Consider the following 65067-nt stretch of genomic DNA (forward strand, 5'->3'; position numbering starts at 1 on the left):
AGACTTCCAAGATGATAGAGAAAAAAAAAGATGGGGAGATCACTTCCCATCCACCACAAATACATCAAGAATTCACCTGCATGTGAAACAACTCCTACATAAAACTTCCTGAACACTGGTAGAAGACCCCAGACTCCCCAAAAGGCAGGCCGATCTCCTCAGAATGAAGTAGGGCAAAAGATAACCTGGGAAAAAACTGCCATACTTGTCAGCAATTCCACTCTTGGCTCTATACCCTGAGGAAATCAGAATTGAAAAAGATACATGTACCCCAGTGTTCACTGTAGCACTATTTACATAGCTGAAACATGAAAGCAACCTAGATGTCCATCAGCAGATGAATGGATAAGGAAGTTGTTGTACATATACACAACGAAATATTCAGTTCAATTCAGTTCAGTTGCTCAGTCGTGTCCGACTCTTTGAGACCCCCATGAATTGCAGCACGCCACGCCTCCCTGTCCATAACCAGCTCCCAGAGTTTCTTCAAACTCATGCCCATTGAGTCAGTGATGCCAGCCATCTCATCCTCTGTTGTCCCCTTCTCCTCCTGCCCCCATCCCTCCCAGCATCAGGGTCTTTTCCAATGAGTCAACTCTTCGAATGATGTGGCCAAAGTACTACTCAGCTATAAAAAGGAATGAATTTGAGTCAGTTCTAATGAGTTGGATGAACCTAGAGCATAATGTACAGAGAAAATTAAGTCAGAAAGAAAAACACAAATACCCTGTTAATGCATATACATGAAATGCAGACAGATAATACTGACAGCCCTATATGCAGGGCAGCAAAAACAGCCACAAACATAAACAGCAGACTTTTGGACTCAGTGGGAGAAGGCGAGGGTAGGATGCTTTGAGAAAATAGCATTGAAAGATGTACACTACCGTATGTAAAATAGACAGCCAGTAGGAATTTGATGTATGATGCTGGGCACCCAAAGCCACGCTCTGTGACTACCTGGAGGGATGGGATAGAGTGGGTTGTAAGAGGTGGTTTAGGAGGAAAGGGGCCTATGTATGAGAGAGTTAAAGTTTAGGGCCCTTTAAGGAGGAATTGGACATTCTTGCTGTTACTTTCCTTAAGCCTTTTGCAATAATGTATCTTGACTGAGAACTGGCCTTTTTTTCTGGTCTGGAGCTGATAATTACACAGGCAGACATTGTCTTGCTCATGGAAATGCTTTTCTTAGGCTCTGTATTAATGATTATAATTTTAACATATCTCCCCTGTGAAAGGTTACTGTCAGTGAGTTATGGAGGACACCAGAATTCTTGGGACTCCAGAGGACAGAATTTAGATCCTGGGCCAGACGGGCCAGAGACAGAAGCTTGATCACTCTGAGCTTTTGAGTAGAGAAAGTGAAAAGTGAAGTCTTTCAGTTGAGTCCAACTCTTTGCAACCCCATGGATTATAACCTATCAGGCTCCTCCATCCATGGGATTTTCCAGGCAAGAATACTGGAATGGATTGCCATTTCCTTCTCCAGGAGGTCTTCCTGACCCAGGGATTGAATCTGGGTCTCCACATTGTAGGCAGACTATTTACTGTCTGAGCCACCAGGGAAGACTTTTGAGTATCAAAGTTTTGTTAAAATGTAAAAGGATAGAAAAGGCTTCTGACATAGACATCAGAAAGGGACAGAAAAAGTGCCCTCTTGCTTGTTTCCAGCGAGGCATAATATACTCATTAGCAAGTTGCTAATCATAGATAAAAGAAACACCTCAAAACTGACAGAGTTGCACCAGACCCCTCTCCCACAACATGCATTTTGAGATATCATCTGCACAAAGGGAGTCATGTCTGGCCATAACACAATTGACATGAGTCTTGAAGAAAGGTAGATTTCCAATCAAATACATAGTTTCACTAACATAGCTTAAGAAAAACATTTTCATGAGTAAGTCATATTGGTTTGCTGTGCAATTAGCAGCTCATGGTTTGAAAACAAGTTTCAGGTGGAACACATTTGAAGAAACGCAGATTGCCAAGCAAATATACAGTTCATTAACATAGCTTAAAAGAAAAACATTTTCCTGAGTAAAACACGTTATTTTGGTGAGACATTAGCAGTTCAAGTTTTGAGAAAAGTTAGTTTCAGGTGGAGTCAACTGTTGTCATGGCAAGTTGGAGCCTCCTTTAATTCTGTGTAGAGAAGAGAAAAAAAAAAGTCCACCACTTGCAGTTTATTTTCTCCTGCCTTTTGGGAGTTTCTCAAGATTTGTACCCCTGATTGCATAGCAATAGTATATCTCACACAAAGACATTACCTGGAACTGTTCTCCCTTGCTAATCTTGTTCAGAAGTTATCTCAGGATTTATGCCTCTGAAGTCTCTCGTGGAACTTTTCCAATTTTGATATATTCTTTTTATCTATTCTCAGCAGCCAGTTGAAAGTATATAACACCCCAGTTAAACTAGTGAGACTTTATCTACCTCTTTCTGATGTCTATGTCAGAAGTTTTCTCTGTCCTGTCACTTTAAATAAAATTTGCTGTATAAAACTCTGAGTGAGTAAGACTCTCTTTGGTCCCAAAGACATGTCTCCTTCGGAGACCATGAATCCAGTGATACTGTTCATTGTTCAGCAAAAGCTATCATGTATGCCTATGGTTGATTCATATTGGTATATGGCAAAAACCATCACAGTATTATAATTTTTTTCCAATTAAAATAAATATTTAACAAAAGAATATAATAGGTAGTCTAAAGTAAGGAATGCTAAAATAAAAGTAGGAGTAACAACGCAGGAAAAATAATAATGTGTGTATATATACATAAGTGTTTGTGTGAGTATAAAATCCTAACCAAAAAAAATCTATTACTTATCAAAGGCATTTGAATATCTTGAGAAAACCTGTCCTCTTAATAGAGGGAAAAGTCAAATTCAGGTTTTTCATGCCAGTTTACTTTTAAAATTACTCAATTAAATTTGTTTTAAGTTTAGACAGTCCTGACCATCACAGACCTCTTCACTCAGCATCTACTTTCCACAAAATTTTTTATCACCTACTATATCTACTACTTTATTTTCTCATCCAAACAACATCCCTCTGTAAGTCAGACATATCTCCTTTTCCCTTAATAAAATGAAATTCCATCCCTCATGCTTTCTCTATTGAAAGCAACCATGAACTGTCCTATACCAGCATCCTGTAGATTTGTAAACATAATTCCAAATAGTAGCTTGTTTAAAAAATACACATTCTTTTTTTTTTTTTTTTACTGGCAATTATTTTATTTATTTATTTTTTCTTTTTTTAAAATTTTTATTAGTTGGAGGCTAATTACTTTACATCATTACAGTAGTTTTTGTTATACATTGAAATGAATTAGCCATGGATTTACATGTATTCCCCATCCCCGTCCCCCCTCCCACCTCCCTCTTCATCCGATCCCTCTGGGTCTTCCCAGTGCACCAGGCCCGAGCACTTGTCTCATGTACCCAACCTGAGCTGGTTATCTGTTTCACCCTAGATAATATACATGCTTCAATGCTGTTCTCTTGAAACATCCCACCCTCGCCTTCTCCCAGAGTCCACAAGTCTGTTCTATACGTCTGAGTCTCTTTTTCTGTTTTGCATATAGGGTTATCGTTATCATCTTTCTAAAGTCCATATATATGTGTTAGTATACTGTAATGGTCTTTATCTTTCTGGCTTACTTCGCTCTGTATAATGGGCTCCAGTTTCATCCATCTCATTAGAACTGATTCAAATGAATTCTTTTTAATGGCTGAGTAATATTCCATGGTGTATATGTACCACAGCTTCCTCATCCATTCGTCTGCTGATGGGCATCTAGGTTGCTTCCATGTCCTGGCTATTATAAACAGTGCTGCGATGAACATTGGGGTGCACGTGTCTCTTTCAGATCTGGTTTCCTTGGTGTGTATGCCCAGAAGTGGGATTGCTGGGTCATATGGTAGTTCTATTTCCACTTTTTTAAGGAATCGCCACATTGTTCTCCATAGTGGCTGTACTAATTTGCATTCCCACCAACAGTGTAAGAGGGTTCCCTTTTCTCCACACCCTCTCCAGCATTTATTGCTTGTAGACCTTTGGATAGGAGCCATCCTGACTGGCGTATAATGGTACCTCATTGTGGTTTTGATTTGCATTTCTCTGATAATGAGTGATGTTGAGCATCTTTTCATGTGTTTGTTAGCCATCTGTATGTCTTCCTTGGAGAAATGTCTGTTGAGTTCTTTGGCCCATTTTTTGATTGGGTCATTTATTTTTCTTGAGTTGAGCTGGAGGAGTTGCTTGTATATTTTTGAGATTAATCCTTTGTCTGTTGCTTCGTTTGCTATTATTTTCTCCCAATCTGAGGGCTGTCTTTTCACCTTGCTTATAGTTTCCTTTGTTGTGCAAAAGCTTTTAAATTTCATTAGGTCCCATTTGTTTATTTTTGCTTTTATTTCTGAAATTCTGTGATGTGGGTCATAGAGGATCCTATATCTACCTAAAGAAACAAAAGACCTATACATAGAAAACTATAAAACACTGATGAAAGAAATCAAAGAGGACACAAGCAGATGGAGAAATATACCGTGTTCATGGATTGGAAGAATCAATATTGTCAAAATGGCTATACTACCCAAAGTAATCTATAGATTCAATGCAATCCCTATCAAACTACCAACAGTACTTTTCACAGAACTAGAACAAATAATTTCACAATTTGTATGGAAATACAAAAAACCTCGAATAGCCAAAGTAATCCTGAGAAAGAAGAATGGAACTGGAGGAATCAACCTGCCTGACTTCAGACTATACTACAAAGCCACAGTCATCAAGACAGTATGGTACTGGCACAAAGACAGAAATATAGATCAATGGAACAGAATAGAAAGCCCAGAGATAAATCCACGAACCTATGGTCACCTCATCTTCGACAAAGGAGGCAAGGATATACAATGGAAAAAAGATAACCTCTTTAACAAGTTCTGCTGGGAAAACTGGTCAACCACCTGTAAAAGAATGAAACTAGAACACTTTCTAACACCATACACAAAAATAAACTCAAAATGGATTAAAGATCTAAATGTAAGACCAGAAACTATCAAACTTCTAGAGGAGAACATAGGCAAAACGCTCTCCGACATAAAACACATTCTTTTTTAAAAAGTTGATTATTTTTAAATAAGCAAAGATGAAACATTTTTAATGATAAAGGGTACAGTTCATAAAGATGGTAGACATTATAAATCATTGACATTTAACAACAAAGAAACAAAGATACCTAAAACAAAAGTCAGAAGAAATAAAAGGGGAAGAAAGTCTAAGTATAATCACAGTGAGACATACTAACATTTCTGAGAATATTTTATCAAATGAAGAAAATATAATATAGGAGCATCTTGAACAGTGTCATTAATAAGTAAATATATTTATATTTATTTTAATTTATATTAATCTTATATTCTACACAAATATATTTAAAATTTTGTATCATACATCCTTATTAGATGTCCATAGGACATTTAGGAAAACTGGCAAAACGTTAACCATTAAGAATAAAAAACACAATTTCCTAAAGCAAATATCTCAGTGTGACACATAAATAATATTCATATTTATTAATAGTTCAAAATCTTTTGTTTCTCTGTAAGTATTATAACTAATGTTTCAATATTTTATTTTATTTGGTAGTGGCCTAGTTATTAATAGCTTAATTTTTTTCCTTTTTACCTATTCAATAAACTTCCATTACTTAAATTAGCACAACCTTTGAAGTTAAAATTACCAAAATCTGGAGAGACTAAAACACAATTATGCTTAGGAGGGTTTACTGAAGGCTCTTTTGTCATTTATGTTTTCTTTCTTCGCAAGTTGATTCACATCAGATTGCTTTGCTTGCTGACAAATTTGATTTAACTTACAGTAAATCTAGGCACAATGAAAGTATTAATTATACTTAACATTATACTTAATGTTGATGACTCTAAGACATGTCCAAATTAAGTAGATCAATAAACTTAAACTTTTGATGTTCAGTCGCTCAGTTGTGTCTGACCCTGCATAACCCCCATGGCAGTATGCCAGGCCTCCCTATCTTTCACCATCTCTCAGAGCTTGTGCACACTCATGTCCTTTGAGTCAGTGATGCCATCCAATCATCTTGTACTCTGTCATCCCTTCCTCTTCCTGCCTTCAATCTTTCCCAGCATCAGGATCTCTTCCAATGAGTTAGCTCTTTGCATCAGGTGGCCAAAGAATTGGAGTTTCACTTTCAGCATCAGTCCTTCCAATGAACGGTTAAGACTGATTTCTTTTAGTATTGACTGGTCTGATCTTCTTTCAGTCCAAGGGACTCTCAAGAGTCTTCTCCAACACCACAGTTCAAAAGCATCAATTCTTCCATGCTCAGCCTTCTTTATGATCCAACTCTCACATTCATATATGTTGACCGTAAAAACTATAGCTTTCCTGAGTCAAAAGAGAGCATACTGGTCATAGTAAACAGTTTCTTCCAACAATAAAAGAGAAAACTCTACACATGAATATCACCAGATAGTCAATACTGAAATTAGGTTGATTACATTCTTCGCAACTTAAGATGGAGAAGCTCTATACAGTCAGCAAAAACAAGACCAGGAGCTGTCTGTGGCTCAGATCACAAACTCCTCATTGCAATGTAAGCATTAATACTCAGAATCTAGTACTGAATATTTCCCACTACATGTGAACATGAAATTTATTTGGCTTAATTTCTCTTGTATTTACCATTGTTAGATTTGTAAGCACTTACTTTTCTTTAAATATAGTTCATTTACAAACTAACCTCAGCAATATTATCCAAAGACAAAGAGCACATACTGACATACATATAATCATACAGACATGATGAAAGATCTAACTTCACTTTCTAAACTCAGTCACGACTTGATGTCATAATATAAAGCTCACTGGCTGTAAATAACAGAATAAGACATTTAAGTTAGAATATGTCTTTTAAAAAGGTTTTCTTCTCTTTTTTCCTTCTTTGGTTTCAGTAATTAGAGGCTGTCTAGCTGAGATAAGTGATCCTGAGAATTCTGGTCTCAAGACACAAGGAGCGAAAATAAGGTTCTCTAGGTAGGATTTATTCTCTCTGGACTTATCATTATTATTATTTTTCCTTCAAACTAGCTTTCTTTACTGGGAGGGGGTTGATTAAACTTTGACTGGTTTTATATACTTAATTGGCACAATTGAAAGTTCATAATTTTCGTAAACACTTCTTTATTCTTCATGGTTTCGAAAAGTTGGTCAGCCACTGTACAATGGCGTTTCTATTTTACTCAGACCAGCCTAGATTGTCTTGACTAGAGCATGGCCAAATTCTCTTCTAAACCTTCTAAAAGGCACAGTTAAGCAAATATCATTTTTTTCTGGTTAGACAATTATTCAGAATATTGCTTCAAAATTTTGTTGTTGTTAAACCTCTAATAATACTCCAGAATTGATTCATGGGGTCTTTGCTTGCACTCTTTTATCTTTATGTAGTTTACAGTTTTACAAAAAAGCTCTGGGATAAGTCTAAATAACTCCTGAGCTAATTCCTTGTGTTCAGGGTGAACCTCTGGACAATGGGTCACAGTGCATTAGCAACATTTCCATCCTGTTTTCTCTCTTCATTACCTTGCTTTGCTTCAGAAACCAACAGCTGTCTTAAATGATACAGATCTGACAATATGGCTTTGCAGGATTTAATGGTTAAATTGAATTCCTCAGCAAATTCCAGTGGATCCTGACTTGAATTGGGAAATTTCTTAGCCAAGTCTCTAAGTTTTGCTTGGCTACCAGTTATGTACACAGCGTAATAACCAAGGATGTTTCACTTCTCCTTCTGGTAGGCTTCTCCTTAAGGGAGTTAAAGTCACTTCCGATTTTTTATCCTCCTTTGCTGCAGAAAGGGGAGCAGCAGAAGGAGGAAGAGAAAAAAGAGACAGCATCTTGCCAAGTAATTCAGATTGAAGAGGATACGTAGAGGGAAAGAGAGACTGTTAGCAGGCTTGTTGTTGCTGTTCTGATATAGTTTCTAGATAATCAAAGTAAGCATTTCATTAAGTTTGCTGATCTTACAATGGCTTTTTCCATTAGCGGACCCAAAAATATCAACTTTGGATATCCAAATAACCCCAATTTAGACATTTTAGGTTGAGATCTCAGTGTACTTTTCCCAATCATTAAATATGTATTTTCTATTTACATATATCTTGCTGGGGTGTTGTTAGAGGCTGGCTTTCTGATGCTTCATGTTCCGTGTTTGAGAGTCTCTGTTTTCCATTTTAAATTGAATTTGTCATGGATAAAACTCAGTAGTGAAATTGTGTGGTGGGCCAGTGTGCTGCTTTTGAGTTTTAACCCCTGGAGGAGTTAAAACTCAAGAAAAGTTTTAGCTTTATCACATGTGTCAGTTTCTACTTCCAGCAGTGTAAGACCACTGTGAGTGCTTGGATTGTTGAATGGCCAATTCTTTTTTTTTTTCTTTCTTGTAATTGGAGGCTAATTATTTTACAATATTGTGGTGGTTTTTGCCATACATTCACATGAATCAGCCATAAGTGTACATGTGTCTCCCATCCTGAACCCCCCTCCCACCTCCCTCCCCATCCTATCCCTCAGGGTTATCCCAGAGCACCAGCCCTGAGCACCCTGTTTCATGCATCAAATGTGAACTGGCGATTCCATGTTTCAATATTATTCTCTCAAATCGTCCCACTCTTGCCTTCTTCCACAGAGTCCAAAAGTCAGTTCTTTACATGTGTTTCTTTTGCTGTCTTGCATATATGGCCATCATTACCATCTTTCTAAATTCCATATAGATGTGTTAATATACTGTATCAATGTTTTTCTAACTTACTTCACTCTAATAGGCTTCAGTCTTATCCACCACATTAGAACTGATTCAAATGTATTCTTTTTAACGACTGAGCAATATTCCATTGTGTATATGTACCGCAGCTTTCTTATCCATTCATCTGACTGATGGACATCTAGGTTGCTTCCATGTCCTAGCTATTGTAAACAGTGCTGCGATGAACACTGGGGTACATGTGTCTCTTTCAATTATGGTTTCCTCGGTGTGTATGCCCAGCAGTGGGATTGCTGGGTCATATGGCAGTTCTATTTCCACTTTTTTAAGGAATCTCCACATTGTTCTCCATAGTGGCTGTACTAGTTTGCATTCCCACCAACAGTGTAAGAGGGTTCCCTTTTCTCTGCACCCTCTCCAGCATTTATCGTTTGTAGACTTTTTGATAGCAGCCTGAATGGCCAATTCTTTCGTGACCCCTTGACAAGCGTTTTAATTAATGAGTGGATTTTCCTATGGGACTACCAGACAGTACGAGTACTTGGCCGCCACCACTCCTATAAATTTCTCAGTAACTTGATGTGTCTTGTCCCTTTTCTTCTAAGCAAAGCTCTCATGTGGTATCTTCACTTTTACAACAAATTTCTATTAGGGTGGCTGAATTGAGGAAAAGCATGAAATCTTTCAACAGAGCCCCAGGCATTCCTTGGTGTCTTTCAACTGAGCTCCCCTCCCTACCTTTCCACTGGTTGAGTTTGCCTCAGTATCTCTCACCTGGGCACTGCCCGCCCCCCCGAACTCTAGTAACTTCAGGGTTTGGGAGGGCACAAGTACCTGCTCAACTACCAGTAAAACTTAAGATCATCCACAGATACAAGAGATCTGAGACTTTACCAATTCATCTGGACTCTTAAGGAGGGAGATGGGCACAAAGGGCTGCTGGTGACTTGGCCTCTGCCAAGTCTCCGGTACTTGTAGAGTTCAGGTGAAAGAGAGAAGACTACTCTGTGTACCTTTGTGGTTGCCATAAAGTTGTCAACTTAAAAAAAAAAAAAAGCACACTGAGAATTCCAAGTCACATTTTATTTGGGGCAAAATGAGGACTACAGCCCCTGATCAAAACTGCAGACAGCTCTGAGAAACTGCTCCATGATAGATGGGGGAAGGTCCTTATATATATGATTTTGCTGAAAGGGGAGTTCAGGCAATCAAGCACATATTTTTTGAAAGAAGTTTCTACTAGTTACAAAGAACAGTCATACCCATGGAGGATTTGTGGTTTTCTAGATTTGAGGACATACAAAACTGCACTCCTAAGATTGGTTCCTACAAGTATCTATGCAAAGTCCTGTCTTGCCAACTTTTGCTAGAGCACAGATACCTCATTTGTGCCCCCAACTGGAACTACTTTCAGTGGGGTGTTGAGGTCAGCAGCTGCAGCAACATCTGATTTAATCCTTATACAGGTAGACAGAAAGTGCCAATGGCTTACCAAAAACTAGTTGGGTGTCTTAGTTTGAGGATGGCAATTTGTCATTGCTTTTCTTTCATTTGAAAGGTTAGTTCCCCAATAGATTTATCAAGATAAAAACATACTAACAGCAATCATGCAGTGGGTTACAACATGATTTGGGACATTAACTCTTAAACTTTGGTTTTTACCACAGAGTCCCTCAACTCTGTTACTTGTCTGAGTTTTTCACTCAGGTAACATAAAACCACCATGAGTGCTCAGATCACAGAGAGGACAGATCTTTTATGTGTCCCTAGCAGAGCAACTTTTTAATTAAAACAAGTAACTTTCCTTTTAGGTATAGTAGCTAATTAATAGTACTTGTATCCACCATTCCTGAATCTGAGAAAACCAGGAGTATCCCTTCTTTAGAGGTGGAAACTCTGAGATACCGTCACTTTTTCAATAAATTGTTTTAAAGTAGACAATTCAAGGGAAAAATCACAGGCTATTTTTCCCTCCAAATACCCACTCCAACCCCTAATCAGTCAGCTGAGTCAAGTCTTCTGAGTCTTTTAACTGGGTGAAATTACCCATATTGAAGAGATGACTCATTGGAAAAGCCCCTGATGCTAAGAGGACTTGGGGGGAGGAGGAGAAGGGGACGACAGAGGATTAGATGGCTGGATGGCATCACCAACTCGACGGACATGGGTTTCAGTAAACTCTGGGAGTTGGTGATGGACAGGGAGGCCTGGTGGGCTGTGATTCACAGGGTCACAAAGAGCCAGACATGACTGAGCGACTGAACTGAACTGAAACTGAGGAAAAATCTTCCCAGTGTCTTTCAAATGAACTAATTAAGGTACCAAGTTTAAAAAAGTTCCAAGGGGAACCAACGTATTCCAGGAGTTCTATATCACTGGATTTTCCAAAAATGACCTATCTGAGTACCAGAAGAGAAGGACCCTAATTCATTTGGACTCTCCAAGGGGGAGGACAGGCACAAGTGGCCTTTGCTGGTACTAAGGATGCAGATCCTCAGAGTTCAGTGAAGGGAAATAGTCTGCTCTGTGTGCCTTTGTTGATGGCTAGTACTGTCACACTGAACAAAAAGGAAAAAAAAAAAAGCACAACCTAAAAGTTGAGAAAGTTTTATCTGGCTAACTAACTGAGGACTATGAGGAGGGCATGGTAACCCACTCCAGTATTTTTGCCTGGAGCCTCCCTGTGGACAGAGGAGCCTGGTGAGGTACAGGCCAAGAGGTCACAGTCAATCAGACATGACTAAGCAACTAAACACAGCAGCACTGAGGATTACAACCCAGGAGGAATTATTAGCTCTGAGAAATTGTTCCAGATAGGGGAAGGAAGAGCAAGGTATACAGAGCGTTTTAAAAAAACACACAAACAAAAAAACAAAACCAACCAAACAAAACAGATAGTCACAAAATCTATTTCTAACTAAAGAAATACACCCTTGTGAATTAAGGAATACAGGGTTTTTCTTTGAATGGGAAAATGAAATTTGGGCTCATTAAAATCATTTCCAGATTGTGCATCTTAACCATTTTGGGGCAACATCCTATTTCTCTCCATCCCAAACTCCAACAGGGCCCATGTTTGCAGGTGACTGCAGATGCTGATGACTTGATTCCCTTACCAGTCTTTGTTTATTGAAATATCTGGTAAAATCATTTGTCCAGACTTTCTCCAAACAAGTATGTTTCCCTGTATCTGTTTCCTAAAAACTTTTGAGAACCCTAAAGCTATTGCAAAAACGTCCCCTCCTATGCAGTTGCTATTGCCACATACGGACAACTGAGCCCTCCATCGAACTTTTCCCAGAAGGCGCTTTTCCCCTCTTCCCTAAAAGTTAAAAGTCGCTCAGTCCCGTCAGATTCTTCGCAACCCTTCGGAGTATCAGTCTATGGACTTCTCTAGGCCAGAATACTGGAGTGGGTAGCCTTTAACTTTTCCAGATCTTCCCAACTCAGGGCTCAAACCCAGGTCTCCCTCATTGCCGGCGGATTCCTTAACCAGCTGAGCCACAAGAGAAGCCCAAGAAGGCTGCAGTGGGTAGCCTATCCCTTCTCCAGGGGATCTTCCCGACCCAGGAATCGAACCGGGGTCTTCTGCATTGCAGGCGAATTCTTTAACAAGCTATCAAGGAAGCCTTCACTATCCCACCCCGCAATCCGCAAAAAGGAACTTGCTGAGCCTAAGTGTGGCTTACTACAAGCCTTCCTTTCACTGAAGACAGGCCCAGACCACAGGCGACCTCACCATAATAAACTGTGGAAACTGGAACCAAAAATACGGGTAGTAGGTCCCTGGAAACCCTTCCAAACCATCAGCTAGGAAAACGGAAACAGCGACTGTTTACCCATCCCGGGGGGTGGGGTGGGGGTGGGGTGGGGGTGGGGTTGTCATTCTTTTAGCAAGCGTCCTTCTATGGGGCTGCCCTTAGCATTGCCTGCACAAATGTCCATTAGGTCGCCAATGAATAGGTCCCTAAAACTTTGCCTCGCTTTTTATCGTCAGTCTTTATGTAGCTAATATGTAAAGCCAGGTGAAATAAGGCCACAGGGTGACCTCTCTGGTACACCAACCGTTCTCATCTCCCTGGCTCGAGACATAGTCGCTCTCCCTCCGCAGCCCCGCCCGGCACAAGGGGGCCTGCGAACGGACTGAAAGCTACGCGGACGGTTTCGTTGCTCTGTCGGCAAGATGGCTGGGCGAGAGGAGTCGGGTGTGACCCTGGGTCAGCCACATCTTTCTCGCCAGGATCTTTCCACATTGGTAAGGTTTTCTTCTAGACGGATTGGAATGAGCTCAGGAGTGGGTGTGACCTGAACTTTGGGAAGCGTTGAATCACGGCAGTACCGGGCTGCTGACAGCTTGAGTTACGCCAGAAGCCTGGACCCAGGCGTTCTTTGCCGCGTTCATCCAGGTTTGCGAGTTGAGCCTTGCGGTGTGAGTTCATGGACTTCGAAACGCGAAGATTTGGACAGGAAAGTCAAGATGTTAAGTGCCATTAAGGTCTTCTCTGAAGATCCGGGAAAAGATTAATACCTTTAATTCTGGAAGGAGTTTTTACACTGTCGTTAGTGTTAATCTCTTGAAATTTGAGGCCCTGGTTTTCCAAATATTCTAGAGTTAGTGGAAATATAGTCTCTTTTGTAAATGTAAAGGGCTTTAGCACTTGCTTTTGTTGTTGAGTCTCTTAGTCGTGTCTGACTTTGTGCGATCCCATGGACTGCAGCACACCAGGCATCCCTCTTCTGACTGGGAATCAAGACTGCCTTTGCAAGAAAAGTACATTTGGTAAACAGTCGAGCGCTGAATAGATAATGGCAAACTGTAGATACAAAACGAGATATAAATTATGGTTTGTCTTTCGTGAGGTAGTTTAAGCTAAAATGTTTAATTGCAGGATGTTACCAGGTTGACACCACTCTCACATGAAGTTATCAGCAGACAAGCCACCATTAATATAGGTAAGAATGCTTTGTTGTGTACAGTGCTGTCCTTCTTGAGGGTTGATTGCTCTCCGATGGCATTTAAACTCTTGTTTGATTATCTAAAGTGTAGGAAGACTCAGATATATAATGGGTACATTTTAGCCATTATGAGCAAAGTACCTACTCGATTCCTTGGGAAACAGTACTTTTCATGTGCATCCAGGGAAAGACATAGGTGTATGAAGAGACAGTATGGTGTATGCGTGTATAGCAGCAGAATGCTAAAGAAGAGACGAAAATTCCTTTTGTAGAGAAAATTTTAAGAACAGATTTCTTAACAGGAATTGAGAAGTCTTATTTAGTGTATAATGTTTCAGAATAGTGTTTTACTTCTTTTCTTAATTGACACATATTTTGGGAGAAGTTGATTGAATGTACATGTTTTAGCGTCTATTATATTAGCAATAAAACCTAATAACACTTATACCTTAGAGTGATGAAAAATCGTAAGACATTATACTGCTCTTGCTGCTGCTGTTTTAGTTGCTAAGTTGTGTGGACTCTTGTGACTCCATGGACTTGTTGCTTGCCAAGCTCCTCTGTCTTGGGATTCTGTGGGCAAGAATGCTGCAGGGGGTTGCCATTCCCTTCTCCAGGGAATCTTCCTACACCAGGGATTGGACCCCCATCTCTTGGATTTCGGGCAGATTCTTTATTGCTGAGCCACTTAGGATGCTCACTCTTAACATGTACTTGTTTACTGTAATCGGAGTTTTTTTCCTAGTTTGCATGGATTCATGCATGTTTAGGCTTCCCTGTGGCTCAAGTGGTAAAGAATCCACCTGCAATGCATAAGACCTGGGTTTTTTCTCTGTGTTGGGAAGATCCCCTGGAGAAGGGAAAGGCTGCCCACTCCAGTGTTCTGGCCTGGAGAATTCCACAGACTATATAGCCTGTGGGGTTGAAAAGAGTTGGATGCCACTGAGCAACTTTCGCTTCACTTTCTTTATGCTTAACTCAGTCAAAATACTGGAAACTTTATTAATATTCAAAATTTTGTGTTTTTAGATGAATGTTTATTTCAAGTGAACTCCTTTTTTAGATTGATAACAAGTTGAATAATCACTTAAGTATGATTTTTAAATAAAATTTTCAAGTACATGGAGAGTTACATTTGGTAATGTTTCAGAAAAAAATTTGTGTTGAAAAGAGTATATGGAGGGTGTAAATGAAATCTCTTGGTTATAGTTTGAAATATTTATAGTGAATTATGCCTTTTGTTTTTCTGACTTTACTACTTGGTAAAATGGTATGTATATAAATCAAGTGTTTTTTTTGCCTTTGTAGGTACGATTGGTCACGTTGCTCATGGAAAATCTACCGTGGTAAAAGCTATTTCTGGAGTTCACACTGTCAGATTCAAAAATGAGCTAGAAAGAAATATTACAATCAAGCTTGGGTATGCTAATGCCAAGGTACATAGTATGTTGTGGAAGGAGGAATGATTTTACTTGGGTTTCAAATATGCAAATGAGAATTTAAATTTATTTTCATTGAAATTTTTAGATTTATAAACTTGACGACCCAAGTTGTCCTCGGCCAGAATGTTATAGATCCTGTGGAAGTAGCACACCCGATGAGTTTCCTACAGACATTCCAGGGACCAAAGGGAACTTCAGATTAGTCAGGTGATCATTTTTATGTTAAAAGCATATTTTTTCCTTTGTGCTCATTGAACTATTTAATTGAGAAGTTAATGATTCAGATCTAAGCTTGATGCAGATGCATTTTTGCCAAAACATTTTATAATAAACTTTAGAGCTTACACTTGCTGATAACGTTTTTAAGGATTCTGTTTAAATATAAGCTAAAATGTATTTTTTTGTGTTCTCTAAAGGAATACAAGCATGGAATCATTATATTCAGTGGGGTCCTTCTGTCCAGTCTTCCAGTATTATGTCTTTGTCTTAATTTTGCCTGTCTGTATCCATATTTGGAATGTTGCGTATCTTGATTCCTCAGGACACTGACATGTCATCTAACATATGTAGGTATTAGGAGTACCCAAAGAAATTTTATATCATAAGGATATTAATATTCAATTTTTGAGAATGGTAATAGTTCTAAAAGTATAGTAATTTTTGTTCTTAAGCGCGGAGTTCTTTGCATTAGGCTGGCAGGCTCACTCGATCTTCCAAGACAGTGGAGATCCTTCAGTAAATTTCTTTTTTGAGTGAAAATTTCCATTTTGATAATGCAGTTGTGGTTTGTTTAATGTATATTATTGCTTGTTTCAGTAGTTTATTTCACATTATATGGTTATAGTTACACTCTGAAAACATCAGAAGTCTCTTAAGCTTCTATAATAAAAACGTTTTAGAAGCTAAACTTATTTTTAAAACCTACGTTCTAAATACATGGTTTAAAATTTTTTATTGTAAGCATTTTATACCTAAAATTATTAACAATTGCAAATGTAATATTTGATTTTCCAGCCACTCTGCTCCATATTTTTCATTTTTAACTTTGAAATAATTGCGGAGTAAGCGAAAGTTGGCAAGATAACATAGAAGACCCGTACAGCCTTAATTGATTTTGCCCCAGTAGTCTTAAAGCATTAGTCACTCAGTCATGTCCAACTCTTTGCAACCCCAGGGACTCTAGCGGGCCAGGCCTCTGTCCGAGGGATTCTCCAGGCAAGAATACTGGAGTGGGTCGCCATTTCCTTCTCCAGTAAGCATAGTACTACTTCAAACTTCAGTGTAATACCAAAACAAAGCACTCTGTTGGTGTACGGATACACATGTACTGTATTTTATGATATGTCTGTTCCTGTAATGTCACTACTTTCTGGATAACAGAAACATTATTTCACCACAAATATTAGTCCATGATCCCCCACTGTTTTTAATCCCTGGCAAATACTAGTCTATTATTTAGCTGACTTTTTAAATTTCAGAAACATTGTGTATGTTGAACATAGTATCTGCTGTGCCTGATGCTGCTAAGTCGCTTCAGTCGTGTCCGACTCTGTGCGACCCCATAGACGGCAGCCCACCAGGCTCCTCTGTCCCTGGGATTCTTCAGGCAAGAACACTGGAGTGGGTTGCCATTTCCTTCTCCAATGCATGCACGCATGCTAAGTCTCTTCAGTCGTGTTCAACGCTGTGCGACTTTATGGACAGCAGCCCACCAGAACAGGATATTGCCTTTGAAATAGACTTCTTCACTCATTACAGTGTTTCTGAGATCTGTCAAGGCTTTAGAGCTTACTAGTAATTCATTGTTTCAGTTTTTTTTTTCTTGGTGGACTTAATTTTTTTAGAGAAGCTTTATATCTAAAGCTTCAAATGAGTACTGAGTAGAAGGTACAGATTTCTCTTATACCCTCAGCCTGGAAGCATAGCCCCCCTCATTTTCAGCATTCCCTGCAAGAGTGGTATTATATTTTTAAAAGTTGATGAATGTGTTTTGACCCAGCTTTATCCAAGATCCATGATTTACATTAGTGTTCACTCTTCTTTTATGTTTTACCAATTTGCAGAAATTTTTAATGACGTGTTTGTCCTTTTACTCTGTGTTCGTCCTTATACTGTGCTACAGAGTGGTTTTGTTGTCGTAAAATCCTCTGTATCCTACATGTTCATGTTTCCCTCCTCGGTAACCCCTGGCAACTACTGAATTGGTTTCTCTGTGATGTGAAAGTTGCTCAGTCCTGTCTGACTCTTCATGACACCATGGACAATACAGTTCTGTGGAATTTTCCAGGCCAGAAGACTGGAGTGGGTAGCCTTTCCCTTCTCCAGATATCTTTATCTAGTTTTGCCTTTTCTAGTATAGTAAATAGTTGATATTTTACCCTTTTTCTGTTGACCTCTTTTACTTAATGATATGCATTTAATGTTTTGTATCACTTTGTAATTGGTAACTTGCTTAATGCCATTGAATAATTTGTTTTCTGGGTGTATCTCAGCATATGTATATATTTCCTTAGGATAGGATATATTGAATGCTTTTAAGTTTTGGTGGTTATAAAGAAGGCTGTTATAAATATACAAGTTTTTTTGTGTATATAGACATAAATAAATTTTCAATTGATTTGAGTAAATAAATAAGTGTATTTGCTGGACCAAATGGCAAAAGGATGTTTGCTTTTATGAGAAAACACCAAGCTTTTTAAACATGGCTCTACCATTTTGCATTCCCACTAGTAATGAATGAGAGTTCATATTTTTCCATATCCTTGTAGTATTTGCTGATGTCGGTGTTTAGAATTTTAGCCATTCTATTAAAGTTTTTTTTGCTTAAGTTAGCATTTTCCTGTTATGTGATGTGGGATCAAATAATTGTGATTATTTTCCATCAGTAAATCTTTGTGGGGTGTCTTGAACATGTTTTCTTTAACCAAGTTCAATATTTTGATTTTTAAGAGTTATCTGTACACTTTAGGTGGTAGTTCATTTTCAGATACGTCTTTTGAAAATATCTTCTGCTACTTGGCTTGTCTTTTTTTATTGTCTTGATAATATCTTTACAGAGCAAAAATTTGTAATTAAAAATTTTTTTTTTGTCTCTTCTTTTTTGATGGGGGGGTGGGGAGCGGTCCTTGCCTTACACCTTGTAGGATTTTAGTTCCCCAATCAAGGATTGAACCTGTGTAGTCTGCTGAGTCCTGCTGATCATTGGACTACCCTCAAATTCTCAGAAATTTCTAATTTTGAGGAAGACCAATGTATCAGTGCTTTTCTTCTGTGGTTTTGGTATTGTGCCTGAAAAGTGATTGCATTCAAGGTCATCCATGTATTCTCCAGTGTTTTCTTGTAGGAGTTTTACAGTTTTATGATCGTTTTTTGAGCTAATTTTTGTACCAAGTACAAGATCTCTGCCTGGATGTATTACTTTTGTAACATGTGGATGTCAGTTCTTAAAGCACTGTTTGTTAAAAAGACTGTCTTTGCCCTTACATCTCTTTGAGAGATCAATTAACTCAGTACAAGTTTACTTCTTGGGTTTTAGTTCTGTTCTGTTAACATTTGTCTTTTTTTCAAATACTACAATGTCTTGATTACTATATCTTTATACTAAGTCTTGAAGTGGGCTTATGTCCTCTGATGTTGTTACTGTCATTGAGTACTGTTGGCTTTTCTAAGACTCACCTCTGCATATAAACTTTTATTTTCTAAATTTTTGTTTGTGTTGGGTCTTTGTTGTAGCATGGGCTTTTCTCTTCTTGGGGTGAGCAGGGGCTGCTGTTTGTTTTAGTGCTTAGGCTTCTTATTGCGGTGACTTTTGTGGAGCACAGACTTCAGTTGTTGTGGTTTGTGTAGTTGTGGTTCCCAGACTCTGGAGCATAGTCTTAGTAGTTGTGGTGCCCAGGCTTAGCTGCTCCGTGGCATGTACTATCTTTCTGGGCCAGAGATCAAGCCCACGTCTCCTGAATTTGCAGGATAATTCTTTACTACTGAGTCATCAGGAAGCATTGCATATAAGCTTTAGAATCAGTTTGTTGATATTCAACAAATGACTTGCTGCGACTTTCATTCAGATTGCGTTATATCTTTAGATTAGTCTGAGAAGAACTACTATCGTGATGGTATTGAATTTTCCTATTCATTGCATGGGATCTCTGTTTAATTTTTTGGCTTCATTCATCAGAATTTTTTAGTCTTTCTCATACAGATCTTACACATATTTCTTAGATCTATACCTAAGCATTTGTCTTTTTAGGGGTGAAAATATAAATGGTTTGTGTTTTTAATTTCACATTCCTCTTGTTCATTGCAGCCATTTAGGAAAGTGATTGACTTGTTTAAGTTAACTGTGAATCTGCAGACTTATCACTCATTAGTTTTGGGAGTTTTTTTGTTGCCTTTAGCAGTTCTGCATAGGCAGTCGTGTTATCTACAAAGACAATTTTATATCTGCATTTCTAATCTGTATATCCTTTATTTCATTTTCATATTTTTGTTATATAAGCTGTGACTCCGTTATTGTGTTCAAAAGCATGGAGAAAAAGGGACATTTTTGCTTTATCCTTTTCTTAGTAAAGAGCATTGAATTTCTTAACTATCAATTATGACTTTAGTTGTAGGGTTTTTGTAGATACTTTTTATCACTTTGAGATTACCATCTGTTCCTAGTTTGGTAAGGGTTTTCAAATGGATTTATGCTTTTTATGCATTTCTTGATACAATTACGTGATTTTCCTTTAACCTAATGTGATGGAAGCCATTAATGGTTTGTCAGGTATTGAATCAGCCTTGTATACCTTAGTTAAATCCCACATGGGGATATTGTTGGATTAGATTTGCTAATATTGTGTTGGAAGATTTTTGTATGTATGTTGATGAGAAATTTTCTTGTAGTTTTCCTTCCTTGCAGTGCCTTTGTTTGGTTTAAGTATAGAGTCATGTGTGCCTCATAAAATGAGGAAGTATTTCATTTGCTGCCATCTCCTTAAAGATCCAGCAGGGAATCAGTATAATATCGTTCTTAAATGTTTGGTAGAATATACCCAGTGAACCCATTTAGTTCTGGTGCTTTCTGCTGGCAGAGGCTATTTGTTGATTGAATTTCTGTAATTAATATAAACCTAATCAAATTGCTCAAATTGCTGTATGGGCTTATGCTCACGCTATCAAAATACCAGAAAAGTTTTTTTGTTTGTATATATACTATTTTAAGAAAAGATAATATCAGGCATACAGATCAGAAAGAAGTGTTGCTTCATAAGTGGGGTTTAAGGATACAAGGTCATGACACAGTAGCTCACTGTATATTCAGTGTACTAGCAATGAACACTTTACCCACCCAAATTTAAACTACTAAAGTCTCCAAAAGATGAAATACTTTAGATATAAAACACCATTGCTTTAGAAGAAATACTTCATCATTCTATGAGGAAAACTTTACCATTTATCAGAACTAGAAAGACATTACACAAAAGGAAAAGTAAGGGGAAATACCTTTTACGAGCATATAAGCTAAAATCTGTGAAAATTACACAGCTTTGAAAGAAGTTGAGGAAAACCTAAATATAATCTGTGCATGGATTGAAAGCTCAACCAATACACAGGTTTAATGCAGCTTTTATCAAAATCCCAGCAAAGTCAGGAAACGGAGAATTAGACTCCCTCCAATATTTCCCAGCTGAGTTTTGGCAAACGTGTGGAAGGACTTGTGCAGAACAAAATAGGGTATTCAACAAACAGTAGTAAAGAATTATCCTGCAAATTCAGGAGACGTGGGCTTGATCTCTGGCCCAGAAAGATAGTACATGCCACGGAGCAGCTAAGCCTGGGCACCACAACTACTAAGACTATGCTCCAGAGTCTGGGAACCACAACTACACAAACCACAACAACTGAAGTCTGTGCTCCACAAAAGTCACCGCAATAAGAAGCCTAAGCACTAAAACAAACAGCAGCCCCTGCTCACCCCAAGAAGAGAAAAGCCCATGCTACAACAAAGACCCAACACAAACAAAAATTTAGAAAATAAAAGTTTATATGCAGAGGTGAGTCTTAGAAAAGCCAACAGTACTCAATGACAGTAACAACATCAGAGGACATAAGCCCACTTCAAGACTTAGTATAAAGATATAGTAATCAAGACATTGTAGTATTTGAAAAAAAGACAAATGTTAACAGAACAGAACTAAAACCCAAGAAGTAAACTTGTACTGAGTTAATTGATCTCTCAAAGAGATGTAAGGGCAAAGACAGTCTTTTTAACAAACAGTGCTTTAAGAACTGACATCCACATGTTACAAAAGTAATACATCCAGGCAGAGATCTTGTACTTGGTACAAAAATTAGCTCAAAAAACGATCATAAAACTGTAAAACTCCTACAAGAAAACACTGGAGAATACATGGATGACCTTGAATGCAATCACTTTTCAGGCGCTAGTTTTAAATGTAATACCTTGCATTCAAAATGTATATTGTCTTTGAACATTAGTGTGAGCTCATCTATTTTGAGTACATACCTGAAATACAGCCACATTTGAGTACTAAATGGATAGGATAAAACTATAAGAAACTGTTAAGAGAAAATGTAGGCAAAAAATGTTTAGAACTTGGGATTTACTCTGATCTTTTAAGATATGGCATGTTGCATTCCATGGGGAAAAAAATTGGTAAGTTGCAGTGCATTAGAATTAAAAGTAGTTGCTCTGTAAAAGACCTGTTGCGAGAGTCAGAAGGCTTTTACTAACCCAGAGATAATGTTTGCAGACAACATGTCCAGAAGGGACTAGAACAAATAATCTCAACTCAACAGTTGAAAACACTTGATCAAAGTAGAATGTGTTAATTGCTCAGTCATGTCCAACTCTGTGACCCCATTGTCTTTTCATGGAATTCTCTAGGCAAGATGATGACGTGGGTTGTCATTCCCTTCTTCAGGGGATCTTCCCAACCCAGGGATCAAACCCAGGTCTTTTGCATTGTAGGAAGGTTCTTTACCATTAGAGCTACAGAAGACAATAGTCTAAAGGTATGGAGATCATATTTGCAGGCAAATAAGCACATTTCCTATAATTCATGGTTTGATTTTAAATCCAGAATATTCCTAGTTTATTATTGTTGTTAGTTTATTATTCCCATTATTATGCATTTTGTAATGTCAGTGTCTTTTTCATCTTGGGACATAGCTCAGGCTGATTGGACCCTAACCTTTGGTTAAGTTATATCTGCATATAGCTAATTTTATCTGTTTTGTAATAGGTCTTCGGTCATTTTAATTTCAAAGATAGTAGTGTCATTTCAAACTTTTTGGAAGCGTCATGATATATAGCCACTCTGTAGCAGGATTAATTTCTTTCAAAATAATTTAGCTATTAGAAGTCTATGGATGTTTAAGTACAAGTTGATATTAAAGCTGGTTATTAATTCTTGATTATTAGACATGTTTCCTTTGTTGACTGTCCTGGCCATGATATTTTGATGGCTACTATGCTGAATGGTGCAGCAGTGATGGATGCAGCTCTTCTGTTAATAGGTAAGTAACATTAGAATTGGTTTCACAAATAAGTGTGGCATCCATTCAGCAAGGAATATGTAAAGGGGAGGTAGAGTCTCTCATGGCCATAATTGAGAATAGGTTGATTATCCAAATTAGTATAGATGAGTGCTTACCAGCTATCATAAATAGTAAGCCAAGTTGTACTGGGGCTGTTACCTTGTGAGAATTCTAAGAATAGTGTCGGGAAAAGTTTTTTTTAAGACAATGCATTATTCTTACTGTCTTTTTAGAATTTTAAAAATAATAGTATGTTGGGGGCAGGGAGAAGGTATTTTATAAATGGCTCTGAGCTATTCCGTGCAGTATTGACATAATGGACTTTTTAAACATGCACAATCATGTGAAATACTGAAGTCAAGCGCTATGTGAATGTTCTCAGAAGTGGAGTTATGCTTGCTTTTGTGAGCTCTTAAGGTGAATTTTAAGGGTCAAATGTAAAGTTAAAGGGCATTATCTCCACAGAAGATCACTTTTGTTTCTGATACCCAGGGTACAAATTCAGGGAGTTCTCTAAATCATCCTTAAGTTTGGTAACTTACTAGAGTTTAAAAAAATCTCAGTGAAAGGTGAGTTTTTTAATTAAAAAATTACAGTTTCTTATAGGGAAAGGTGAAAAATTAATTTAAGTGAGAGGAAGGGTACAAAGGGCAGAAGCCAGCGAAGACAGTCTTATATAAAAAACATTTAGCTTCCACCCAAAAAAGGTTTAGTCCTTGCATTTGGGCTTCTTGACTATAAGCTGTGTCATTTCTGACAGAAGTGTCCTTATTCAGGGCAGGAGTTGACTACACCTAATGTTAAGAGTAAGATTGCTACACCTGATACCCTTAAATAGGGTGGCCATGCCAAAAAGAGCAAACATGTGATTTATGGTTGAAGACTGTGGAAATAAGAACTCCATTTATGTAAGACTGTGCTTTTCAACAAGCCTGCAGAATAAGTATGGGACAAAGCAACTAAATATCACAATTAAAGGGAAATGATCATTAGGATATTAGACAAAATATACTTTTTAATAATATATTGTCAGGCCTTCATTTCTCCTCATGTGATCCAACATAACCTTCCCATCTGTCCTTGTGACTGGATAATTGTGTTGAGAGGAAACAAACAGCCTCCAGGTTGGAAATCACTGTCTTTGTAAGCTGAGAAGTATTGTTCCATTCCTTTTGCCATATTCTCTTCTCTAGGTCTGTCCCACATTTAAAGGGAAGGATTTCTCAAGGGTGTGAATGCCAGATATGGGCATCATTGAACATCTTTGTGGTTGTCTACATTTATGGTTGGTTGATTACAGTTCATAGACTGCATTTTGCAACTTTGCTACTTTTAACTGTTCCGGAGCTGCACTAGCTGAGAGTATGCTCCATACTGTATAGAACTAGAAGGGTATATGTAATACCTAAGTATAGCATGAAAGAAATCAAATTAGTTGATTTCAAGTATTGTGTGTAAGGTCAGGAATAGGAGTTAAAAGATGAGTTAACTCTGATCACACATCTTTTTTGTGTTTTAATTCTTCATTATCTCCTTAGCTGGTAATGAATCCTGTCCTCAGCCTCAGACTTCTGAACACTTGGCTGCTATAGAAATCATGAAACTGAAGCATATTTTGATTCTACAAAATAAAATTGATTTGGTAAAAGAAAGCCAGGCTAAAGAACAGTATGAACAGATCCTTGCATTTGTTCAAGGTAAGGCACTGTAATATTTAATAATTTTTAATAATAGTGTATGAATTAAGTTTTAAGATAAACATTTAATCATCAAAAATGAATCTATAGTTTCTAATCCCTGTTTCTCTATACTACTAAATGCCTTTTAGCCAGTTAATAGAAGCAGTGAAATTTATTTGAGTTTGTTGTTAGAGTTTGACTTGCATGTTAGATAGGAAAAGGGTAATAGTCTGTGAATATTACCAGTTGGGTTTCTTCCAAATGGCAGCACATTACTTTTATTTTATTTAAAAATGACTGTTGGTCAGCTTCATCAAAATAGTAGTGAAAATATGTAAGAGCTGATATTTGTATGCCATCCTTATATTGAAATCATGCTAGTATTGTCTATATAATTCTAATCTTAGTATATGTGTTTTCAGAGTAAGGGCCAATGCATTGTTTTTTAAATTCTTTCCCAGTGATAGTAAAATGATATTTATATGTTAGTCTGTTTTCTGATTATTCACACTCTCTTTTTAAGAATCTCTTTGTAGTACTGCAAGTGACAAATCATTTCTTTAATCTATAATGTTCTTTTCTCTAAAACATATTGTTTCTATTTGGGACAAGACATAATGCATATTATTTTTTACATTTGACTCTTTTACCTGTTAGATGGTCTATCTTTATTAGCCAGATTATGTGATAAAAGTTACACCTGTAAATTCTGTATTTGGTCCATTCTGTTGACTTCTTCTTTGGCATTTAATTAGAAAAACAAAATATTATGCTTTTCTAACAGGATGGTAGCTTTCCATATTTTGCTGACATCTGTTTATGTTACTTGGATATCTGTTTTTAGTTATCTTTAGTAATTTGTGGAGCAAATTTTGAAAAACTGATGAATTTTGATCTTTCTGAATTTTGTCATATAGGTACAGTAGCAGAAGGAGCTCCTATTATTCCAATTTCTGCTCAACTAAAATATAATATTGAAGTTGTTTGTGAGTATATTGTTAAGAAAATTCCAGTACCTCTTAGAGACTTTACTTCAGAACCCCGACTTATTGGTAAGGACTTAAGCTGTTAGCCTTTAACTGTTGACTGAGTTTTTCTGTATTGTTGATTTACTTTTAAGGGCACAGAGGTAATGATAAATTAGAATGTTTGTGTGCATTTTTGAATTTTAACATAGGGAATGAGTTTATGTATACCACAGGCAACACACACACACACACACACACACACACACACACATAAATATGTCATATATATGTATTTGTATATATACACATAAGTCAATGGGGTGAATTTTAAAGTTTTATCTATTAGAGAGATCGATTCTAAGATTGTGTTGGCAATGCTAGATTGAAGAACAGAATCATGAATGAAATAGAAACATTGATTTTTCTTTGGTAATCTGGATTAGAATAATATAGTGTTAGAGTAATGATAGTGTTCTTTTATATAGAGATAGTGTTTTAAACAACAGGAGCAGGTAAATAGAACCTCTGTACAAATTATTTTAGCATACTGTTAATGAAGATTTTCATGTTCTTTTTGCCTTAATTTTATAGTACCAGTACTAATGATTACATTAAGGTTGTGTTTTTTGTAAACAAGTTCTCAGAAAACGTGAACCTTTCTGTACATTCCTCTGGGCATCCTGTATGTTTTATGGAGAGTGTTCTCTTGAGTGATTATGAAGCACGCTGTTTGATAAGTGCCACTTTTGTAAGTTAATATAGTCCTAGAATTATTTTGTAGTTTTAAAAATAGGTTTTTGTCACATAAGTTCTAATATAAAGGTATATGAGAGAAGAATTCAGCCTCATAGCACTGATAACATGTGTATTTCCAAATGTCTTTTTTTTTGCATCATTATATAAACCTAGGTGCATATATAGTTGTTTAATGACTGTAGGATTATACTCTGGAAATGAATTTCATAGCTACTTCTTTTTTAAATTGTATGTGAGGATCACTGTAATAGTTTGGTAGGGCTGCCATAATAAAACATCACAAATGAATTTACTTCTCACATATACATGGGCCAGAAATGTGACATTAAGGTCCTTCTAGATTTTCTTCCTACAGAGGCCTCTCCTCTTTGACTTGCAGATGACCAGATGGTGCCTTTTGTCACACAATTTTTCCTATGTGTGCATCCTTGCTACCTCTTTTCCAGATCCCCTGTTTTTATAAGGACATGAGTCAGACTGAGTTAGAGCCCACTCAGTGACCTAATTTTACCTGAATTACCCTTTTAAAGACCTTGTCTTCAAATACAATCAGATTCTGAGGTACTGGGTTGAAAGGTTAGGGATTTAGCATGAATTGCAGGGAAGGAGGCCACACTTTATTTACCCCAGAATAATCAACCCTTCACTTAATTTTATCTGTGTAAAGTATTTATTTGTCTTTCCTTTTGTAATAGTTGTTTAATTCCATAGTATAAATAGAGCTTCAACATGTCACTTAACTGATTGACTTATTTTCACTTTTCCAATAGTTAAGACCATGATACAATTTGGAATAATGATATTTGCCCACAAACTCAACTCTGAGGTGTACATCTTAGGCACTTCTGAACAGACACACACTCAACAAAGTTAACATGAATAAGCATCTGATTTAACTAACAGGATGAACTTTATGGGTTATTTCTTTTTTTCTTTTTCCTCTTCCCAGTTATTAGATCCTTTGATGTCAACAAACCTGGCTGTGAAGTTGATGACCTTAAGGGGGGTGTAGCTGGTGGTAGTATTCTAAAAGGAGTGTTAAAGGTGAACTTGATTTTGAACTTTTCTTAACTATAACAAATTTTAAAGATGGTAAAAACAAAATTTCAAAATTAACTTTAAAACACATTGTTTTATTTACTGTTTAATATTTTTAATATGTCTTTAAATCATGCATGTGTTGTAAAGCTGGGTAGTAACTGAATGGTGGATGTGTTTAGAGATGTACTAGCTAGGACTCTTAACATTTAAAGGTAATTATCTTGTCCCACATATTTTTGTAACTCAATGTTTCAGGTGAGCCAGGAAATAGAAGTCAGACCTGGTATTGTTTCCAAAGATAGTGAAGGAAAACTCATGTGTAAACCAATCTTTTCCAAAATTGTATCACTTTTTGCGGAACACAATGATCTTCAGTATGCTGCTCCAGGTGGTCTTATTGGTAAGGATTTCACTTAACATCTGTAGGCTTCTGATAGCATCTGTTCATGTCACTTTTGTGTGAAATACACTGAGTCTGCATCTCTAGGTATTTTAAGTGAATATGAAGGAGTGGGATACACAGGTATACACATAATTGAATTGTTCACTGTAGTATAAAACAATTTCATGTTTGTTAAAAAGAACTTGTAGGGAATTCTTTGGTGGTCCAGTGGTTAGGACTCAGGAATTTCTCTGCTGTAGGCCTTGATTAATCCCTTGTTAAGAAACTAAAATTCCTTAAGTTGTACTCTCTTTGTGGGGGCAGGGGTTTTATATGTAAAGAATACATTTTAATTGCTATAGGAAACTGCTCTAGAGCACAGGGTGCTCAGCTTGGTGCTCTGTGATGACCTAGAGGGGTGGAGTGGTGGTGGGGGGGGAGGGCAACTCAAGAGGGAGAAACTTATGTATATGTAAAGCTGATTCACGTTGTACAACAGGAATCAACACAGCATTAAATCAGTTACACTGTAGTAAAGAAAAAACACAAAATACTTTGATTTATTGAATGTGCTATGCTTGGTCACTCAGTTGTGTCCAAATGTTTGTGACTCCATGGACTGTAGTCCCCCAGGATCCTTTGTCCATGGGGATTCTCCAGGCAAGAATACTAGAGTTGGATGTAATGCCCTCCTTGAGGGGATCTTCCCAACCCAGGAGTCGAATCCAGGTCTCCTACATTGTAGGATTGTTTACCATCAAGATACCAGTGAAGCCCAATTTATTCAGTTTATTGAATATATAAGTTAAATAACAAAGTTTAATGATTTAATATTAAATGTAATACACCCTTACTTAAACTGGTCAGATTCACACTATTCACGGCATCCGGTCCAATCACTTCTTGTCAAATAGGTGGGGAAGCACTGGAGACAGTGACTCTTTATTTTCTTGGGCTCCAAAATTACTGCAGATGCTGACTGCAGCCATGAAATTAAAAGACACTTGCTCCTTGGAAGAAAAGCTATGACCAAACTAGAAAGCACTTTAAAAAGCAAGAGACAGCACTTGCCAACAAAGGTTGGTATAATCAAGGCTGTGGTTTTTCCATTGGTCATGTATGGATGTGATAGTTGGACTATAAAGAAAGCTGAGTGCCAAAGAATTGATGCTTTTGAATTGTGGTGTTGGAGAAGACTCTTGAGAGTCCCCTGGACTGCAAGGAGATCCAACCATTCCATTCTAAAGGAGATCAGTCCTGGGTGTTCATTGGAAGGACTAATGTTGAAGCTGAAACTCCAGTACTTTGGCCACCTCACACAAAGAGCTGACTCATTAGAAAAGACCCTGGTGCTGGGAAGGATTGAAGAAAGAAAAGGGGATGACAGAGGATGAGATTTTCTTGTAACTTTATTGCATCGGTGTACAAACAGAATAGTATAATGAGAACCCTGTATACCTGCCAACCAGCATTAAGAATTATGTATTATATTTCTGCAAAGTAATATCCCCGGTGGCTCAGTGATAAAGAATCTGCCTGCCAATGCAGGAGACATGGGTTCGATCCTTGGGTCAGGAAGATCCCTTGAGAAGGAAATGACAACCCACTCCAGTATTCTTACCTGGGAAATCCCATGAACAGAAGAGACTAGTGGCTAGATACAGTCCATGGAACCAGAGAGAATCAGACACAATTGAGTGACTAAGCAATAATCATCATAAACTTTGTAATTCTCAGACTTAATTAAGACAGAATATCTTATTACATGAAGTTCGTTTACCTTTATAGTTTGAATCGAACTTTTAAAAAATTCTTTAATTTCTACCAACCCATTTTCTTCATTGTCCTTGTATTTATAGATAAAGCAGGGATTTTAATTAGAAATATATGGGATTTTGATTATGTAGTTGTTACATGTTGTGAGTTATTTGGGTTAGAGTGTGTAGATTGAAGTTGTACTGGTATGACTACCTTTACCTTTGCAAATGTTTTAAGAGACAGCAAATTGGAATATGTATTTTTTTATATCTTAGGAGTTGGAACAAAAATTGACCCCACTTTGTGCCGGGCTGACAGAATGGTGGGGCAAGTACTTGGTGCAGTTGGAGCTTTACCTGAGATCTTCACAGAATTGGAAATTTCCTATTTCCTGCTTAGACGACTTCTTGGTGTACGCACAGAAGGAGACAAGAAAGCAGCAAAGGTAAGTGCTTTTGTAATTCAGAAGCACAAAGCATGCTGTTGCAACCAATTTTGTTCATTTGTTACAGTGACAGTATAATTACACAAAAAATATTGGGAAGTGAATAATTTGGAAGTTTCTGTGTACCAACCAGCCATAAACCAAGCCAGAATTTTGTTTTGTTATTTAATGGAAAAAAGTGTTTGTGCCCGTATTATAAATACTTAATATTTCTAGTGTGCGTGCTCAGGCATGTCTGACTCTTTGTGACCTAGTGGACTGCATCCTACAAGGCTCCTCTGTCTGTGGAATTTTCCAGGCAGAAAACATGTGACTTTTTATAAGAGAAGAGTCAGACTTTGTTGACAGAGATACAGAGAAATAAGTACTTAAACTTTCTGAGAGAGTATAAATTTGTAACATATTTAAGTGTTCAGTGTTCAAGCAGTTTCATTTTAAAGTTGTCATTTTAAACTACAGGAAAATGACATTTTAAAAGGAATGATATGTAATACATATTTTGACATTAAAAGATCTTAAGATACAGTAAGCTCAGAGAAACAAGCAGCAGAAGAGTGATATAGAGTACTCTGTTAGGTTTTTAACACTGGGTTTTTTTTTATTTTTGGGGGTTTTTTTGTAGTAGTTAAGTCTTTGTATCATGTTATCACTGTTAGATTCTATTCTCTAGCTTTTCTTTAGGCTTTAGTATTTGCTGTTTGAGTGCTTAAAATAATAGTTAGGGGGAAGCTGCTGTATAGCACAGGGAGCTGTTCCTATACTTTGCTTTGAAGTATGCAACCTTAGATTGGATATAGTCTTCCTGTACAGTATTTAAAATTCTGTATATGATCATAAAGTCCTTTTTAGAGTTCATTTTAGTATTTCTATTTCTTATATTCTGACTAAATGAAACATGAAGGCCTTAAAAACAACAGTGTAGGGGTTTCCCTGATGGCTCAGTGGTAAAGAATCTGCCTGCCAGTGCAAGGGACACAGGTTCGATCCCTGATCTGGGGAAGATACTATATGCTGTGGGAGCAGGTAATCTCACCACAACTGCTCTGCCTACATGCCACAACTGTTGAAGACTGCCCACCTAGACTTTACTCTATAGCAGGAGAAGCTACCGCAAGAAGCCCACACACCAAAACCAGAGAGTAATCCCTGCTGGCTGCAACTACAAAAAGCCTGCACAGCAACAAAGACCCAGCAGCGCCACAAATAAATAAAATTATATATAAAAAAAGCATTGGTGTGAATTTTGACGGTAGAAGCATCAGTAGGCCATATGTTGTTCAGTTGGTAAGTCATGTCCAACTCTTTGTGACCCCAAGGACTGCGGCAAACCAGGATTCCCTGTCCTTCACACTCTTGGAGTTTGCTCTAACTCAGGTCAGTTGAGCTGGTCATGCAATGTAACCTTCTACTGAGTCCTCTCCTTCTCCTGCCTTAAATCTTCACTAGTATCTGGCCTTTTTCAGTGACTTGACTCTTTTCATCAGGTATCCAAAATATTGGAGCTTCAGCTTCAGTATATGTTCTTCCAATGAATATTCAGGTTGATTTCCTTTAGTATTGACTAGTTTGATCTTGCAGTTCAAGGGACTCTCAAGAGTCTTCTTCAGTACCACAGTTTGAAAGCATCAATTTTTTGACACTCAGTTTTCTTTATGTTCAACACATACACCTGTACTTGACTTCTAGAAAAACTGTAGCTTTTGACTATATGGGCATTTAATAACGAACTGATGTCTCTGCTTTTTAATAATGCTCTCAAGGTTTTTTGTAGCTTTTCTTCTAGGAGTGACTATCTTTTAATTTTCTGGCTTCAGTCACCATCTATGGTGATTTTGGAACCCAAGAAAAGAAAATCTATCATTGTTTCCATTTTTTCCCTTCCTATTTGGTGTGAAGTAATGGGATTGGCGGAGAAAGCAATGACACCCCACTCCAGTTCTCTTGTCAGGAAAATCCCATGGATGGAGGAGCCTGGTAGGCTGCTGTCCATGGGGTCACCGAGAGTCAGACATGACTGAGCGACTTCACTTTTTACTTTTCACTTTCATGCATTGGAGAAGGAAATGGTGACCCATTCCAGTGTTCTTGCTTGGAGAATCCCAGGGATGGGGGAGCCTGGTGGGCTGCTGTCTATGGGGTCGCACAGAGTCGGGCATGACTGAAATGAATTAGCAGCAGCAGCAATGGGACTGGATGTCAGGATCTTAGTGTTCTGAACGTTGAGTTTCAAGCTAGCTTTTTTATTCTTCTCTTTGATCCACATCAAGAGACTTTAGTTTCTTCACTTTCTGCCATTAGAGTGGTATCATCTGCATATCTGAGGTTGTTGATATTTCTCCAGCAGTCTTGATTCCAGCTTGTGATTCATCCAGCCCTGCATTTTATAAATAAGCAGGGTGTCAGTATACAGCCTAGACTTACTTCTTTCCCAGTTTGGAACCAGTTGTTGTTTCATGATTGGTTCTGTTGCTTCTTGACCTGCATACAGGTCTTGCAGTAGGCAGGTATTGCCCTCTTAAAAATTTTCCAGTTTGCTGTGATCCACCTAGGTGAGGGCCATAGGTTAGTCAGTGAAGCAGATGATCTTCTGAAATTCCTTTGCCTTTTCTATGACCCAGTGGATGTTGGCAATTTGATCTCTGGTTTTCTAAATCCAGATTGTACATTTGGAAGTTCTCAGTTCACGTACTTCTGAAACCTAGCTTGAGGGATTTTGTGCATTACTTTTCTAGTTTGTGAAATGAGCTCGCTCAGTTGTACTGGAATTGGAACATACTTTGGAAATGGCTGACTCTGGGATGAGAATGAACATTATGTTTCCCAGTCCTAGGATACCGCTGAATTTTCCAAGTTTGCAGGTGTATTGACTGCAGCACTTTAACAGCATCATCATTTAGGATTTGCATTAGCTCAGTTGGAATTATCTCACCGCCACTAACTTTGTTCATGGTAGTTTTTCCTAAGGCCCACTTGTATTCACACTCAAGGATATCTGGCTCTAGGTGAGTGACCATACTGTTGTGGTTATCTGGATCATTAAGACCTTAATTGTATACTTTGTCCATATGTTCTTTTGTGTATGTGTGTGATGATTTTTGCCCTACATCAGTGTGAATCAGTCACAGGTATATATGTTCTCTTCATCCTGAACTGCCCTCCCTCCTCCCTCCCCAACCTGTCCTTCCGGTTGTCCCAGAGCATCAGCTTTGTGTGTACTGCTTGCTGCCTCGAACTTGCACTGATCATCTGTTTTACATGTAATAATGTACATGCTTCAATGCTATCATCTCAAATCCCATTCTCACCTTCTCCCATAGAGTCCCAAAGTCTGTTGTTTATACGTGTGTTCCTTTGGTGCCCTGCATATAAGATGGTCATAGTATCTTTCTAAATTCCATGTATTTGTGTTAATATACAGTATATGACTTTTTCTTTCTGACTTAACTTCACCCTGAATTATTATTATTATTATATGTACCTTCAGGTACATCCATCTCATTAAAACTGATTTAAATGGGTACCTTTATATAACTGGGTAATATTCCTTTGTGTATATGTACAGCTTCCTTATTTATCTGCTGATGGACAGCTCAGTTGATTCCATGTCCTAGCTATTGTAAACAGTGCTGCAGTGAACGTTGGGGTACATGTGTCTCTTTCAGTTCTGCTTTCCTTGAAATGTAACCAGCAATGGGATTACTGGATCATATGGCAGTTTTGTTCCCAGATTTTCAAGAATCTCCACACTACTATCCATAGTGGCTGTACCAGTTTGCGTTCATATCAACAGTGTAAGAGGGTTCCCTTTTCTCCACACCCTCTCCAGCATTATGTAAACTTTTTGATGACGGCTATTCTGGCTATTCTGTGAGTGAGATGATACCTCATTGTGGTTTTGACTTGCATTTCTCTAATAATTAGTGAAGTTGAGTATCTTTTCAAAAATTTTTTAATCGTCTGTGTATCTGCTTTGGAGAAATGTCTATGTGGGTCTTTTGCCCACTTTTTTATTGAGTTCATATTTCTGGTAATGAGCTGCATAAGCTGCTTGTATATTTTGGGTATTAATTCTTTGTCAGTTGTTTCATTTGCTCTTATTTTCTGCCATTCAGAATGCTGTCTTTATACCTTGCTTATACTTTCTTTCATTGTGCAGAAGCTTTTAATCAGGTGCAATTTGTTTATTTTTGTTTTTCTGTCCATTACTCGGGGAGGTGGGTCATAGAAAGCGTGTGGTGACTTAGATGAAGAGTGTTACGTCTTTATTTTTCCCCTTGAAGTTTTAAAGTTTCTGATCTTATATTTAGGTATTTAAGCCACTTTGACTTTATTTTTGTGTATGGTGTTAGAGAGTGTTCTAATTTCATTCTTTTACATGTAGTTGACCAGTTTTCCCAGCACCACTTGTTGAAGAGACTGTCTTTTCTTCATTGTATATTTTTGCCTCATTTGTCAAAGAGACGGTGTCCATAGGTGCATAGATTTATTTCTGGACATTCTGTTTTGTTCTGTTGATCTATATTTTTGTCTTTGTGTCAGTACCAGCCTGTGTTGATGACTGTAGCTTTGTAGTATAGTCTGTAGTTAGAAAGGTTGATTCCTCCTTCTCGAGATTGCCTTGCTATTTGGAGTCTTTTGTATTTCCATAAATTGTGAAATTATTTGTTTCAGTTCTCTGAAAAATACCATTGGTAGTTTGATAGGGATTGCATGGAATATGCTAACAATGAAAAATCAGAAAGAAAAAAAAAAAAAGAAAAACCAGAAAGAGAAATTAAGGAAACAACCCCATTCAACATTGTAACAAAAGGAATAAAATGCTTAGGGGTATACTTATTTTCACTGTATTGATTTTTGCCATCCAAGAACATGGTGTATTTCTCCATCTGTTTCTGTCATCTTTGATTTCTTTCATCTGTGTTTTATAGTCTCCTCTATATAGATCTTCAGTTTCTTTAGGTAAATTTATTCCTAAGCAATTTTATTCTTTTCATTGCAATGTGAATGGGGTTGTTTCCTTAATTTCTCTTTCTGATTTTTCATTGTTAGCATATAAGGATGCAAAGTAATTTCTGTATGTTAATTTTATATCCTGCTACTTTATATAGAGGAAGAAATGGCAACCCACTCCCGTATTCTTGTCTGGAAAATTCCATGGATGGAGGAGCCTGGTGGGCTGCAGTCCATGGGATCCCAAAGAGTTGGACACGACTGAGCAACTTCACTTTCACTTTTCAGTTTCATGCATTAGAGAAGGAAATGGCAATCCACTCCAGTGTTCTTGCCTGGAGAATCCCAGGGACAGGGGATCCTGGTGGGCTGCCATCTATGGGGTCGCACAGAGTTGGACATGACTGAAGCGACTTAGCAGTAGCTACTTTACTGTATTCATTGATTAGCTCTAGTAGTTTTCTGGTGACATCTTTAGGATTTTCTATGTAGAGGATTATGTCATTTGCAAACAATAAGAGTTTAGCTTCTTTTCCAACCTGGATTCCTGTGATTTTTGTTATTTCTTTTTCTTTTCTGATTGCTGTGACTAGAATTTCCAAAACTGTGTTGAATAGAGGTAATGAGAGTGGACACCCTTGTCTACTCCCTGATTTTAGAATAAATGCTTTTAGTGTTGCACCACTGATGGTAGTGTTTTCTGTGGGTTTGTCCTCTATGGCTTTTATTATGTTGAGATATGTTCCTTCTATGCCTACTTTCTGGAGAGTTTTTATCATAAAACAGTGTGGAACTTTGTCAAAGGGTACCTCTGCTTCTGTTAAAATAATCATACTGTTTTATCTCAATTTGTTAATATGTTATTACATTGAATTGCAAATATTGAATAATCTTTGGCATCCCTGGAAGCACACCCCGTTGACATGATATTTGATCTTTCTAATATGTTTTTGGGTTTTGTTTGCTAGAATTTTATTGAGGATTTTTGCATCTACATTTATCAGTTATATTGTCCTGTAGTCTTCTTTTTTTGTGGCATCTTTGTCTGGTTTTGGTGTCAGGGTGACGGTGGCCTTATTGAATGAGTTTGGGAGGTTTTCTTCCCTTGCAGTTTTTAGGAAGAGTTTCAGTAGGATAGGTGTTAACTCTTTCTTAATTTTTGGTAGCCATCTTGTCCTGGGCTTTTGATTATTGGAAGATTTTGATTACAATTGTACTTACCATGCTTGTGATTATAGTGTTCATATATTTTATTTCTTCTCCAGTTTTGAAAGGTTAAACTTTCTAAGTATTTGTCCATTTCCTTCAGGTTGTACATTTTGTTGGCATATAGTTGCTCATAGTAGTCTCTGATGATAGGTTGTATTTCTCTGTTGTTCATTTTAATTTCCGGATTTTTTCTTTTTAATTTTATGGATTTGAATCTTCGTCCTTCTTTTCTTGGTAAAACTGATTAACGGTTTGTCTATTTTATGTTCTCAAAGAACCAGCTTTTAGTTTACTGATCTTTGCTGTAGTCTCTTTCATTTCTTTTATCATTTATTTCTTCTCTGGTATTTATGTTTTTTTTCCCTTGTACTAACTTTTGTGTTTTTTCTTCTTCTTTTTTTCTAGTTGCTTTACATGTAAAGTTATGTTGTTTCTTTCATGTTTTTTTTGTTTCTTGAGGTAGGCTTGTTTTGCTCTGAATTTGCCTCTTAGCACTGCTTTCCCTGAATCCTGTATTTTTTATTTTTGTGTTTTCATCATTTGTTTCTGTGCATATTTTGATTTCCTTTCTGATTTCTTCCATGATCTGTTGGTAATTTAGAAGTGTGTTGTTTCGTCTCCGTTTGTGTGTCTTACAGATTTTTTCCCCCCTGTGATTGATATCTAATTTTAAGCATTGTGATCTGAAAAGATGCTTGAAATAACTTCAGTTTTTAAAGATTTACCAAGCCTTATTTTGTGGCCCAGAATGTGATCTCCTGGAGAATGATCCATGTGCACTGGAGAAGAAAGTGAAATACATTGTTTTTGGGTGAAATCCTTGTTGGATATTATTTCTCATGGGTCCAATGTATTATTTAAAATTTGTTTCCTTATTGATTTTTAGGTCAGATATTCTGTCCCTTGGTGTGAGTGTGGTTTAAAGTCCCCCGCTGTTATTGCATTACTGTCAGTTTCCTCTTTAATAGTTGTTGGTATTTATCTTATGTATTGAGGTACTCTTTATGTTGGGTGCATATATATTTATAATTGCTTTATCTTCTTCTGATTGATCTCTTGATCATTATGTAGTGTTCTCCTTTGTGTTTTGTAATGGCCTTTATTTTAAGCTCTATCTGAGTGTTGCTATTCCTGCTTTTTTTTAAACTCCATTTCATGAAATATCTTTTTCCATCCTCTGACTTTTGCCCTAATGTGTACCTAGGTTTGAAATGGGTCTCTTGTAGACAGCGTATATAGGGGTTTTGTTTTTATATCCATTTGGCCAGTCTTTGTCTTTTGATTGGAGTGTGTTATCCATTTACATTCAAAGTAGTTATTGAGAAATATGTTCCCGTTAGCATTTACTTTACTGTTTGGGGTTCTTTTTTAGAAACCTTAAAAAATTTTATCTAGACAAAATCCTTTAGCATGTGCTGAAGGATTAATTTGGTGGTGTTGAATTCTCTCAGCTTTTGCTTGTCTGTAAAGCTTTTGATTTTCCCTTTGAATCTGAAAGAGATTCTTGCTGGGTAGAGTAATTTTGGTTGTGGTTTTTCCCTTTCATCTCTTTAAGTATATACTGTCATTCCCTATAACCTGCAGAGTTTCTATTGAAAGATCAGATGTTATCCTTATGGGGATCCACTAGTATGTTTTTTGTTGCCTTTCCCTTGCTGCTTTTAATATTTGCTTTTTATGTTTAATTTTTGTCAGTTTGATTAATATATGTCTTGGTATGTTTTGTCTAGGATTTTATCTTGTATGGGACTCTCTGGGCTCTTTGGACTTGGTGGTTTGTTTCCTTCCCAATTTTAGGAAAGGTTTCTATTATCTTTTTGAATACTTTCTCATGCCCTTTCCTTTTGTCTTCTTTTTCTGGGACCCTATGATTCTAATGTTGGAGAGTTTAACATTTTCTCAGAGGTCTCTGAGGTTGTCCTCATTTCTTTCTATTCTTTCTTCTGCTCTGCTTTATTTATTTCCACCATTGTATCTTCTAGCTCACTCATCCTTTCTTTTTCCTCAGTTACTCTACTGTTGATTCCCTCCAGAGTGTTTTTTTTTTTTAATCAGTTTTTTTATTGTTCATTGCTGATTGACTATTCTTTATTTCTTCTAGGTCCTTGTTAAACATTTCTTGCATCTTCTTAATATGAGTCTATAGTCTGTCTGTAACTCCATTTTGTTTTCAAGATTTTGGAGTACCTTTACTATCATTGTTCTGAATTCTTTCTCAAGTAAACTCCTTTTCTCTTTTGTTTGGTTTGGTTCATTTTTATCATGTTCCTTTACCTAGTGGATATTTTTCTGCCTTCTTATTTTGTTTAGTTTGCTGTGTCTGAGGTCTTCTTTATGCAGGCTGGAGGGTTGTATTTCCTCTTATTTGTGGGTGGGGTTGGATCCTCTGTGTGGGGTTGGACCTTTGCTTGTGAAGGTTTCTTGCTTGGGGGAACTTATTTTGCATTCTGGTGAATGGAGCTGGACATTGTAAGAAGTGTCCAGTAGTGAGTTTTGTTGTGTCTGTGGATTTGATATGGTGTGTGAAATATCTTGTATTGCAGCTTCCTCTATTGGAATTTGCATTGGAACTTTCTGGTTCTTTGGTGAAGCTTGGTTTTAGTGTAGGCATGGAGAGTTTTGGGTGGTGAGCTCTTGTCTATTAATGTTCCTTGGGGTTAGAAGTTCTGTAATGGTCTAAAGTTCTGGAGTTGAGCCTCCACCTCTGTGTTTGAGTCACCCTCCTACAGTAGCATTAACGCTTTTCTGTTCTCAGGGCACTAAAGACAAAACCCCAAGGTTAATGTTGAAACAACTCTCCACAGCCAGGAATACCCAGAGACATTCACAGAGTTAGGTAGAGAAGAGGAATGAGGGAGATAGAAGTGACCAGGTCGAGAAAAGGAAGAGTTACTGGGGGAGAGAGCAGTCAAGACAGCAGTTGAATGCCTAAGTGAAAATGGCTACTACAAAATAGACCCTTAAAGGCTCAAAGTTAATAACAAATATAAAAAAACAAAGATTAAAAAATTAGGATAGAAATTAGACTCTCAATATAGTACAATAAAGTACAATATAAAAGCTACAAAACAATCTGTGATTAAAGATAAAAAAAATGTTTGTATGGAGTTTGTTTAAAAATGGGGCTTTTTAAAGAAAGGTTATAGGGTACAAATATGAAAGTTAAAGAAATAATAACATTTTTTTTTTTTTAAATTAAAAATGATAGTAAAATGTATACAGGAATTTCTCTGTAGCTGTTGTGGGCTGTGTGGGGTAGGTTAAGTGTCAAATAATTCCTTATTCTGGCTTGTACTTGTTCTTAAAGTCTGTTTTTGACTGTTAGATGCACAGTCTCAGATTAACTGCTGGGTTTCAGTCTATTGCATCTGCCACTTCTGGGTGGTTCCCCCATCTTTGCTTATTTTGGCCTCCTGTGTTTTTAAGTTTTTTCAGTGTGTAATCTCTGCCCTGACTTGACAGGGCAGAGGTGACCATTTTATTCAGGCTCACTTGCTCAATTGTGTTGCAGAGAGTGACGCACACACTGCAAGCAAACACTGCTGGGATGTGTGAGGTGCGCTCACTGTGAATGGACCACATGGGGGTTGCTGCAGCCCAAACTTGAGTGTGCTTCCCCGGTCCCTACTACTCAGGCTCCCGGGTACTCTGCAAAGCCCTTCCTGGAAAGCCCTTGGTTTTGTGCACTTCCCAGGTCCAAGCCTCTCAGGCATATAGTCCTGGATGTGCCACGAGCACACTGACCCAGATAGGCAGTGTGTCTCATGTGTCTTCCTGATTGCAGCAGCTTGGTTTCCTGGGTGTGCTGCAACAGCTTAGTCTCAGGTGTGCCTTGTGTCTCCTTAGGGTAACTGGTCCTAAGGCGAAAGACTCATGGCAGATATGAACCATACAGGGTCCCAGGAAGACATGATTAGTGACTGGCAGCCTGGGGTTGAGATTGCAGTGGCCCCTTGCCTTCTGCCTCTGGCTGTGGTATACCTTCCTGTCAGCCTCCAGACAAGGAGGGCCATTGGCAGGAAGCTTACTCTCCTTGGTATTCCCTAGGGTGCAATCCTTTGTTCTGTAATTGTGCCAGGGGTCACGATGAGATGTAGAGCTCCCGTCTAGAAAGGTCTTTTGTTTTTCTTTGTCTCTGGAGTTCCCGGGGATTGGGTTGCTGTGTCATGTTAGCCCCCTCAGATTGTCCCCCGGGCACTCAAGCCTGGTCCTTACCCTAAAGACCAGTGATGTAGCCCATGCCTTGCCTAGCCCCTCCTGTTTTTGGGCCAAAGTGAATGTGTGAGCCTTTTGCATTTCTGTTTGTAATGTAGTTCAGTGTGAATTCTGTGGTGATTTTTTTTTTCCCCCGTTATGTTGCCCTCAGAGATTCCAGAGCTTTTTACTGACCCCCTCTGTGATAGGGTTTCCTATTATGTGGAAACTCCTACATGACTCCCTCGCCAGGTGAGGTCTCTGTCCCTAAATCCCTTGTCTCTCTTTTCATCTATTATCTTTTGTCCTACCTTCTTTTAAAAAGATCACCTTTCGTTTCTGGTACCTGGTGTTCTCCACCAGCATTTAGTTTGTTTTCTGGAAGTTGCTTCAAGTTCATTTGATCTTTTCATGGATCTCTGGGGGAGAAAGTGCTCTCCCTATCCTATTTCTCAACCATGATGAGACCTCCCTCTCTCTTCTGTGTATTCTTGTCATATATTCTTATTCTCTTCTGCTACTGTTAGGTTCTTGCCATTTCTGACCATTATTGTGCCCATCTTCCATGAATTTTTCCTTGTTCTCTAAATTTTCTTGAAGAAGTCTCTAGTCTTTCCTGTCTTTTGGTTCCCTCTAGGTTTTGAATTGTTCATTTAAATTTTTCTAATCTCTGCTATTTTCTGAAGCCGTGCATTCAGATGGATATATATATTCAGTTTCTTGTTTGACTTTCATTTCTTTTCTCAGCTGTTTGTAAGCCTCCTCAGACAACCACTTTGCCTTCTTGCATTTCTTTTTCTTGGGAATAATTTTAGTCACCACCTCCTATACTGTGTTACAAACCTCTGTCTGTAATTCTTCAGGCACTCTATCTGATCTAATCCCTTGAATCTGTTTGTCACTTCCACTATATAATCTTAAGGAAATTGATTTAGGTCATACCTGAATGGCCTAGTGGTTTTCCCTACTTTCTTCAATTTAAGTCTCATTTTGGCAAGAAGTATTCATGATCTGAGCCACAATCAGCTGCAGGTCTTCTTTTTGTTGATTTTATAGAACTTTTTTGTCTTTGACTGCAAAGAATATGATCAGTGTGGTTTCCGTATTGACCATCTGGTAATGTTCACGTCTGGAGTCTTCTCTTGTATTGTTGGAAGAGGTTATTTAGCAGTGTGAAAAGTGTTAGTCACTCAGCTGTGTCTGACTCTTTGCAACTCTGTGGACCATACCCCACCAGGCTCCTCTGTCCTTGGAATTTTCCAGACAAGAATGCTGGAGTTGGTTGCCATGCCCCTCTCCAGGGTATCTTCCTGACCCAGGGATCAAACCCAGGTTTCCCACATTGCAGGCAGATTCTTTACTGTCAGAATTACCCAGACAGCTCATTTAGCAGTGTAATTGCTAATAATTATGGTAGTAGGTGTTACTCAATTTTATAGAGACGAGGAAGTTTTAAGTGCCTAGTTATGTATGAATGGAATTAGGCCTTCAGAACCTGCTTAACTGTGTGTTACATTATTCTTATCTTGGTACACTTTTTAAGAATGTGGTACATACTTTTTGTCTTAAGTCTCTTCAGAATTTGTTTCGTTGATCTATGGTTTACTGAGTAACTTAGAGAGACCCTGTTTGTATTCAGTAAGTGCTAAATAATAAACATTTTTTTTTGACACTTGTATAGTGCAAAATTTTTTTCCTTCATAGCTTATGTACAGCAGTTATTTAGTAAATTCTCACTTTGTAAGACACTTCCTTTATTTAAGGATTTTTTCTTTCCCCCTCCCCAAGGTACAAAAGTTGTCCAAGAATGAAGTGCTCATGGTGAACATAGGATCCCTGTCAACAGGAGGAAGAGTTAGTGCAGTCAAGGCTGATTTGGGCAAAATAGTCTTGACTAATCCTGTGTGCACAGAAGTAGGAGAAAAAATTGCACTTAGCCGAAGAGTTGAGAAACACTGGCGGTAGGTTTGTCAGTTTTCACTTTTCATTTCAAAACAGTACACATTTTGTTGTAGTATAATTTGTTCTTACTGGTATATGCATGTACAGGTACAAACTTCTTGAATTCAGTGTTTCTCAAGGCTTAACTCAGCAGTGTATGTGAATCACTAAAAGCTGTACTTTCTCCCTGCTGTGTAAAGCTGCATTTCAGTTTTTACCGCCCCTCCCATGTACTGAAACTGACTTTCATTTAGTCTCAAACATAGTTTGTATAAAATCAAACATTTCAGAATCATTCTGTTTTCTTTGACTTTTAATAGATACATCATTCATTTTATTATTATTCATATCATATATCATTATTCATATTAATATATTACTACAGTGCATGTGTCTATACATATTATGTGTGTGTATATTTATACATATTTGTATATATACCTTAGTTTTTTCAAAATAACTGAGTAGGTGGTATAGTTTGGAATTCTTGGTAAGAATAAGAATAGTCTCTTATTCAACTAGTTCAAAGATTTTAACATTGACAGAATATAAAAGCCGCAGTTTTATTATCAGCTTTGTCATCTGTCTCAACTTTGTCCTCTACTGAATTTTCCTTTCTTCAGCCCAGTATCATATACTTCCTTTTCATTTTAATTTCCATTTCATTTTCCTTTAGTTTTTTTCTTTCTTTTAAATTTGCACATTTGGGTTCCTTCTTTCCTTCATTTTTTTTCCTCTCACCTTATGTACTTCATGGCATATGGAACCTCTCCAACCAGGGATCAATCAAACCTGGACCTTCTCCTGAAGTGGAAGCACAGAGTCTTAACCAGTGTACTGCCAGCGAATCCCCTCCTGGAACTTTTTCTTGTCTTAACATGAATTAAAGTTTTAATAGTACAAATCAGTTAATTTATACAATCTTTTCTCAATTTCAGTTTGATACTTTATCATGTTACATTTACATTATTTATCATAGTCCATATTGGTTTATAGTTTGTGTTATCTCCTTATCATAAAGGCACAGAATATCTGGCTATACTTGGTTGGAGGGGTTAATTTTATTCCTACAAGGCATCTGATTTTTCTGTTGTAGGTTTTTTTTTTTTGACTAATAAACAGTCTATTGGGAGAACCCTTGATGGGATGGCAGATAGCCTGCTTCTCATTAAATTGTCTCCCCTTTCCCTCCTGATTATTTTTGCTTGACCTTCTCTCTGGGATTGATCTTCACTATGTGTTGCTTTTGCATATTTATCATTTGCCAGTTCGCTTTTTTAATTTATTTAGATACTACAATGTGCACTCAGAGGTGTGTAGGTTACTCAGTCAATTCTGATCCATTACTTTTCTTTCAGTTTTGAACATACATTTTTAAAATTTATTTTTGTTTGTACTGGGTTTTTGTTGTGCAGGAGGTTCCTTTAGTTGTGGTGAGCAGGGGATACTTTTTGTTTTGGTGCTTGGGCTTAGTAGTTCCAGCATCTGGGCTAAGTAGTTGTGTCTTGAGGGCTCTAGACCACTAGCTTAAGTGGTTATAGTGCATGGGCTTAGTTCCTCTGCAGCATGTGCGAATTCCTGAATGGGGATGAATGTGTCTCTCCTGCACTGCCAGGTAGACTCAACTACTGGACCACTAGGGAAATGCTAGTGTTTTTCATTTTGATGATCATGACTCACTTTGACTGTTGTGATTCTCTTCATCTTTGTTGCCATGTCCTTTTTTTTTTTGTAAATTAATTAATTGGAGGCTAATTACTTTATAGTATTGTAGTGGTTTTTCTCATACACTGACATGAATCAGCTGTGGTGTACATGTGCTCTCCATCCTGAATGCCCCTCTCATTTCCCTCCCCATCCCATCCTTCTGGGTCACCCCAGTGCATCTGGACTGAGCGCCCTGTCTCATGCATTAAACCTGGACTGGCAATCTATTTCACATATGGTAGTATACATGCTTAAATGCTGTTCTCTCAAATCATACCACCATTGCCTTCTCAGAATTCAAAAGTCTGTTCTTTATATCTGTGTGTCTTTTTCTGTCTCACATATAGGGTCATTGTTAACGATCTTTCTAAATTCCATATATATGCATTAGTATACTGTATTGGTTTTTTTCTCTCTGACTTACTTCACTCTGTCTAATAGGCTCCAGTTTCATCCACCTCATCAAAACTGATTCAAATGCATCAAATATTACTCAACCATTGTGTATATTCCACTGTGTATATGTACCACAGCTTTCTTATCCATTTGTCTGCCAGTGGGCATCTAGGTTGCTTCCATGTCCTGGCTATTATAAACAGTGCTGTGATGAACATTGGGGTACACGTGTCTCTTTCAATTCTGGTTTCCTCAGTGTGTATGCCCAGCAATGGGATTGCTGGGTCATATGCCACTTCTGTATCCAGCTTTTCGAGGAATCTCAACACTGTTCTCCATTATGGCTGTACTAGTTTGCATTCCCACCAACCGTCTAGGAGGGTTCCCTTTTCTCTGACCCTCTTCTGCATTTATCATTTGTAGACTTATTGATAGCAGCCATTCTGACTGGCATGAGATGGTACCACATTGTGGTTTTGATTTGCATTTCTCTGATAATAAGCAATGTTGAACATCTTTTCATGTGTTTATTAGCCATCTGTGTATCTTCTTTGGAGAAATGTCTGTTTAGTTCTTTGGCCCATTTTCTCATTGGGTTATTTTCCTGGTATTGAGCTGTCTGAGATGCTTTTATATTTTTGAGGTTAATTCTTTGTTAGTTGCTTCATTTGCTATTATTTTCTCCCATTGTGAAGGCTGTCTTTTCACCTTGCTTATAGTTTCCTTTGTTGTACAAAAGGAACACACACTTAACTAAACTTAAGTTTAGTTAGGTCCCATTTGTTTATTTTTGCTTTACCCAGGGAGGTGAATCATAGAGGATCTTGCTGTGATTTATGTCAGAGAGTGTTTTGCCTGTGTTTTCCTCTAGGAGATATGTAGTTTCTGGTCTTACATTTAGATCTTTAATCCATTTTGAGTTTATTTTTGTGTGTGGTGTTAGAAAGTGTTCTAGTTTCATTCTTTTATAAGTGGTTGACCAGTTTTCCCAGCACCACTTGTTAAAGAGATTGTCTTTTCTCCATTGTGTAGTCTTGCCTCCTTTGTCAAAGTTAAGGTGTCCTTAGGTGTGTGGATTTATCTCTGGGCTTTATGTTTTCTTCTATATTTCTGTCTTTGTGCCAGTACCATACTGTCTTGATGACTGTGGCTTTGTCGTAGAGACTGAAGTCAGACAGGTTGATTCCTCCAGTTCCACTCTTCTTTCTCAAGATTGCTTTGGCTGTTCGAGGTTTTTGTATTTCCATACAAATTGTGAGATTATTTGTTTTATCTCTGAAGAATACTGTTGGTAGCTTGATAGGGATTGCATTGAATCTATAGATTGCTTTGGGTAGTATGTTCATTTTCACTCAATTGATTCTTCCAATCCATGAACATGGTCTATTTCTCCATCCTTTGTGTCCTCTTTGATTTCTTCCATCAGTGTTTTATAGTTTTCTATACATAGGTCTTTTGTCCTTTAGGTAGATATATTCCTAAATATTTTATTTTTTTCTTTGCAATGGTAAATGGAATTGTTTCCTTAATTTCTGTTTCTGCTTTCTCATCGTTAGTGTATAGGAATGCAAGGGATTTCTCTGTGTTAATTTTATATCCTGCAACTTTACTATATTCATTGATTAGCTCTAGTAATTTTCTGTGGTGTCTTTAGGGTTTTCTATGTAGAGGATCATGTCATCTGCAAACAGAGTTTTACTTCTTTTTTTCCAATCTGGATTCCTTCTATTTTTTTTTTTTTTTTCTGATGGCTGTGGCTAAAACTTCTAAAACTATGTTGAATAGTAGTCATGAGAGTGGGCACGATTTTCTTGTTCCTGACTTTAGGGGAAATGCTTTCAGTTTTTCACCATTGGCAATAATACTTGCTTTGGGTTTATTATATATGGCTTTTATTTTGTTGAGGTATGTTCTTTCTGTGCCTGCTTTCAGGAAGGTTTTTATCATAAATGGATGTTGAATTTTGTCAAAGGCTTTCTGCATCTATTGAGATAATCATATGATTTTTATCTTTCAATTTGTTAATGTGGTATATCACATTGATTGATTTGTGAATATTGAAGAATCCTTGCATCCCTGGGATAAAACCCACTTGGTCATGTTGTATGTTCTTTTTAATATGTTGGATTCTGTTCACTAGAATTTTGTTGAGCATTTTTCATCTATGTTCTTCCGTGATACTGGCCTGTAGTTTTCTTGTTTTGTGGCATGTTTGTCTGGTTTTGGTATTAGGATGATGGTGGCTTCATAGAACAAGTTTGGCAGTTTACCTTCCTCTGCAATTTTCTGGAAGAGATTGAGTAGGATAGGTGTTCAGTTCAGTTGCTCAGTTGTGTCCAACTTTTTGCGACCCCATGAATCACAGCATGCCAGGCCTCCCTGTCTATCATCAACTCCTGGAGTTTACTCAAACTCATGTCCATTGAGTCAGTGATGCCATCCAGCCATCTCATTCTCTGTCATCCCCTTCTCCTCCTGCCCCCAATCCCTCCCAGCATCAGGGTCTTTTCAGTGAGTCAGCTCTTTGCATGAGGTGGCCAAAGTATTGGAGTTTTAGTCTCAGCATCAGTCCTTCTAATGAACACCCAGGACTGATCTCCTTTCAGATGGACTGGTTGGATCTCCTTGCAGTCCAAGGGAATCTCAATAGTCTTTTCCAACACCAGAGTTCAAAAGCATCAATTCTTCGGCACTCAGCTTTCTTCACAGTCCCAACTCTCATATCCATATACCAGGCTAGATAGCATATTAAAAAGCAGAGACATTATTTTGCCAACAAAGGATAGGTATTAGCTCTTCTCTAAATGTTTGGTAGAATTTACCTGTGAAGGCATTTGGCCCTGAGCTTTTTTTTGTTGGAAGATTATTTTTTAGTTTCAATTTCTGTACTTGTGATGGGTCCGTTAAGATTTTCTGTTTCTTCCTGGCTCAGTTCTGTAAGGTTATACTTTTCCAAGAATTTGTCCATTTCTTCCAAGTTGTCCATTTTATTGTCATATAGTTGCTGATAGTAGTCTCATGATCCTTTGTATTTCTGTTATCTGTTGTGATTTCTCCATTTTCATTTCTAATTTTGTTGATTTGATTCTTCTCATTTTTTTCTTGATGAGTCTGGCTAATGGTTTGTCTATTTTATTTATCTTCTCAAAGAACCAGCTTTTAGCTTTGTTGATTTTTGTTATAGTCTCCTTGTTTTTTTTTTTTTTTTTGCATTTATTTCTGCCATAATTTTTAGAAGAAGAAATTAAATTTTAGAAGAAAAGTTCTGCTAACCCTAAGTTTCTTCATTTCTTCTTTTTCTAGTTGCTTCTAAAGTTAGGTTATTTATTAAATTTTTCTCTTGTTTCTAGAGGTAAGCTTGCAGTGCTATGAACCTTCCATTAGCACTGCTTTTACTGAATCCCATAGATTTTGGGTTACTGTGTTTTCATTTTCATTTGTTTCTGTGTATAATTTGATTTCTTCTGTGATTTGTTAGTTTTTCAGAAGTGTGATGTTTAGGCTCCATATGTATGTATTTTTAATAGTTTTTTTCCCCCATAGTTGACATTTAATCTTACCACATTATGATTAGAAACTATACTTGAAATGATTTCATTACCAGTGCTAGATTTATGGCACAGAAGATGATCTCTCCTGGAGAAGGTTCCCTGTGTACTGAAGAAGAAGGTGAAGTTCATTGTTTTGGGGTGAAATGTTCTATAAATATCAATTAGGTCTAACTGGTCCATTATATCATTTAAATTTTGTGTTTCCTTGCTAGTTTTTTTCTTGGTTTTCTATCCACAGGTGTGAGTGGGTATTAAAGTCTTCCACTATTGTGTTACTGTTAACTTCCCTTTTCATACTTGTGAGCATTTGCCTTACATACTGCAGTGCTCCTATGTTGGGTGCATATATATTTATAATTGTTATATCTTCTTCTTGGATTGATCCTCTGATCATTATTAGTGTCCTTGTTTGTCTCTTTTCTTGGCCTTTATTTCAAAGTCTATTGTAACTGATAAAATTGCTACTGCTGTCTTCTTTTGGTCTCTATCTGCATGAAGTATCTTTTCCCAACTCTTCACTTTTAGTCTGTATGTGTCGTGGTTTTGAGGTGGGTCTCTTGTAGACAGTATATATGGGGGTCTTGCTTTTATATCCTTTTAGCCAGTCTTTGTCTTTTGGTTGCAGCATTTGTGGTTTGGGGTGAGTTTATAAACCTCTACTGTGTTTCCGGTCTAGAGAGCATCCTTTTGCATTTTTTGAAGAGTTGGTTTTGTGGTGCTGAATTCTCTCAACTTTTGGTTTCTCCTTCATATTTGAATGAGATCTTTGCTGGGTATAGTAATCTGGGTTGTACGTTTTTCTCTTTCATGACTTTAAGTATGTGTTGCCATTCCTTTCTGGCCTGAAGAGTTTCTATTGAAAGATCAGCTGTTATCCTTATGGGACTCCCATTTTGTGTTATTTGTTCCTTTTCCCTTGCTCCTTTTAATAGTTGCTCTTTGTGTTTGATCTTCATTAATTTGATTAATATGTGTCTTGGCTTGTTTTGCCTTGGATTTATCCTGTTTGGGACTGTCTTGGTTACTTGGACTTGGGTGGCTATTTCCTTCTCCATTTTAACTGTTATCTCCTCGAATATTTTATCATGACCTTTTTGTCTTCTTCTTCTGGGACTCCTATGATTGGAATGTTGGGACATTTAACATCTCCCCAAAGGTCTCTGAAGTTTTCCTCATTTCTATAATTCTTTTTCTTTTTTCCTTTCTGCTTCATTTATTTCCACCATTCTATCTTCTACTTCACTTATCCTATTTTCTGCCCCAGTTATTCTACTGTTCGTTCCCTTCAGAGAGCTTTTGCTATCAGTTACTGCATTATTCACTATTGATTGACTCTTTTTTATCTCTTTGATTTCCTTGTTAAACATTTCTTCCATTTCCTCACTCCTTTTCTCCAATCTGTTTATCTGTAACTCCATTTTGTTTTCAAGATTTTGGATCATCTTTACTCTCATTATTCTGAATTCTTTTTCAGAGCCTATTCCCTCCTCTTTTGTTTGGTTTGGTGGGCATTTATCATATTGCTTTACCTGTTGAGTATTTCTCTGCCTTTTCATTTAGTTTAGATTGCTGTGTTTGGGGTGGCCTTTTCTGTATGCTGGAAGTTTGTGGTTCTTCTTTATTGTGGAGGTTGCTCCCTGTGGGTTGGGTTGGACTAGTGGCTTGTCATGTTTCCTGGTTAGGAAAGCTTGGGTCTTTGTTCTGGTGGGTGGAGTTGTATTTGTTCTACGTGAAGTGCATAGTGTCCAGTAGTGAGTTTAGAGGTGTCTGTAGGTTTGGTATGACTTTGGGTGGCCTGTATTTTAGTGCTCAGGTCTATGTTCCTGGGTTGCTAGAGAATTAGCATGGTATGTCTTGCTCTGGAACTTTTTAGCTCTTGGGTGAAGCTTGATTTCTGTGTAGGTATGGAGGCTTTTGGTTGATATCTTCTCAGTTAATGTTCCTGGAGTCAGTCTTCTGGTGTTCTCAAGTTTTGGATTTAAGCCTCCTACCTCTGATTTTCAGTCTTATTCTTGCAGTAGCGTCAAGAATTCTCCATCCATACAGCACAGATGAGAGAACATCTAGGTTAATGGTGAAAAGATTCTTCACAGTGAATGACACCCAGAAAGGTTCACAGAGTGAGATGGAGAAGAGAAAGAAGAGGGAGGAGGGAGATGAGCTAATCAGTAGGAGAGGAGGAGTGGAGTCAAAAGGGGAGAGGCCCATTTAGCCAGTAATTAGTTCCTTATTGTCTGCGCAGTGTGGAATACCTAGAGAGATTTCCAGAGTTAACCAGAGAAGAGAAGGGGTAGAGAGGAGATAGAGGTGACCTGGGGGAGAAAAGGAAGAGTCAAAAGGGGAGAGAGGAATCAAGCCAACACTCACACCTCTAGGCAAAATTGGGTACTGAGGGTTAGGTTGTTAAAGATACAAAATTAATAACAAATACCAAAAAGCAGATTCAAAATCTAGAGTAGTGGTTAGACTCTGAAAAATACAATATTAAAAATATAAAACAAAATCAATCACAAAAACTATCAAAAAATATATATGAAATTCGCTTTAAAAGAGTCTTCTTTTGGCAAGGCAACAGCTTGTAAAAATGAAAATTAAAGAACTAATAAGTTAAAAATAAAAATTTTTTAAAAAAATTAATAGTAGTGAAAGTATATCTAGGAATTCCTCTGGAACAGTTCAGGGCAGTGTGGGGCCCGTTTGGTTTCAGGTAGTTCCTTGTTTCAGCTTCTATTTCTTCTCAAGGTCTCTAGGCCTCTTCCAGTGCTTAGTCAATGCTAACTACAGGGTTTTAATCTCTTGGACCTGTCAGTTCCTGAGTGGTTCCCTGTTTTTTTTTTTACTTCTTCTGTTTGCCAGTCTCTTCAGTGTCTGCCCTGACACAAGGGGGAGAAGACCGTCTCTTATTTAAGTTAACATGATCGGTTCTGCTGTGGTGGGACGAGGGGTACACTGCAAACAAATGTCATTGGCGTGTGTGGGGAGTGCTTGCAGTGTCTGAGACACACTGGGTTTGCTCCTACTCACAGTGTGTGTGCTTTCCCTGTGTACAGTGCTCAGGCTCCAGGTTGCTCTGCAGGGGAACTGTCCAAAGCAGGCCCTGGGTTGCGTGCCCTTCTCAGATCTAAGATTCTCGGGTTCAGATACTGTTCAGATTCTCAGGTACTCCACAAAGGAACAGACTCAGTGGGCATGCATTTTGTGCCCTTCCAGGTTTTAGCAGCTTGGGCAACCAGGTGTTTGGCAAATGCAGTGTTTTCCAGGTGGGTGGTGCATCTTGAGGTGTCCCTGGTCCCAGCTGCTCAGTCCTGGGTGCACCACAAGACTACCTTCTCAGGTGTTGTTCCATGTGTCTTCTCTGGGGAGCTGTTCTCTGTCTGCAACCCTCCTGGCATATGTCAACCGTCCAGGATCCCAAGAGTTAGTTAGCAAGTGGGAGCCTGTTCATAGTTTTGTGGAGCATGCCATCTATGAGGCCAAGATGGCCCCATGCCTTCTGGCTTTGGTTGTTGCCAGCCTGTGTCTGCTTCGGTGGGGGGGCATGGACGTGTCCACAGCTGGCTAGCTCTCCTTTGGTATTTGCTCAGTTCTTCGTTCTGTGAACAGGTCAGGCTGTGCCTCAGGTTAGAGTTTTTCAGGGGAAAGTTCTCTCCTTTTTTTTCCCCTTTCTCTGGCTGTACCACAGTTTGGGTTGCTATCTCACGTTAGTTCCCTCAGATTGTCCTCAGGGCATTCATGCCCAGTCCTTACCCTAAGCATGCATTGCAGGCCTCCCTGTTCAGCTCCCACTCGCTGGTGGCAGATGCAAGTGTCTTGGGCTACTTGTCCGCTGGGAGTTAATGGCTAGGTGCATATTTTCTGTTTTTTGTTTTTTTCTTCCCAGTTATGTTGCCCTCTGAGATTGCCAAACTCCCCACAGACCTGCCCATGAGAGGGTTTCCTGGTGTTTGGAAACTTCTCTTTCTTGACTCCCTCCCTGGGCTGGGTCTCCATCGCTAACTGTTTTTTCTCAGTTTTTTTCTTTTATATTTTATCCTACCTCTTTTTAAAGCGAATGCACTGACTTTCTGGGTGCCAGGTGTCCTCTGCCAGTGTTCAGAAGTTGTTTTGTGGAGGTTGCTCAGTGTTCAAATGATCTCTTGTTGAATTTGTGGGGGAGAAAGTGGTCTCCCTGTCCTGTTCCTTCACCTTCTTAGGACCACTCTGTTTCCAATGTTCTTTGTGGGATCTTGACTTAGTTCCTTGACTTCGGATTGAATCTAGACCTGCAGCAGTAAAAGCACTGAGTCTTAACTGCTGGATCACCAGGGAAGTCCTATTCCTAAGTTCTTTTAAAAGTAACCCATGATTTTTCATCTTTGTATATTAATTTATTGTTGTTATGGAGTTACATATAACATCATTAGAATATTTTATGCCAAACTGATATGAGCTTAGTTTTAAATCACATGCAATGTCTTACTCTTTTTCTTTTTTATTTTAAATTGGAGGATAATTACTGTCTTGTGTTGGTTTCTGCCATACATCAACATGAATCAGCCACAGGTATATACATGTCCCTGCTGTCTTGGACCTCCCTCCCTCCTACTTCCCACCTATCCTACCCCTCTAGGTTGTCCTCCTGGCTATCTGTTTTACCTTTCATTTGTATATGTTTTCTTGCTACTCTCCCCATTCATCCCACCCTCTCCTTCCCCTTCCCCATATGTTTATGTGTGTATACAGTACATCTTCCTTATTATTCATGTTGATGGACACTTAGGTTGCTTCTGTATCACAACTGGTAAACATCAAAAGCACAGACTTCTTTTTTTAATTCATTTATTTTTGTTTGGAGGATAATTTCTTTACAGTGTTGTGTTGGTTTCTGCCATATATCAACGTGAATCAGCAATAGGTATAAATATGTCCCCTTCTTTAGTAAACTCCCTCCCACCCCAACCCACCCTTCTTGGTTGTCACAGAGTACCAGTTTTGAACTCCCCTAATCATATAGCAAGTTCCCACTGGCTATCTGTTTTAGGTATGGTAGTGTATCTTCCTGTGCTCATCTCCTGATTCATGCCACCCTCTTTCTTAAAGGTCTATTTGTAGAGTTAATGGCTGTTGAGATGATAGATAAATTATATCTTTGTATATGATATTTATTATTAATTCTTACATAGTGGATATTTAGATTCTGTGCTCCAGAATTAAGTATTGCAGTTTTCTTTGTCTATATTCTTTCCTTTACCAAGAGAGCAGTACATTTTCAGAGATATTTTTTTGCTATGCACTGTCTTTTCAGTTCAACTTGAAGGATTTCCTTTAGCATTTATTTATAAGACAGGTATACTGATAATGAATTCAAGAAGCTTTTATCTGTGAAAAACCTTCATTTCTTCATGTTGAAGGTATTTTTTTTTCTTTTTTTTTCCCCATTTATTTTTATTAGTTGAAGGCTAATTACTTTACATCATTACAGTAGTTTTTGTCATACATTGAAATGAATTAGCCATGGATTTACAAAGGTATTTTTAAAGTATTTTTAAAGTTAGTTAGCTTGGTAGTTTTTTTTGCTTTAACGCTTGAGTGTATCATCCTATTGTCTGTTGGACTGCAAGATACCTGATAAGAAATTCATAGGTAATCTTATAGAACAATTGTTGTTATGTACTGACTGTGTTTCCTCTTGCTGTTTTAACATTTCATGTCTGCCTTTAACTCGGATGGTTATTTCATAATTTGTTTTGATCTCTTAGGTTTTCCTAGTTGTAAATTTTTGAGCTTCTTGTGTATATTCATGACTTGTTCCAGTCATTAGCTCTTCAGATAAACTCTGCCCCTCTCTTCCTTTCTGGGACTCTCATAATGTTGATTCTAGTGATGTATTTTAGGTTATTTAGTTCATGTTACTTTTTTTTGTTTTTTCTTTTGCTTCTCAAAGTCAGTAATTTAGATTACCTGTTTTCAAGATTTGTTAATCTTTGCTGACACTGTTCAAATTTGCTGATTTATTAATCTAGTTAGTTTCCCAACTGTCCTTGCATTTTCTTGCTTTAGAACTTGTATATAGTTGTTTCCTGTTTATTTCCTGTTAAAAAAGAAATTATTTTTACAGTTGGTTCTGTTTTGTTTTAGAAATTCTCTATATGTAAAGTCTAAATTTTTTTTATGTATGATCTTCCTAATATTTTTAGGTCTCTGTTTCTCCTTTAGCTCTTTGGAATTATTTAAGGCATTTGCTTTAAAGTCCTTCTCAAGTAAGTCCAGGGCCTCTTCGTTTAGTATCTTGGGGTTTATATTGTTCTCTTACATGGACTGTAATCTTACTTCCCCGTATATTTATAAGCCTTGTTTTATTTAAGATTGGGCATTTGAAGAAAAGAAAAAAGGCCTAAAAACAGGCATCTCTTCTAGTCCTGAAAAACTTCAGAAAGAAAACATCAACCTGGTATCTAAGCTTCATCTTTCCTGAAGCTGTATTCTTTTGTATGATTTGTCTGTGTACACAACTGTTTTATGTCTTAAGGTCCCCGAGTCTCACTCTTGGTTCTTTTGTGACTTAATTTTATTATACTCCTCTGCTTATAATCCTTTATCCCTCAGGCACCCTTAGCCTACAGTCTTTCTGAAGCTTTTATTGACCTGGTCTCACACAACTGGTTTCAGACATCTTCAGCCTCATAGTACAACTGTGCCACAGTTCTGCAGGTACTCCGAGGCCAATAAGGCAGAAACTAGTCTCTTGAGCAGCCCTAGCAGCCCTGAGACAAGACAGACCTTTGAAAACAAGGTCTGTTTGTTTCATTCTGTCTCATAAGGGGAACTGTAAATTGATTGGCTTCTACTTGGCTATGATGTACTGGGTGAACAAAAATGCCATAAAAGTTTTTTCTCTTTTGACTGTAACTTTGTTTTGTTAGTATTATCCTTAGCTGCTGCTTTGGTTAGAATGTAACCTACTTGGTATTCTGGAACGTAAAAGTCGCCCATTTTTACTAACTTTCTTCTTCTTTTATATTCTTTAGAATTGTATTTTTTGTTCATATTTAGGTGGTTTTGTTTTGGAAGGGAAGCTTTAGTTATCAGTCCAGTGTGGTGTTTGACTACGCTATTGAGAGTAATCTGTTTATAGTCTGTCTATTCTAGTTCTTCACTGTTTTCTCGTCATTTATCTCCCTTTAAAGCTATTATAATCTATTGAGGTACTATAAAAGACAGATTTTTCAAGGGAAAAATCAGTAATGACTTTTTTGTTTTAAAATAAGTCAATGTGTGTTTTTCTTTTTTATTTTTGTCTTGGGACATTATACCTATGGGGACCTGAAGTGCTCCTGTTTCCTAATTCTGAATGGGTAATTCTTTTGTGTTTCTTTTTTTTAGAGAGACATTAGTATATCTGTTATAGCAACTTCTTGTTTGTTTGTCTTGTCATTCGTGGTGGCCAAAATCCATGTATGAGGGTCTGGGATTCTAAGAAGGTAATATACAGACTTTTCTTTATAGAACAGCCTGTTATAGGAACAACTTTGAATTTAGGGGAAAATGTAGTAAGAACAGTTTTGTCACAATTTTACATTTATGCTAATGAAATGGATTGAAAATTCATGATTTCTTTTATTTTCATTTTGCAGTTTAATTGGTTGGGGTCAAATAAGAAGAGGAGTGACAATCAAGCCAACAGTAGATGATGACTGAAGATTATCAGTTAAATAATATGTTTGGATGAAGTCAGAATTTCTCTTAACAACCTAGTGGTATAATTTCAAAGCAGTACCAGCAAAATACATTTCATTTCCTTAGTATAGCTGTTAAAGTTGTTTTCATTTTTTTCTGATGAGAATTAGTTTTTATTCTAAAATAAACAATAGGGTCTATGATAAATGTCAGAATTAGCATGTTGATGGGTTCAACGCACATTTTAGCAATGTCACTTTTGTGCATTAGTTCAGGCTTCAAATGAAGCTGCTGTTAAAAACCAGCATTTGCTAGTGTATGCATACCACTGAACCTGTTCAAAATAAAGTTTTTCTTTTAGTTTTTCATGATTTGCCTTTGAGTATTTCTGGGGGCTGTGACACCATTCAGAACCTGTGGACACAGTCTCCTTCAAAACCAGGTTTTCTTTTTTATCATATATTTTATGTTGCGTTTTTTTTAAAATGTAGAATGAGAGTTAATAGATTCAAATTGAATTATCCCTTAAAGTAAGGGGTTCCCTGGTGACTTAGATGGTAAAAAAATCAGCCTGCAGTACAAGAATTCAGGTTGGATCTTCCCTGGGTGGGTAAGATCCCCTGGAGAAGGGCATAGCAATCCACTCCAGTGCTTTTTCATGGAGAATCCCACTGACAGAAAAGCTTAGTAGGCTATACAGTCCTTGGGGTCGCAAAGAGTTGGATGTGACTGAGTGACTAACACTTAGAGCATGAGGGATTAATTACATGGACAGACCTTTCTCATTCTTTACTATTTTCCTAGACTGAAACACAGGAAGCTTAAGCCAATTTTATGTTTGATCCCAGTTATTTAGTTGGTAGTTATGATATGGATTCTAATTACTAGTCTTTTATTCCTATCAAGTAGCATGTTTCTTTTTTTTTTTTTTTTTTTCCTTTTTGCTTCTTCGTCAAAATACTTACTACAGGGGCTTCCGTGGTGGTCCAGTGGTTAAGACTCAGCACTCCCACAGCAAGAGGCATGAGTTCAGTCTAAGCAAGAAGTAAGATCTCATATACCTCATGTTGTGAAAAAATTCATTATAAGTAATAATTGTTAAAATTGGCATACTCATTTTAATTTAAATTTGAAAAAAATTAGAGCCTGCAGAAGACACAGTGCTGATAATATAAGCAGTTTGCAAATAATGATGTTTCTTTAGCCCAGATACATTTTAAATTGACTTAAGTAAATCATGTTTAAAAAGTGATAATTTGAGATAGAGTAGGCTGGGAGACTTAAATGTATTGCAATATTGAATATGTTTTCAAAGAAATACAAAGACAATAAAACATTTAACGTGATGAGGCAGATGAGTCATAAATTTAAGATCAAGAACAGGTTTATCTTTGAGAAAAGTACATTCAGGTCTAAAGTTCTGCTTGTGATTTCAGTAGCATCACTGAGCTGGTGAAGTCAAAAGGGATTTAATTCACATTAGCAATTCCTATAGCCTAACCTTCACCTATAGAGAAAAACTTACACGTTTATTGTGTACTTTGCTTGTGCTTTGGAGTGTTCTATTGTTTATCTAGCGCAGTTCGTTACAAAATTCCATCGAACCTAGGCACTGTTATCCCTATTTTACCATTAATTAAACTGAGGCATAAGGAAGCTAGGAAATTTGTCCAAGCCTTGAAACTAATAAGTAGCAAAATTAGAATTCAAAACTATATTATCTGGATTCAGAGTTTATACCCTTAACTGTGAAATTACACACCTCTTTTGGAAGCTACGTTTTCCAGTTGTGGCTGCCATGCTATCAAGATAGAACTTCCTAAATGTTTTTGAAGAGGTATTCATTTTTTCAGACTCTTTTTCCTCTACTCATTTTATTACTGTTTTCATACTATTTTACTTGCTTTTTATATTAATGCTAGTTCTGTTAAGACTTCCTTCTATGAGGGAGGACTCTCAGTTTCCTTGCATCTGTCTTTGCTTTACATATATTGAGAGTAAGTTTAGGTAAAGTAGACAGTGTGTATCATTTAACTAAGGAAATGTCTGTGATACTGTTTTTGGCTAGTATGACTTATTTGCTGTTAGTATGGTTATTTATATCAGAATAGTTTTGATTAGTATCTACCTAGCATATCTTTGGCCCTTGGTTTCATCTATAATTGTAGTCAGAAGTAAAACATTTAGGATATTTTACAACTTTTATTTCCATAAAAGATCAGAGAATACTCAAATTTGTGTGAGCACAGACTATAACTAACACTTTTAAATTTGGATTCTACATCATAACCAGGACATAGCTTACGATGTTTCATTTTAATTTTACCAACAAATTGCAGACATGCTATATAGATCATGTGCTCAGTACTTAAAGTAGTACTTAGCTACAGTAAGATCATTGGGAGAATGTGCAAACCTTTTTAAAATACTCTTTCAATAATTCCTCTGAATTTTATTCTGTATGTATTATTTTTGTCTGAGAAACTCATGCATTTGAAACATAGGAATCAAAAGATCTGCTGCTCATTCTATAATTAAGTAAAATCATGCAGTCCAGTGTTTAGAAATGAAGTGGGTTGGAAGGAACTATTTCAAAGGATAATCATGGGGGGTAGAAATAACTTTTCCTAACATTTCTATTTTAATGCTTTCTCTGGAAAGTCATGAGTGATGAAAATTATATTTTGGATATTGATTTCTAATGTATTGTGTTATTTGCCTGTTTCTGACCTAAGTAGCGCTAACTTTTAAGGCTCATATAGGTAACACGCAGAGGGCTGAAACACAAAGAATTAAATAAAAGAAAGTAATAATAGACAAAGGATATTTGTGCTGGTAATGGTAGCAGGAAAAATTGAAAGTGTTAGTCATGTCCACCTCTTTGCATCTCCATGTACTGTAGCCCACCAGGCTCCTCTGTCCATGAAATTTCCCAGGCAAGAATACTGGAGCTGGTTGCCACTTCTTTTTTCAAATGGTAGCAGTGGTAATAACAATTTAGATTCTGAGCCATCCAGGATAATAAAATTTTACCAAGAAGGGCTTCTTTATTACTTTACTCTTAAATGATATGAGTCTAAACTAGATTTTAGTACTGGGAGGAAAAAGTGGAGGTAAGAGGTTCTCCTGGAAAACTGTGCTTTGGTAGAATGGAAAACTAAATGTAATTCAGTAAAATTGTGAACTACCAAGAGTTCAGAAGTATTGTTTGTCAATTAATTATTTAGCCTAAATTTAGACCACCTTTTGGGGAGAGTTTATTGAGAGGTTTTATTTATTATGATGATTTTGTTCAGTTAATTTAAAATTTAAAATTAGATATGCTGACTTAGAATGAACTGAAGATGTATTCCCTTAGCAGTGTTTTGGAAGTGTTGAATTTGTGCATAATTGATTGTATTTTTTGCTGAAGTGAGTGGAAGCTTTTAGTCAAAGCCTTAAAGCTCTTTGTTTTTTTGCATTTATGGAAATATTTTAACCTTCAATTTAAGTTGCTTTCTTAAGTATAAGCTCTTCATGAGGAAGTTGTGGTAGTTTGTGTCCAGAAATTTATTCATTTCATGTAATTTGTGGATTTGTTGGCAAAAAGTATTTTTGAAATTCCATTATCTTCATACTGCATTTCAGTCTTTACTGTTACAACATGTTTCATACTGGTAATTTTAATTTTCCACCCTTTTCTGCTGCTACTCAGCTAGACTAGGGGTTTATGAATTTGTTTGTCTTATCAAATAACCAGCTTTTTTTCTTATTTTCCTTTATGAAGATTGATCTGTGCACTAAAAAAAAAAAATTTGTCCATTTCCTTTCTCTGAATCTAAGTAACTGTTCTCTCCTTCAGGTGGAAGCTTAATTTTTTTTCTGACATAACCATTTAGTATTAATTTTCCTCTGTGTTCTACTTTACTTGGATCCCACAGATGCAAAACAGCTATTTTCATGTTTAATTTTTATAAAATTTTCCCTTTGAAACTTTGATCAGTGAATATTTAGCAGTATTAGATTGAATTCCACATAGTTGGGGTTTTTCCAGGTACTTTTCTTTTACTGGTTTCTCGTTTCATTTCTTTGTAGCCCAAGAAGTTACATTTTTGAGTTTTATTAGTGAATTTTGTTTGTCATGGCCTAGAATTGGATATATTTTGTATGTTTTATATGTACTTAAAAACTATATGTTTACTGCTGCTGGCAGGAATGCATTTGATGGAGAATGGAGGGAACAAAAATGCCCGCCGAACTGAGAAGCATGAAAAATTGTCAGTGGATAAGTTTATATAGGGTAACTTAGAAGGTGGTGCCTGGATCAGATTGAGTAATGATCCGAAACAGTTGCAGCTGCAGGCTGCACTCATGAGGAGATACTGGTACAGCTTTATAGTAAATCTAGAGGGTGGGACTGTGAACTTGGAAACAGGATGTTCATTCCCAGATTGCAATATTTATAAATGGATAACTAACCTGGTGTGTCAACAAAAGAATCTGAAATAGAGTGCTTGAATACAATTACAAAAATGACAAAATGATCTTTGTTCATTTCCAAGGCAAACCATTCAATGTCATGGTAATGCAAGTCTATGTCCCGACCAATAATGATGAAGAAGACCTACAGGACTTTTAGAATTAAAAGGACCCTTAATAGAGGTCCTTTTCATTATAGGGGACTGGGATGCAAAAGTAAGAAGTCAAAAACACCTGGAGTAACAGGCAAATTTGGCCATGGAGTACAGAATGAAACAGGGCAAACGCTAATAGAGTTTTGCCAAGGGAACACTGTGGTCATAGCAAACACTCCCTTGCAGCAACACAAGAGAAGACTCTTACACATGGACATCACCAGATAGTCAATGCTGAAATAAGATTGATTATATTCTTTGCAGGCAAAGATGGAGAAGCTCTATACAGTCAGTAAAAACAGGACTGGGTGGTGACTGTGGCTCAGATCGTGAATTCCTTATTGCCAAATTCAGGTTTAAATTGAAGAAAGTAGGGGAAACTGCTGGACCATTCAGTTATGATGTAAATCCAATCCCTGGTGATTATACAGCTGGTTTTAGAAAAGGCAGAGGAACCAGAGCTCAAATTGACAACATCTGCTAGGTCATTGAAAAAGCCAGAGAGTTCCTAAAAAACATCTGTTTCTGCTTTATTGGACTGTGCCAAAGACTTTGTGTGGATCACAGTAAACTGTAGAAAATTCTGAAAGACTTAGGAATACCAGACCACCTGACCTGCATCTTGAGAAATCTTTTGGCCGGTCAGGAAGTAACAGTTAGAACTGGACATAGAATAACAGACTGGTTCCACACAGGAAAAGGAGTATGTCAAGGCTTATATTGTCAGCCAGGTTATTCAACTTATATGCAGAGTACATCATGAGAAACACTGGGCTGGATGAAGCACAAGCTGGAATCAAGATTACCAGGAGAAATATCAATAACCTCAGATATGCAGATGGCACCAGGTTTATGGCAGAAAGCGAAGAACTAAAGGGCCTCTTGATGAAAGTGAAAGAGGAGGGTGGAAAAGTTGGCTTAAAGCTCAACATTCAGAAAACTAAGATCATGGCATCTGGTCCCATCATTTCATGGCAAATAGATGGGGAAACAGTGGCAGACTTTATTTTTTTGGGCTCCAAAATCACTGCAGATGGTGACTGCAGCCATGAAATTAAAAGACACTTTACTCCTTGAAAGGAAAGTTATGACCAAGCTAGACAGTATATTAAAAAGCAGAGGCATTATTTGCCAACAGAGGTCTGTCTAGTCAAGGAAATGGTTTTTCCAGTAATGAATGGATGTGATAGTTGGACCATGAAGAAAGCTAAGGGCCAAAGAATTGATGATTTTAAACCGAGGTATTGGGAGAAGACTCTTGAGAGTCCCTTGGACTGCAAGGAGATTCAACCAGTCCATCCTAAAGGAGATCAGTCCTGGGTGTTCACTGGAAGGACTGATGTTGAAGCTGAAACTCCAATACTTTGGCCACCTGATGTGAAGAGCTGACTCATTGGAAAAGAGCCTTATGGTTGGGAAAGATTGAAGGTAGGAGAAGAAGGGGGCAACAGGATGAGAAGGTTGGATGGCATCACCAACTAAATTGACATAAGTTGGGAACTTCGGCATTTGGTGATGGACAAGGAGGCCTGGTGAGCTGCAATCCATGGGTTCGCAAAGAATTGGACGTGACTGAACGACTGAACTTAACTGAACCTGGTGTGTGCTGGGCACATATCAGCAAAGGTCTTCATTGTAAGAGCCATTGTAAGCAATATGTATTAAGCATCTGACAACAGAGAAGTGATTTACTGAATGGTATAGTTCTGGGGTTGAGCAGAAAGACAGGAGTGACCTACAGCCCTCAGATGTTATCACTTAATGCTAACAGCCTAAATAAAAATTCTTTACCTGTCAAGTCAAAGTTGACTGAGAACTCTACACTCAGATCTATATTCTTACAGATGTTTTACCTACTTGCTTATCACTTTTTGTGACATGTCTTGAAGTCTCTTTTTCTAATTGCATATTTCTCCCTCTCAAGACACAGGGAACTTTCTAAAAATAGCTTTATTGAAATTGATTCAATATATGATTCACCCACTTAAGTTACACAAAACGTGGTCTTTTAGTATATTCACATCTATGTGAACAGTCACCACAACCATACTTTGGTTTTTTATTCTTAGTATGAAAACTTGTTTCATAAAAATGAAAGCAAGAAATACACAGAAGTGTCACTGTCTTTTCCAAAAGTGTCAAACTTTTAAAAGAGCTCTTAATGGCAGAAACTCTTAACTTTCATCACTCAGGATAAGTTAGTATTAAATGATGCTGCTGAAGCTGACTGTTTAATGGGATGATAAGCACCATCTTCTGGTCCACTAGTGACAAGCTGATGCAATAACTGAGACTGAGTTTAGAAACTAATAGCCATTGGCAGTGTTTTTTTATGTCTGCTGATTCTAATTCACTTCACTTCTATTATTTTTACAATATTTTTACACAGGAATCCCTAGCCTATAGGAGATTGTAAACATGCATACCTATGGCTGATTCATATTGATATTTAACAGACCTTAGACTGCAAGGAGATCCAACCAGTCCATCCTAAAGGAGATTAACTCCTGGTTGTTCATTGGATGGACTCCAGTACTTTGGCCACCTGATGCGAAGAGCTGACTCATTGGAAAAGACTCTGATGCTGGGAAAGATTGAGGGCAGGAGAAGGGGACGACAGAGAATGAGATGGTTGGATGGCATCACCGACTCAATTGATGTGGGTTTGGGTGGACTCTGGGAGTTGCTGACAGACAGGGAGGCCTTGCATGCTGCGATGGGGTCACAGAGTCAGACATGACTCAGTGACTGAACTGAACAAAAATTTGTAAAGCAATTATCCTTCAATTAAAAAATAGATCAATTAAATTGAAAGTGACTCTTAGCACCATGTTTGAGTAACAGTGATAAGGGTAACAGTCTCTGGCTTCAAGTGGTATCATTTGGTATGAACAGTACACTGAAAACATAGCAGTGTTCTGACACCAAATTTAAGAATACACCAAAATAATTTACTTAGAGAAGGAACAAAAATTGAAAATTATTAAGTCCTTAGATCCAACAGCAAAAAGGAACAAAAAGTGGCATTTATCAAACTTTCTGTATTTTAACAGCAGGATCCTGAAAAGAAAATCTCTACCTTATGTATTGTTAGAATTTTGTTTCCTGATGACAGATGGCTTAGGGATTGGGAAATATGATTTAGTTGCAGCGGCATGTATCCAACTATAGTTCTGTTAGGATTATAGATAACATTCTGGAGACAAAACTTGTTGGACAATTAGCAGTTATATATAAACAAGTCAAGTTGGCCTTAGGAAACATTCAGTTCAGTTCAGTCGCTCAGTCATGAACCGCTGCACACTAGGCCTCCCTGTCCATTACCAACTCCCGGAGCCCACCCAAGCCCTTGTCCACTGTGTCGGTGATACCATCCAACCATCTCATCCTCTGTCGTCCCCTTCTCCTGCCCTCACTCTTTCCCAGCATCAGGGTCTCTTCCAGTGAGTCAGCTCTCTGTATCAGGTGGCCAAAGTATTGGAGTTTCAGCTTCAACATCAGTCCTTCCAATGAACACCCAGGACTGGTTTCCTTTAGGATGGACTGGTTGGATCTCCTTGCAGTCCAAGGGGCTCTCAAGAGTCTTCTCCAACACCACAGTTCAAAAGCATTAATTCTTCTGTGCTTAGCTTTCTTTATAGTCCAAATCTCACATCCGTACATGACCACTGGAAAAACCATAGCCTTGACCAGATGGACCTTTGTTGGCAAAGTAATGTCTGCTTTTTAATATGCTGTCTAGGTTGGTCATAAGTTTCCTTCCAAGGAGCAAGTGTCTTTTAATTTCATGGCTGCAATCACCATCCGCAGTGATTTTGCAGCCTGTAAAAATAAAGTCGGCTACTGTTTCCCCATCTGTTTGCCATGAAGTGATGGGACCATGATAACAAAGTGGATGTGGTGGTATTCTCAGGGGCTGTTTAAAAATCCTAAATGGTGATGCTCTTCACGTGCTAGACTTAATAGGTCAGCAAATTTGTATAACTCAGCAGTGGCCACAGGGCTAGAAAATATCAGTTTTTACTCTAATCCCAAAGAATGGCAGTGCAAGAGAATGTTCAAACTACTGCACAGTTGCCTTCATTTCACATGCTAACAAGGTTATGAGCAAAATCCTCCAAGCTAGGCTTCAGCAGTACATGAACTGAGAAATTCCAGATATACAGCTGGGTTTAGAAAAGGCAGAGGAAGCAGAGATCACGTTGCCAACCTTGAATCATAGAGAAAGCAATAGAATTCCAGCAAAACTCCTTCATTGACTAGTGTACTGAACTTTGACTGTATGGCTCACAACAAACAAATTTTTAAAGAGATGATGTATTTTAAAGAAATACAAGACTATCTTACCTGTCTCCTGAGAAACCTGTATACAGGTCAAGAGGTAACAGTTAAATCCAGATGTGGAACAATGGACTGGCTTAGAATTGAGAAAGGCATATGTCAAGGCTGTATATTGTCTTTTTGCCTATTTATATACAAAGTAAATCATGCAGAATGCTGGGTGGTTGAATCACAAGCTAGAATCAAGATTGCCAAGAGAAATATCAACAACCTCAGATATGCAGATGATACCACTCTGATGGCATAAAGTGATGTCTTGATGAAGGTGAAAGGAGGGTGAAAAAGTTGGCCTAAAACTCAGCATTCAAAATATGAAGATCATGGTATACTGTTCTCATCACTTCATGGCAAATAGTTCAGTATAAATTGAAAATGGTAACAGATTTTCTTGGACTCCAGAATCCCTGAAGATGGTAATTTGCAGTTGTGAAAAGACTTGATCCTTGGGAGGAAATGTATGACAAACCAGGACAACATATTAAAAAGCAAAGACATCCTTTTGCAAACAGTGGTCCATATAAGTCAAATCTGGTGGTTTTACAGTAGTCATGTATGCATGGATGTGAGAGCTGGATCATAAACAAGGCTGAGTGTCAAAGAATTGGTGTTTTCTAATTGTGGTGGTGGAGTCAACTCTTGAGAGTCCCTTGAACAGCAAGGAGATCAAACCATATAAATCCTAAAGGAAATCATCTCTGAGTAAAGCATCATTGGGAAGACTGATGGTAAAGCTCTGAC

The 65067-nt window shown here is 37.5% G+C and overlaps 1 protein-coding gene across 1 annotated transcript; it reads left to right on the forward strand.

Moving 5' to 3' along the window:
* Nucleotides 1–12943: 12943 nt before the first annotated feature.
* LOC110143883 (eukaryotic translation initiation factor 2 subunit 3, X-linked-like) lies at nucleotides 12944–55743 on the forward strand. Its single transcript, XM_020903655.2, has 12 exons — nucleotides 12944–13057; nucleotides 13692–13755; nucleotides 15067–15194; nucleotides 15286–15407; nucleotides 22627–22721; nucleotides 24281–24439; nucleotides 25339–25473; nucleotides 27095–27189; nucleotides 27442–27586; nucleotides 29602–29771; nucleotides 41913–42085; nucleotides 55333–55743. Exons 1-12 carry the CDS (start codon nucleotides 12986–12988, stop codon nucleotides 55394–55396), a joined length of 1422 nt encoding a protein of 473 aa, XP_020759314.2. The 5' UTR covers nucleotides 12944–12985; the 3' UTR covers nucleotides 55397–55743.
* The last annotated feature ends 9324 nt before the right edge of the window (nucleotides 55744–65067 follow it).

The sequence above is a fragment of the Odocoileus virginianus genome, unplaced genomic scaffold, assembly GCF_023699985.2.
Source record: "Odocoileus virginianus isolate 20LAN1187 ecotype Illinois unplaced genomic scaffold, Ovbor_1.2 Unplaced_Contig_32, whole genome shotgun sequence".
NCBI classification, from domain to species: domain Eukaryota; kingdom Metazoa; phylum Chordata; class Mammalia; order Artiodactyla; family Cervidae; genus Odocoileus; species Odocoileus virginianus.

What these genes read in the sequence shown, in the direction of transcription:
- LOC110143883 (XM_020903655.2), top strand. Translation starts at nt 12,986, where the DNA reads ATGGCTGGGCGAGAGGAGTCGGGTGTGACCCTGGGTCAGCCACATCTT. An exon ending in GGGAACTTCAGATTAGTCAG is followed by an intron (nt 15,408 to 22,626) that starts GTGATCATTTTT and finishes CTTGATTATTAG; the next exon opens with ACATGTTTCCTTTGTTGACT. An exon ending in GAGACAAGAAAGCAGCAAAG is followed by an intron (nt 29,772 to 41,912) that starts GTAAGTGCTTTT and finishes CCCCTCCCCAAG; the next exon opens with GTACAAAAGTTGTCCAAGAA.